The sequence below is a fragment of the Mytilus trossulus genome, chromosome 2 (assembly GCF_036588685.1).
Source record: "Mytilus trossulus isolate FHL-02 chromosome 2, PNRI_Mtr1.1.1.hap1, whole genome shotgun sequence".
In the NCBI taxonomy this organism is placed as follows: Eukaryota; Metazoa; Mollusca; class Bivalvia; order Mytilida; family Mytilidae; genus Mytilus; species Mytilus trossulus.
In genome coordinates this window covers 70,034,366-70,106,454 of record NC_086374.1, presented here as the reverse complement: position 1 = coordinate 70,106,454, position 72,089 = coordinate 70,034,366, and the positions used below count along the sequence as shown (strand labels likewise).

General features: G+C 31.2%; 3 protein-coding genes and 1 long non-coding RNA gene across 6 annotated transcripts in view; 2 read left to right on the top strand and 2 right to left on the bottom strand.

The window, feature by feature from the left end:
- Nucleotides 1–6,139: 6,139 nt before the first annotated feature.
- Nucleotides 6,140–24,094, top strand: LOC134707902 (aspartate--tRNA ligase, cytoplasmic-like). The gene is made up of 15 exons (XM_063568059.1): nucleotides 6,140–6,261; nucleotides 7,783–7,885; nucleotides 8,748–8,913; nucleotides 9,635–9,737; nucleotides 10,360–10,462; nucleotides 10,923–10,997; nucleotides 13,637–13,805; nucleotides 14,418–14,552; nucleotides 14,888–15,035; nucleotides 19,461–19,529; nucleotides 20,248–20,368; nucleotides 21,065–21,145; nucleotides 22,016–22,127; nucleotides 22,835–22,906; nucleotides 23,926–24,094. The coding sequence occupies exons 1-15, from the start codon at nucleotides 6,236–6,238 to the stop codon at nucleotides 24,015–24,017; spliced, it is 1,575 nt and encodes a 524-aa protein (XP_063424129.1). The 5' UTR covers nucleotides 6,140–6,235; the 3' UTR covers nucleotides 24,018–24,094.
- Nucleotides 24,095–29,313: 5,219 nt separating this feature from the next.
- Nucleotides 29,314–58,254, bottom strand: LOC134707906 (neurexin-4-like). 2 transcript variants are annotated; one of them, XM_063568065.1, is made up of 25 exons: nucleotides 58,094–58,254; nucleotides 56,817–56,969; nucleotides 53,330–53,520; nucleotides 52,460–52,601; nucleotides 51,436–51,642; nucleotides 50,816–50,994; nucleotides 49,605–49,781; nucleotides 48,854–49,024; nucleotides 48,020–48,119; nucleotides 47,353–47,505; nucleotides 46,520–46,546; nucleotides 42,350–42,485; nucleotides 41,732–41,838; nucleotides 41,069–41,194; nucleotides 40,118–40,327; nucleotides 39,221–39,517; nucleotides 38,439–38,609; nucleotides 37,171–37,392; nucleotides 36,389–36,631; nucleotides 35,641–35,823; nucleotides 34,105–34,250; nucleotides 33,476–33,566; nucleotides 32,922–33,044; nucleotides 31,797–31,946; nucleotides 29,314–31,139 (listed from the first exon to the last, which is right to left on the bottom strand). In XM_063568065.1, the coding sequence occupies exons 1-25, from the start codon at nucleotides 58,167–58,169 to the stop codon at nucleotides 30,949–30,951; spliced, it is 3,972 nt and encodes a 1,323-aa protein (XP_063424135.1). In that variant the 5' UTR covers nucleotides 58,170–58,254; the 3' UTR covers nucleotides 29,314–30,948. The 2 variants fall into 2 exon arrangements, with proteins under 2 accessions (XP_063424135.1, XP_063424136.1); XM_063568066.1 differs by lacking the exon at nucleotides 46,520–46,546.
- Nucleotides 58,255–60,185: 1,931 nt separating this feature from the next.
- Nucleotides 60,186–62,563, top strand: LOC134705363 (uncharacterized). Its single transcript, XR_010105542.1, has 3 exons — nucleotides 60,186–61,209; nucleotides 61,847–61,952; nucleotides 62,193–62,563. It is a non-coding gene; the product is annotated as an uncharacterized LOC134705363 (long non-coding RNA).
- A 7,769-nt stretch (nucleotides 62,564–70,332) lies between these two features.
- Nucleotides 70,333–72,089, bottom strand: part of LOC134705362 (uncharacterized) — an 18,805-nt gene continuing 17,048 nt past the window's right edge. For both annotated transcript variants that reach the window (XM_063564107.1, XM_063564108.1), the window contains one exon: nucleotides 70,333–70,801. In XM_063564107.1, the coding sequence (XP_063420177.1) occupies nucleotides 70,572–70,801 (230 nt within the window). In that variant the 3' untranslated portion in view covers nucleotides 70,333–70,571. The remainder of the gene's footprint in view (nucleotides 70,802–72,089) is intronic.

The following is a 72,089-nucleotide window of genomic DNA, read 5'->3' as shown; positions in this document are numbered from 1 at the left end:
TTTCTTGAGGTTCGTGAATTCTTATTATTCATAATCGATCTTAGAGTAAGGGCACATCTTCACAATCAAACAGCTGTTTTTCATGTCAAACACTGCCATTTAGCGGCATTTTGAAGAACAAACCAAAACCAGTTACACAAAACATTTTCAGTATTAATGCGATTTACATGCATTATTATTGTCGCCTTTAATTTATTTCGTATATATCTTGTTTATCCGTTTTATCCGGTACGCTTCCGTTAGGTGTCCGTTTTATGTGGTACTCGTCCGTTGGATGTACGTTCGACATCCGATTTGTCCGGTATGTATGGCAAGCCGTTTTGCTATTTATTCTTACTTCAACATATCTCATAAACTTTATAAGATATCTTATATAGTTTATAAGATATCTTATATAGTTCATAAGATATCTCATATAGTTTATAAGATATCTTGTATAGTTTATTAGATATCTCATATAATTTATCAGATATCTTATATAATTGTCTTTATGGTTTTACACTAGTAATTTTGGGGCCCTTTATAGCTTGTTGTTCGGTGTGAGCCAAGGCTCCGTGTTGAAGGCCGTACTTTAACCTATAATGGTTTACTTTTTAAATTGTTATTTGGATGGAGAGTTGTCTCATTGGCACTCACACCACATCTTCCTATATCTATATAAGATATCTTATATAAAAATTGTTTATAAGATATCTCATATACGTTGTAAGATATCTTATAAATTTTAAAAGATATCTTATAAAGTATATAAGATATCTTATAAAAGATATAAGATATCTCATAAAAATGAAATTATATAAGATATCTTATATATTATAGGAGATATCTTATATATCATAGGAGATCTCTTATTTAGTTTATAAGATATCTCCTAAAGTTTATAAGATATCTCCTATAATATATAAGATATCTCCTATAATATATAAGATATCTTATATAGTTTATAAGATATCTTATATAGTTTATCAGATATCTTATATAATTGTCTTTATAAGATATCTCATAAACTATATAAGATATCTTATAAACTATATGAGATATCTTATAAAAAAAACTATATAAGATATCTTATAAATTATATAAGATATCTTATATATTAAAGGAGATATCTTATATATTATATAAGATATCTTATATATTATAGGAGATATCTTGAAATTCGAATAAATAGTAAAACGGCTTGCCATAGGTATGTCTCCGTTTCTCGTCCGTTGCATGTCCGTTATGCATTCGTTAGGCGTCCAGTTGGTCAGTACATCAACGGACTCCTAACGGATAACAATTTTGTCAACGGATAACTTTTTAATCATGATAAAGGCGTTCGTTCGTCTTCAGGGGCGGATTCAGGATTTCCAGTTAGGGGGAGCGCAATTTTTGATTTTCGCCGAGCGGAGCGAGGCGACAAATTTTTGAAGGTTTTTTTAGGTCAAAGAGCCATGGCCAATTTGCCGGCGATTTGTTTCATTCGATTAGATAGGTAAATCATGCTTTAAATAGCCCGATAGATGTCAATTATAGTTAAGAATTGAATACTTCTTTTTGTAAATTTATTGGGTGGTAAAAGCGTTGACCGAAGTACATTTTGTATGAAGCGCGGAAGCGCTTCATTCTAAAAATGTACGCACGGTCAACGCTTTTACAACCCTATAAAGTTTCAAAAAGAAGTATTCAATACTTATAATTACATTTTTTTAGCTAAAATCACGAAAACACGATTTTTATCCAGTTTTATTTAATTCACCTTTGCACTTTTTTGTGGGACCTCGTGTCATCAGGCATGATAAATGTTATTGTCTGATGCAATTGTTTACGGAATAACATGTTAGCCAATCAGAATAACGTAATATAATGAAACTTACATCTAATGTAATTATTACATGATAATACGTCACGTCATCTATTTTCATACCTTGAACAGATATTCCTACATAAACAAGGCCAAGACTATTGATTTTTTAATATTGATTTTATTTTATTATTAACATCCTTTATGCAAGGTGCCATACCACGTAACATGCCAAGGAGCCAAATAACACAATACAAATTCAAATATTGATTGTCTCATTCTAAATATATGTATATCTGTACTTTTCCTGGTCTTTTAAGGTTTTATCGTCTATAAGATAAGATACTACATGTTTATATTTTAACCCGAAAACATCTTTAATACCGTCAGTAAGTCATAGATCACCCTGTGTTACTGACACATGTTATATTGCCTTTTCTGTCATTTTAACAAATCGGACCTTCGTTGTGATACAGATGCAACAGCTTCTTGATGTTTTACCTACAATCACGATTTGTAGTGTAATTGATTGTTCTGTTGTGTTGTTTTATTTTCTGATGACTGAAGTACCGGTATAGGGACGGTGGTAAACATTTCAGAACTAGTATCTAAACAGTTTGTGAATTGGCGACAAAGTTGTTGTTGACTGCATTTGTTACATATGATACCATGTTCAAAAAAGGTTTCAAAAAATAGTTTGTGTTGTTTTGAAACTTGTATACAATGGCCTTATTTTAAGTTATGTGTATATAACCCCCGCAACATGTATATAGGTTTCATTGCTATAGAATTAATTCTCGTGTTATTGATTATCAGTTTGACGGCATTTGGTCCTTGGATATATGTAATAAATGTAACCACATTAATAGAAAGTAAGTCAAGAGTATGGATAGTCTAGGAATGCACACAATAAGCAATACATTTGTTTTCCTTTGATACATGTAAAATGATAAACTAGTACACTATATAGTCAAAATGAACCAGAGTGACTCTATGAATTAAGCAAACATCCGAAAAAATATGATAGAAACATTAAAATTTAATATAACAATACAAAAAATACAAATATTCTGAGCGAGATTCGAACCCTTTCTTTAAAACCATCATTTATTAGTAGTTCTGTGCTCTACTAATGGAGCTACGGCGATGCTTATACATATCACTCTTATTAAGAATCTATATCGGTACAATTTATTGATGTTACAATTTTTCTTCAAAAAGTTGTTTTTTATGTAATAAGGACAGTCTAAACCAATTTCATTTTTGAGTGAACAAGTTGTATGAATAACAACAGTCATAAAAAGTATAACTTTTTTTTGGTTTGAAATGTCCTTCTTAGGGGATTCCATGTTTTTCTCACTTAAAAACACCTGAAAATCCGCATATTGGACTTTCATCCTTTTTTAGGGTCAAATTAACTTTTGATCACACATGTCATAATACATGTAATATATGTAAATCGAGATATTGATCAAAAAGCATTTTTATTTTTTGTTTTTATTGTAAATTTTATTCTTTCGGCACTTTTTGAAATTGGCCCTTCTGTGAAAAAAACCATCGATAAATTGGCCCTACCTCTTTTTGAAATATTCTTCTAAAGGGGTGAAATGTAGATATTTCGAACTATTGTGTGTTAAAATTTATAGCGAGGAATTAAAGTTTCAACTGAAACCGCCTTAATCCACACCTGACAACAATCTACAGATAGACGGGTGGACAGACGGACGCCAAGTTAGACGAGACAGATCACAATTACTCGCTTGACCAATATGTTTTTTCAAACGAAAAGTTCTACTTTTACCAGCGATTTTTAATTATCTGTTTTTCACTTTTTTGATTTTCGGGGTTTACTGTGTTCGCCACAAACAACTAAAATCAGAATGAGATGCATTTACGCAGTTATATTTATTTTCTTAGGATCCCAAGCATACGGTACAGAATTTGGCTAAATGTCATATCCAACTATAGCAGTCATCACGTGACTTTTGTGACGTCACACATCACCCGTATCAAGCCCAAGTAAATTGTATAGAAATGCATAGGGGCTTTCTGGAATCGATGAAATACATTACTTTAAGTTTATGATACTAAAAGTGTGGGTCTTTGTAGTAATTCCTCATATATTTAGAAATATAAATATTCCCTTTGGAATAGTTTAAATTTTGATCTTCTCCCTTCCAAATGCTTTTGTCTTGTTGCCTCTATAGTTCACACTGTTAAATCATACAACTACGATAAATATTGAATGTTCTGTCGTCTTTAACCTTAAATTGAAATTAAAACAAAACAGATGGAATAATTGTGGGTCTTTGTGCTTATTAGTATATTCATAAATATTTGAAATATTGTATATAGAATAGTTTAATTTTTTATTATGTCCCTTCCAAATTGATTTGAAAATAAGCTATTTTCAGAAAATCTGCTATTATTTTTCAAAATGGCGACCAGATTGACAGCGTGGGGCGACATGGTAAAAATATTTTTGTACGATTTTTACTATGAAAATTAAATAACTGTTGGATGCTCGCGTTTTCATTCATTGTCTTACCTTAAAGCAGCATGTTATCGAACATTGGTTCCTTTTTATCAAGCTTAAACATGCTGTTGTTATTTTTATAAAATTTTGAAAAATGGCGAACAAATAATTTTCAAACGTAGAGGATGTTCGACACTTATTTTGTTAATGCACATACTTCAATTTATTTTCTCTGTTTATATTGCAATTAAATATGACACGTTATTGTAACTATAAGAATAGCCATAGCAAGATAAGGGAGATATTTTAATTAAGTCATAACATCAACGTGATCAAACAAAACAAACATGGCACCTAATCACGATGTAATTTTTGACAATACCCATGTAGATGCATGTTTTGACAATACCTATGCCGGTTAGTGTTGTCCGATTATCAATGAAATTCTTTGCAATATTATTTCATATTCATAAAAGAAGACATCGAATGGATATAAACCGAGGTGAACTAAATATATTTTTCAATTTTCTTTAAATAATTCATCAGGTAACCAGTATAAAAATCCTAATTGAACCAGTCACATGCAGAGTTATCGAACGTGATTATGACTGTAATAGTTGCATATGTTAGGTTGCAAGTGTGAAATAAATATAGACACATAGATACAAATGTTTAAACTAACCTTTCGCTTGAAACAGTATTTCTATCTTTCATTACGGATATTATAAAAGAATCTCACATGCCGACTGTTTTCTTGACCGTGTGAAAAGCTCATTAGAGCTTATGTTTGTATTGTTTGTCAATATGCCGAATCCAAATAAAGTTTTACTTACTTTACTTACCGTGTCATGATGAAATTGTGAACGTGAGTAAGGGATGTTTTGGAACTTCGATTATCAAACAAATTGATTATAATAACCGCAAATACAATGTTACATTTGATTTTACTTTATCTGCTAAAAAACTATTATATTTGTCATCAAATGAAGCTCCGCGTTTGACACCTTCCTTTGAAATTATTTATAGAACTTTAATAAAGCGTAGGTCAGTTGATTAGTAATCATGTTGATTCTGTTAAACTGACTGTTTTATCTGGGAACAGTATATCTAACATATATATGTTCCTGATTTTATACACTTTGAATGTTAAAAAAGATTGAATGGTCTCTTCTGATACTTAAACTATGTTGAAGTCAACCCATGCTTTGCAAATTTTAGGGGGGGCGCACGCCCGCCACGCCCCCGCATAAATCCGCCCCTGGTCTTATCCGGTAATTAAAGGTGTTACCGAGGCTTTAGTAATCAGGTGTTAGTCCATTTACAATTTTATACATCATGTACATTAGAATTGATTGTTGGTATTTTATTTTTTTAGAAAACTGAGATATATATATATATAGCCATCTTTTAAAAATATGATTTAATACACGAAATTAGATGGAATATAAATATCGCCTTCCAGTGTAATTCTTGCTACTCTTTTTTGAAGTTTTATGATTCTATCTGAAATTTTTTGTAATAAATTTCCCAAAACTGAACTTGGCTACAATAGTCTATATATGGTAGAATAGATGCATTATAAAATAGTTGCCTTGCGAGTGTGTGCAAATATACTTTAATTTCAGGCTTAATTTTATATAAAAGTGATATTTTAGATGAGACAATCTTACATATTCGATCAACATGATCTTCCCAGCTTAAATTTTCATCAATGTAAATAATTATTACCATTCATTTCATCATCTATTTACATGTAGATAGATGATGAAATGCATGGTAATATGTTTTTTTTATTATATGTGTCGAAAACATCCACATCGTTAAGAGCATGGTAAACCTCAAAGGAATCCCGAATGACAAATATATTATCGAATTATTTCCCCTTGTGAAACTCGGCTGTTTTCCCTAATGTAATCCACGTGTAGCAGATCTGAACACTAATTCTAATTTTGCTTGTATTACTAGATGGTAAAATGGAAAACAAAGAAAATTCATGCGGGTAGGCAAACTAATGAATATTTTTGAGAAAACATAGTACCGTGTATCCCCTAACAAGGTGTAAAAATAAAAACCCACTGATTGAAATAGTATCTGGTCTGTTCGCCCCAAGTGCAAGTTCGTCCTAGGTCAGTTCGCCTCTCTGTTTCTGTATGGATACCAACAATTGTTCTTAATACAAACTTAAGACTCAGGATACTTGCTGTCCTTGCACAAACAGACATGCAAATGACACCTTTTAACCGATTTTGCTCAAAGTTATGACTAAAAATGTCTTGGATAAAACTAGTCCAAACAAGGATTTGTATACCCGTTAACTATACAAATGCTTGGTCCAAATAATTATGACATAGCTACATTGGAGGCCATATGTCATTTCTGAAATCAAATTTTTCACCTCGTCAATTTTGCACACTTTATGACATTATTTACCAGATATAAGTGCACCTGTGTCACTGTTCTATCACAGGAATCCGAAGTTCTATCAATAAAATTCAAACCTTATTATTTACAGAATTTTATTGATAGAACTTCCCATTCCTGTGGTTCTATTGACATGATTAAAAGTTTCCAGCAATTTCAGAATCATCTTTCTGTAGGATAGTATAGAAATGATTTATATTCCATAAGTACATAATCTTGATTCTGGTAATTCTGAGGGAGGGTGACCATCTTATTTGTTTTTAATTTCCCAAATTTTCTGTGCAGTCAGTATAAAATCTAACTTTTTCACCTGTAACTGATCAACATGTGTTTGAATTGAAGATGCCTACATTTTGGTCATGTGGTGATGGAAGTCACATGAAAGATTCAACTTAAAACAGGCGCCCGGAACTGCTGTATTTCTTTAGCATTCAGTTCTGAATTGAACAATGGTCTTAAAGGGAAACATGTTGCCATTTACATGTATATGAATGTTGCCCCATGACAGCTATTTTTTTTTTACATCTACTGTTTAGTTTCTATCCTTCTACTTCTACCATAATTTGACCGCCTACAACAAATTCAGTTAAAGTCAGAGGAGGTAACTTACAACAAGACATAGATTAATCATGATCTGTTAATATAGATAAACAAATGATAATTAAAAAATAGAGGAAAATAAAAAATGCTATTTACAATTTAAGTTTGATGTTATACATGTATTTGAGTCGATATTAATTCTTTGAACTCGTGGAAATTGAAGATTTGAAAGAGTCCACTTATGTGCAATTTATACTTTTATCAAGTAGTTTGTTCTAATCAGTTATAGTTCTTTAAAGGATTTAATATTTTCTATATTTTATTAGACACAACTGTGTTTTACCATGTTTACAGGATGGAATTTGGAAATTTAAATGTCGATGGCTTCTTTGGTGTTTTTTTTGTGGAATTAATTGAGTATTCATACATTGTCATAATTCATTTATGAATAAACTCATTTATCATGTGTATGAAAATATACTTAACTAAAGTGTATTTTCTATCTTTAACCGAAAAATCATGTTTTGTTTTATTATATAATGAGTTATTTATTTTTTAGTGGTGAAAACCAACCATCTAAGAAAGGACTGAAGAAACAACAGAAAGCAGCAGAAAAAGAAGCAAAGAAAGAAGCAAGGAAGCAGGCTCAAGGTGAACAGCAGGTAAATATCACAACTTTTGTCTTGAGTAATCATTAGCATTTGTCCAGCAAATTATTTATAATAAAGAAGAGATATTTCTTCTGCTAATTATTTACCATGTTTACCAGTCAAACTAAAGTACATGTGTCCATCAATAATATGAATAAAAGGAAATGTTGGATGAAGATCTATGAGACAGAAATTTAAAAATGCAACTAGTTATAGGCCATGCACAAATGGGTCTTCACCACAGGGAGATAAATTTCTCACCTGGCCCCAAAGGCCAAAACACCAGTGAAAATATGACAATGTTTTGTTAACATACAGTCTTTAATAATAGACTGGTGTCAACAAATATAATACATGTAATATTACTTGTAAACATGCACTAGTCTATGTCTAAAACCATGAACATTAATTAAACAGAGACTCTGAATAAACATTTACATCAGCACAAAATTCATATTCATTATTAACAAAAAGCATTTAAAGATATTAACCAAAATTGATAACATGTATATTATTATTAAAGTGTTTCATTCACTTGCCTTATTTGACACCCAGGATATCAAGGTATCCACTTTATGGACTCTACCGAAGGGATTCAAACCGGCATTGGCTCACCAGACAAATGTCAATTGAAAGATATATTTAAACATATAAAAACAACTAACTTGGGACAAGCACATGACTGTTTTTGGTGATAATCTAGTTTAAGTCAATGAACACGGTTGTGCCTAAGCATTTTTGTCTTTCTTATGTCTTTTCATGTCAATAAAGTATAAATGTGATTTCATGTCCAAAAAATTTTTAAACTAGTAAATTTAAGAAATGGTATGGTACATCTTGATGACAAGATTTTTAAAAATATATTACTCTTCAGGTTTCACAAGAAGAAGATGTATCAAAAGGTTTCTATGGTAACATGCCTATGATCCAATCTACAGAAAGACCTGACCGAACCATATTAGATCTGAAAGATTTAACACCAAGCTTGAAAGATAAGAAAGTGTGGGTTAGGGCTAGGCTGCAGACAAGTAGAGCAAAAGGTAAAATTCAAAGATCATATCTGATTAAAAAGAACTATGAAAACAAAAGACAAAGGATCAAGGTTAAATATAGAACATTCATAGAGCTTTCTTTTTATCTTATAAAACAAATATAGAAGTTTCTGTTAATTTTGTTGTTTAAAAAAAATTAAAAACAGAGGAGATTCATAGTTGTTTACCTCTATATCATTAGTTTTTTGTTGGAGAGTTGTTTCATTGGAAACCATACCACATCCTCTTATTTTTATAGTAAATAACAATCTGACCTTATTATTACTTGTTAGTTGTACATGTCTTAGGAAACAATGACAAAACATTCTGAATTTCAAAAGATCTGTTTACTGTAAAACCAACTTATTTTTTGCGGATACTATATTTGGCGTTAAGTCCTATAAAGCCAATTTCAGTGCGATTAAATTTCGCAATTTAAAAATTTATTTGATGTAGTTCAAAAAGGAAAGATTCAATTTTTACTAGTTCACGATTTATGTTCGCGTTATTTTTCTACTCGCACGAAAATAAGTTGGTTTACAGTATTGTCCATCCCCACCAAAGAGTCAGTTATTGCCTTTATATGATTATTGTATTAGTTTTATTTTGAAAACAATAATTTTTTAACTGTTTTTGTTTTGTTTTGTTTTGTTTTGTTTTGTCTTGTGATCTTGTTTGAATTTGATATGTAAAACATGTAATTTTATTTTGGTTTGGTTATAATTTCTAGGGAAGCAATGTTTCTTTGTTCTAAGACAACAGAAATGGACTATACAGGCTCTAGTATGTGTTGGACCTAATGTCAGTAAACAGATGGTGAAGTTTTCTGCTGGGTTAGTATAGCACTCATATTGTTCTTTTTGTTGATTCCAACAGAAAGGACCAAGTGATAAAGTATATACATGTATGTATATGCTAAAGTAGGTGAAATTTTTATAGATCATAACAGGGTCAATGAGGGTATTTAGAATTCATTTCAAGTGTCAATGCTGTACGCCAAGAAATGATGACCTAATATCAATCGTGTACATTGTATGTTAGCCAGGAGGACATTTACATGTAAATGGTCAAATTAAAAAAACTGATGGTCAAATCAATAAACCCCCCTTTAAAAAAGATGAAATGGGTTTTACTTTTTTACAGTAAATATCCTGTAGTATTTTAACTTAAATTCACACATTTGATATGTTCTTGCACACACTTTTCAAACAATATGACAATAACAGTGGTTTATGAATTCTGAACCTTTATTATTATTTTCCACAATGCAGGAAAGATAGACAATGATAGATAATTCATCCTTTATATTTCTGTAACATAATAGATATTCACACATTCAGTTCTAGGCCTGGATGAAGCATTGTAAATTTCTAATGTAATATATTGTCATGTTATTTTCTATGAACTTTTGACATGATTAGCTTGTTTGCTTTATAGCTTTTTTCTAATTTGTAGCATAAACAAAGAATCAATTATTGATGTGGAAGGTTTTGTGCGTACTGTTGATCAGAAAATAGAATCATGCTCTCAGCATGATGTTGAACTGCATTGTGAACAGGTAACTGTAAAAATACAAGCTTAACTTTTGCTCTTAATTTTCAATCTGTTTATTCAGTGTATACAGAAAGGGTTTGCTCACAAAGTTTTCAGATGCACATGTGTATGTCTGAGGAGTTTAAAGATATTTTCTAATGCTTTTTTCCTTCTAAACTGCAAAGATTTATACTTGCAATGATTAACTGCTATACATGGTACATTAACTAAAAAGATAATTTGAGTATATCTCTATGAGACAAATACAAATACAAAAAAATGTCAGATATTCTTAAAATACTTTCATTTTAACATACAAAACATTTAGGAGTACTTCTGGTTTTTTTTATGGAAATTTGTCTAAAATTCTTATGATACTTTCATCTTATCATACAAAATCATTTAGAATTACTTGTGTTTTTTTTTGTCAGAAATAAGTCTGCCAATATTTATTAACAGAGGATTACTTCCTATTTTTGTTACAGGTGTGGGTGGTCAGTTCAGCAGCTCCACGACTTCCGTTATTAATAGAAGATGCTTCTAGACCAGAGACAGATGATGTTAGTATACAGTAGCATACCATATAAAAAAGAAGATGTGGTATGATTGCCAATGAGACAACTGTCCACAAGAGACCAAAATGACACAGATATTAACAACTATAGGTCACCGTAACACTGTACAGGCCTTAAATCACAATTAATTTACCCTTTTAGATCTTTATAACTTTTGTCATATACAAAAATGAACAAAGTTATTTGGTCCAATTATTTGTGTGTGTAATGGAAAATCAGACGTAAGACGTACTGTGACCTATAGTTGTTAACTTATATTTTGTCTTTGATAGAGAGTTGTCTTATTGGCAATGATACCTTTATCTTCTTTTTTTTTATATTTTAAAACAATACAATTCTGTAAAAAACATCCAACATTTAGAAAAAAATGAACTTTTATAGCTCATCAACTAGCCCATACACATTCTAACAATATGAACCAGTAAAAAAAAAAACATTTTTGAAAACGAGAAATATTATATTAGCTTTATTGCACTTGACAAAATCCCTCTTTCATGCATCATTACCGTATGTCGATTAAAAACAGTTAACTTAAAAAAAATGATTTCTCTTCTTTCATTTCCAACCCATACATTTTGCCATTAAAACGTAGAAATGAATGAAAAAGGTAAAAGAAAAAGATTATATAAGAATATGCTTTTTGTTGAGCCTTCGACTTTAGTCGAAAAAGATGGACAAAGCGATCCTACATTCCGTCGGCGGCGGCGTCCACAAATAATCACTCTGTGGTTAAAGTTTTTGAAATTTTAATAACTTTCTTAAACCATACTGGATTTCTACCAAATTTGGACAGAAGCTTGTTTATGATCATCAGATAGTATCCTGAATTAAATTTTGTCAAAATAAAATTCCATTTTTTCCATATTTTACTTATAAATGGACTCAGTTTTTCTGCGGGAAAACATTTCATTCACTCTGTGGTTAAAGTTTTTTAAATTTTAATAACTTTCTTAAACAATCCTTGGTTTGTACCAAACTTGGAAAGAAGCTTGTTTATCATCATTAGATAGTATCCAGAAGTAAATTTTGTAAAATGATAAATCCATTTTTCCGTATTTTACTTTAAATGGACTTAGATTAACTGCCAGGAAACAACACATTCACTCTGTTGTTAATTTTTTTATTTTTTTTTACTCTCTTATACTATTTTTAATTTGTACCAAACTTGGACAGAAGCTTTTTTATGATCAAAACCTAGTATATAGAAGGACATTTTGTGAATATTTTGTACCTGTGTATCTGTATTTTACTTATAAATGGACTTAGTTTTTCTTCCAGTTAACATTACATCCATATAGTTAATGTTTTTAAAACATTTATTAGATTCATAATCTATCCTGGATTTTTCCAAACATGGACAGAAGCTTCTTACAATCAAAAGATAGTATCAAGCAGAATATTTTTATTGATTTTTCCCTCATTTTTGTTGAGCCTGCAATTTTACAGCAAAAGTAGGCAGGACACTGGGTTCCCCGGAACCCTTACAAATTCTATTACAATAAATTACAGGGAACTATATTTGTAGACAAAGGTCATTAATTGAGATCTTTGGTCTACATTTAACTGTGTAAAATCTAGAGAGCAGTTAAACAAAATTCTTTAAACGTATTATGTTTTATCATATACTTAATAACATATAATTTTTACTGTGTGATAATAGCATTAAATTAACGTAAATTCCATATTTTTCGAATTGGTGCTTAGGGGGCTGATATGAAAAGTTAATCACATGCTTTGATTGTTATCAAATGCCTTTCCGTAACGTTATCGCATGGCATTCTGGTGATACTCAGCAAATTCCAGAAAATACAACTAAATGCAACGTTTTCAGTGAAAAACATCAATTTACAAAGAAGTGTACAAAACAATATTTGGATACTTGAGAGTATATTGTGTAAAATAATTTAAAAAAAAAACAAAAAAAGAAACAAACAAATGATTAAATAAATGCATTTTAAAAAAAGTTTCAAAGATAATTTAGAAAGTTGCTTAAAAAAAGTTGACTTTTCCAAACAGTGTTCATTATGTATATTGTTGAATTATTTATTTTGTCGATTCTTTCATATTAGATTATTTTTCTTCTCTGTTGAGGCATATCATAGAAAGATTTCATATCGAATGAACTAAATTAGGAGTCCGAAGTCCGTGAATTGCACTCTTTGAACTTCTCTTTGGTAGCCACGTAAAAGGATCAATTATGATTCTAGCGGTTATTATTCTCCATTGTTGAAGCATATGATAAAAAGATCATAACATGTCATTCTTCATGTCGCATGTATTATCAGCCCTCGATCAATATCAGCCCTTGAGCCATGCGGCTCTTGGGCGGATATTGAACCTAGGACTGATAATACATGCGATATGAAAAATGCCATGTAATAACCTGATAATATCACATGCATTATATATTGATAACATACCTAGACCCCCCCCCCTACAAATAAATCTTAATTCAACTTTAAAATATCATTAACCACTTGTTGTTGTTTTTTTAATCAGAAAACAAAAATTAAACCTGCCCATTTTGTTAAAAAAATTGGAAAAAAAGCTGATGTGAAAAAAAAATCAATTAAATAATAATGTAAACTCTGGTATCCATCATATCAATCATTTTAATTTTGTAGGCCTTAGCAACAGTAAATCAAGACACTCGCCTTGACAACAGAATATTAGATCTACGTACAACAACAAATCAAGCTATATATAGAATAGAAGCAGGAGTTTGTAAATACTTCAGGGATTACTTAATGGAAAAGGATTTTATTGAAATACATGTTCCTAAAATTATATCAGGTAATTAAAGTCATATGAAACAAGTGACTGTTAAAAAGTATGGTTAATCCAAATCTTCGACTAATGTATGCATATATCACAATCTTAGTCTTCTGTGAACGATTTTATCATTTTACACATCCATTTCGTATAATGGCCTAAAAAATATTTCATTCAGTCAGTGTGAATGAAAACTAGCCATTTAGTTATAAAAAAACATATGCATAAGTTTTTTTTAATTTGGAGTTTTATATGACTGTAATAAGGGTATTTGTAATATATTAAAGTTCACAAGCTGTCAAAATTGTGTTCACTGATTTCAGTTAAATTCTCATATTTGATTTTGACATACTAAAACACATATCCAAATTATAATAAGTTTGAAGTAAACAGTTAACAATGCATATACTACCCATAAATAATATATATTAGAACTTTTTGTTTTTTTTAGTCTAGACGCCATCTAATTAACTATCGAGATGAACTCTGAAAACTACAGACGGTCACATAACACGATATGAACATGATATTTAATGTAGTTAGATAATAACCTCATAATTGTATGTTTGTGTTGACATTAGGTGCACCCTTATAAGTATATTTCTGTACATAGAAGTATTTTGTGTTTTGTAGCTGCATCAGAGGGAGGAGCCAATGTATTTACAGTGTCGTACTTTAAAGATAAAGCCTACTTAGCCCAGTCTCCACAGCTGTATAAACAGATGGCCATAACAGCTGACTTTGACAGAGTATATACCATAGGACAAGGTAATGGTCAGATGGTATTTGTATCTAGATATGTTTTGGCATTTGTATATAAAGGGAAAACACATGCTGAGTAATATTAAAAAAAATTCTGGGAAAAGCTCATTACAGCTTATGTTGACTGTTTGTCAATATGCCGAATCAAAATGAAGTTTTACTTGACAAATTTCATGCTGTGGGTTTTATAAAATTCAAAGTGTTGTAGAAAACAGGAAGTGACTGGATGCACAATCTGAACATCACTTTACAGTCACCAATCAAAAATATTTCTTTTAAATAATACATCAGGTAGATTTATACCTTAATCATGATAATAGAAAATTAATTTGTAATTTCAGTATTTAGGGCAGAGGATTCAAACACACATCGCCATTTAACAGAATTCGTTGGACTTGATTTAGAGATGGCATTCAAATTCCATTACCATGAAGTTATAGAAGTTATTGGAGATATGTTTGTGCATATATTTAAAAATCTTAGAGACAAGTAAGTTATAGTAAAGTCTATATGAGACAATATCTGAAAAAGTCTACTTTTCATGTCCCCCACTTCACCAGCTATTATTTTTTTATTCAACCGTCTTTTTTTGAAAATTTTAAGTTTCAGTATAAACTAAATTATATAATGCACCAACCCCTGCCAATTAAACACTCATTCTTGTATTTCTTCCAACAAAATATTGTAATTAAAATGTTCAACCCCCTAATATCATGTTGTCCCCTGTGTGTTGACTGAAAACTAAATCATTCAAATAATATCCAAATTAATTCAGCAGGCGTCCGATTCTCACATATATGATATATTATATAATAAACTTGCCCCTAATTTGTCTTTTTATATTATAACTAGAGCATGTAATAAAATTTTGCAAATTTTAAGAGAAAAAAAAATTGTCCCCAGGGGTGATTTCCCTCCTGTTACCACTTGGTTTTTATCGTCGTATATTGCTATCACGTTGGCGTCGTCGTCGTCGTCCGAATACTTTTAGTTTTCGCACTCTAACTTTAGTAAAAGTGAATAGAAATCTATGAAATTTTAACACAAGGTTTATGACCATAAAAGGAAGGCTGGTATTGATTTTGTGAGTTTTGGTCCCAATATTTTAGGAATTAGGGGCCAAAAAGGGCCCAAATAAGCATTTTCTTGGTTTTCGCACTATAACTTTAGTTTAAGTTAATAGAAATCTATGAAATTTTGACACAAGGTTTATGACCATAAAAGAAAGGTTGGGATTGATTTTGGGAGTTTTGGTTTCAACAGTTAAGGAATTAGGGGCCAAAAAAGGGCCCAAATAAGCATTATTCTTGGTTTTCGCTCAATAACTTTAGTTAAAGTAAATAGAAATCAATAAAATTTAAACACAATGTTTATGACCACAAAAGGAAGGTTGGTATTGATTTTGGGAGTTTCGGTCCCAACAGTTTAGGAATTAGGGGCCAAAAAGGGACCCAAATAAGCATTTTTCTTGGTTTTCACACCATAGCGTTAGTATAAGTAAATAGAAATCTATGAAATTTAAACACAAGGTTTATGACTATAAAAGAAAGGTTGGTATTGATTTTTGGGAGTTTTGGTCCCAACAGTTAAGGAAAAAGGGGCCCAAAGGGTCCAAAATTAAACTTTGTTTGATTTCATCAAAATTGAATAATTGGGGTTCTTTAATATGCCGAATCTAACTGTGTATGTAGATTCTTAATTTTTGGTCCCGTTTTCAAATTGGTCTACATTAAGGTCCAAAGGGTCCAAAATTAAACTTAGTTTGATTTTAACAAAAATTGAAACCTTGGGGTTCTTTGATATGCTGAATCTAAAAATGTACTTAGATTTTTGATTATTGGCCCAGTTTTCAAGTTGGCCCAAATCGAGGTCCAAAATTAAACATTGTTTGATTTCATCAAAAATTGAATAATTGGGGTTCTTTGATATGCCAAATCTAACTGTGTATGTAGATTCTTAATTTTTGGTCCAGTTTTAAAATTGGTCTAAATTAAAGTGCAAAGGGTCCAAAATTAAACTAAGTTTGATTTTAACAAAAATCAAATTCTTGGGCCTCTTTGATATGCTGAATCTAAACATGTACTTAGATTTTTGATTATGGGCCCAGTTTTCAAGTTGGTCCAAATCAGGATCTAAAATTATTATATTAAGTATTGTGCAATAGCAAGTCTTTTCAATTGCACAGTATTATGCAATGGCAAGAAATATCTAATTTCACAATATTGTGAAATAGCAATTTTTTTTTTAATTAAGAGTTATCTTTCTTTGTCCAGTATAGTAAGCAAGAAATATCTGCAAGAATTTTTGTTAATTGGAGTTATCTTTCTTTGTCCAGAATCAACTTAAATCTTTGTTATATACAATATACAATGTATATTCACTTTTTACTACCAACTGATAAATTTAAATAATCTTTACCATTCAGTGATAACAAGCAGTTATTTTACATCTTAATATTTTATGATGTATTTAAATGAGTAGTAATTGTTGCAAACTCCATTAGAATATTTTAATTGAAATTAGTTTTGGAATAAGGGAAAGGGGGATGTGATTAAAAAATTGGGTTCAATTTTTCTCATTTGAAATTTCATAAATAAAAAGAAAATTTCTTCAAACATTTTTTTGAGAGGATTAATATTCAACAGCATAGTGAATTGCTCTAAGAGAAAACAAAAATTTTAAGTTCATTTGAATGCATTCATTCTGTGTCAGAAACCTATGCTGTGTCAACTATTTAATCACAATCCAAATTTAGAGCGGAATCCAGCTTGAATGTTGTGTCCATACTTGCCCCAACTGTTCAGGGTTCAACCTCTGCGGTCGTATAAAGCTTCGCCCTGCGGAGCATCTGGTTTTACCTGTGGAAACGTTTACAAGACCAAGAGTTATTTTCCCATTATGTATTTTGAAGAGCATCATTTCCTGAATGCATTAGTACAAAGAAATAGATAGAAAGGCGGCCAGGTTTGAAAATTCAAGCCCATCCAAGGTACGAATTTATAGAAAAATACTTTATGGTGTTCTATCCTGTTATAGCCTTTTTTCTTACTATTTAATGTGATAAAAAGGACAAAAACTATCGCGTAATTCCTTTCTGTTACGTTCTGTCATGTTACCTGATAAAAAGTAACAGCATAACCATCATCAGTAACAGGAAGGATGCTAAAGACGATGTCACTAAAGAATCGAAAAGTTTATCTACTATATGTCAACCATTTCATTTAATTTAAGTCATCACCACCTTATCAAATAAATTTCAAAATAATATACAGTATATTGAATAAAAAATAGGGTTTTCCACTTTGATAACAGCAGAGAACATTGTGCAATTCTAGTATAGTAGATAGTAACAGCAAGGAATTCATTTTAGAATTTTTCATTACCTAGGCAAATTTTTCATCTTGCAAATACAGTTTCAAAGGATAAATGACATTGTTTGCTGTTATCTTCCGATTGTGACCAGTCTAAAATGATGTATTTTTCTTAAACTTTAAAATAAAGTAGAAAAATCCTTTCTGTTACCAACTCTGTCCTGTTACCGTTGTCCTGTTACTCAAGATTCTTTCATGTTACCGAAATATTTGACTATATTTAAGTATATTTCTAAACCTTTTGTATTACAAATGCTAAAATCAATAATTGGCATTTGATAGACTATTGCAGGATATACTAGTAAACCACAAATAGTGTCTTAAACTTATTTCTTATTCCCATTAGAAACTTTTTAAAATTGGTTCACTTTGGTAACAGGAAAGAACTGGATTTTTTTTGTACCATTTTTAAAATAGCCATTGCTTCCTTATTTAACAATTGTTTGAATTACAGACAACAGTTCCTAGATCCACAATGTGTGTTCTTCGATTTGTGCTATTAAAATACCGGGTCTAAAGATTTTTTTTTTGTTTTTTCTTATTGCCAAAAAATCGACTTTTTTTAGATATTGTCTCATATATACATGATATAGATTCAAAGTCACATTTGAATTTAGTTACTGTAAATTCAGAAATCATTTTGAAGTATTAATGCAAATGATTTGACTGGGGAAGTATGTCAGTAAAAAAAACCTTGCATTTTGAAATAAAATACATTGTACATATATCTAGATATGAAACTTCCTGAAATCGCAATAATTAATCTCAAATTTCTGTTAGTCATGTGTTAAAACTGCAGTATTGAGTCTCACAATTATTTCTGAATTTACAGTACCTTTATTGTTTTATCATTGACCTCTTGAGATTTTAGATCAGATTGTAGATTGTCTTGGATGGTGATAGGTATCTAATTGTATAACATCAGCTATAACTAGAATCCAATCAATTTTTAAATAATTCTAACAAAAAAAGTGACATAACTTCAAGTTAATTTTAAACTTTTAATTATTTTATTAGATTTAAAATAAAGATTTCAGGCCCTTGGTTTTAGAACCATTGTTGGTATGTTACTGGTATATCCACAATGATTCTAGCACCAAGAGCCGTAGTCATATTAACCATGTATATTTATTTTCAAAAATATTCAGAACTCAGACGTCCAGAATTACAAAGATTAGTTATGTAATTACTAGTTTGTCATTATTGAATAGAATTACCACACTTTATTTGTCTTGTTTACTACAATGCTTAACTTTCTTTAAAATATTGAAATTTTGAAATAAATTTTTTGGTAAAATATTGAAATTTTGATATAATTTTTTTGGTAAAATATTGAAATTTTGATATAATTTTTTTGGTAAAATATTGAAATTTTGATATAATTCTTTCTGTAAATTAAAGAAATTTTGGGGGAAAAAATGTGAAAAGTATCAGTACCATATTTACTAAGAGTAGTGGAACTTTGAAATTTCAAAGACATGATCTCAGTGAAATAAAAAAAAATCATTCTTGTTGTCTTATTGTTGACTTTCTCTCTTTACAGTTTACAAGAAGAAATAGAAACTGTTGGTAGGCAGTACAAATCAGAACCCTTTAAATTTTTAGAACCAAGGTATGAATTATTTATTAATTTGATCAGTAAGATTTTTTTTGAAATCTTGACTTATTTTTTTGACATAGAATCTATGGATATATGAAGCTTGTAAAACTTCATTGGTTGTTAAAAATTCTTATAAGCTTTGATATAAGTGCAAATTATAAGATTTTTTTTTTTTTTAATTTGGGGTCCATAATGCTCTTCAACTTTGTACTTGTTTGGCTTTATAACTATTTTGAACTGAGCGTCACTGATAGGTCTTATGTAGACGAAATGTGCGTCTGGCATATTAGTTTAAAATCCTGGTATCTTTGATTTATAACTATTTTCATCATTTTGATATAAGCCAAAGATAAATTACAATTGCTCCCTGATGATATCAAATGATGAAGAGTATGTTAAAGGGGCATAAGTTGTCAAATTTATGGATACTGTTTTGACTCAATTTATCATATTTGATCAATACAAAACTGGAACACATTTTAAACTATTTGCCATTCAATTAAACCTTGAGATGTCCTCTAAATACTGCTGATGTTCAAATAAGTTGAATGATTGACCTGCAAGCCAATAATACATCAGTGATGTTGTTTCGCTTAGTTTTACCAAATTTAACTAAACTAACTACAAATAGTGAATTATTATTTTGATATAAAGTGTTTGAAACTCAAAATATCACATTTTGAGTTTATCATACTTTTCAATGACCCTAAAATTATTTGTTATTTTTCAGTTTAGTACTAACTTACAAGGAAGGTGTAAGGCTGTTACGAGACAATGGTGTAGACATGGGTGATGAAGATGATCTCAGCACACCAGCAGAGAAATTATTGGGTAGATTAATAAAGCAAAAAGTAGGTTCTATGTATAGTTTACCATGCACTTGACATCGCTTGTGTTGAATACAAATTTTTGGAGGATTAGGGAAACATGCATTGTTGTGGGTGTTTGATTTCAGGGATTTACCAATGGTGTATGAGGGTTTGGATGGGGTTAAATGATTAAAGAATAATGCCCTTAACAAATGAAGATTAGAGAATAAAGGGCAAAAAAAATGAAGTTTAGAGGAAAGAGTGGTTAATTTTTTGAAGATTAGAGGAAAAAGGGGTTAATTTTTTGAAGATTAGAGAAAAAATTCTCTGGTTGATCTTAACCCAGGAAATTCAAAAAATTTGGTATCCCAATGAATCTACAGTAGCTTATTAAATTTTTGTATATCAAGCTTCTTAATTATCAAAATAAGTGTTTGTTAAACTGCTTTATAAATATCCAATGAATGCAGCTCTTCCTGAAAATTACGTGGTTCATATTTCTTTAAACTTTTATATTTTTGTCAACAGGTTGAAAATATTTTGTAAACATTTTATTGAAATTTAACGAATCAAATCTAATTTTGTCAAAATGTTTGTTTACTACCTTTATACATGTTATAAGTATTTATTCTCTTGAGAGCCTTTTAGTTGAAACTAAGTACTGGTAGCATAGTTGATTATTAATTTTACTCAGAATCAGCTATCTTGATAATTGGTGAATAACTTTTTTCTTTTCAGTATGATACAGACTTCTTTATCCTGGACAAGTTTCCCTTAGCAGTCAGACCATTCTACACAATGCCTGACCCAACTGACAAGGTAATATATAGTATAGTTATCAGGGCCTTTTGTACCAATGGAAATCATTACCTCATGGATCTGAAATTCTACCTTTTATCTACCATGTTGGAGAGGAGGGGGCAAGATCATAACACTTGGCTAGTCAAGAAATGTCTAACAATGTGATAAAGTTATATTCTTTTTCAGGTTTAATATATTCAGAAAAATCAGGTTGTCACTATGGAGTTATTTTACTTCTACGGTGACCATAAAGGAGACATGTATCAAATTTTATTTATCTTACTGTAAATTTAGAAATTATTGCGAGGTTTTTATTATTGCAAATAATTCGACAGAGTTGTAAACGCAATAATTAAAACTCGCATTTTGTAATATTTTAACTGAATTAAGCATGACTTTTCTCAAAATCGTAAAAATTAAAACCGCATTGAAGGTGGTACCTAACACTACTGGGAGATAACTCTGGAAAATCAGCTAAATGTTTTAATTACATTGTGTTAAGGGAATATTAAGCTTCCCAATGATCAAAATAAGTGTTTGTCAAACCGCTATATAACCAGTGTAATTTTTCTGATAAAACATATTTTTGTCAAAGGGTCAAAGTAAATACTTTGTCAAAATTTTAAGAAAATTAAACAAGCCAAATTAATTTTAGTTTAAGTGTTGGGTACCACCTTAAGTTTAAAATGACAAAATCGCAATAATGAATGCACGCAATAATTTCTGAATTTACAGTATCCAAAATTGTAAGTCCAGTAACCAATCTATTGAAATTACTTCATTTTATAAGAAATCTTTATAAAAAATATCAGTATAAAAATATATCTAAACATTCATTCATAAGTAAGTAATTAATTAATTTCAACTTACATTTATATTTTATTACAGAAATGGAGCAATTCTTATGATATGTTTATGAGAGGAGAGGAAATTTTGTCTGGGGCACAGAGGGTCCATTGTCCAGACCTTCTTTCAGAAAGGGCTAAAGAGAAAGGAGTTGGTATGTATGAAGTATTAGTGTCTATCAGAATAGGATCTTATAGTACAGTATATTTTGTCATCAGCATTAATAATGTAATATTATCTGAAAGCAAGTAAAATTCTATTTAGTGATTAGTTTGCTATTATATTCATGTCTTATGTTATATTGCCTTGTGTATATTAACTTTTCTGCAGAATTCACTTATGGATGGCAATAATAAAATTGAGAATGGAAATAGGCAATAAGCCTATATATATTAAACAAGGATTGTTCCATATTTGGCAGTTGTTAAATACTGCAATAAAAAATTAAATGATTCACCTACTGATAACAACATGAATTGACAATCGTCAAGAAACATCTGGTTATTGATTTAGGGGTGTACAGTGACTGATTAGACAGTGCCAGTTGTTTATGTGCAATAACTTCCAATATTTTTCAAATATTTAGCAATTGATGATTTTCACTTTTGCTGTTCCGGAGTTAAGGTCCTTGTTAGATTTGAAAATGAATTTTGCCATGCAATTATTTGAGAACTGTAAAAAGTTTGATATGTGGTTACTGATGACAAAATGGAGGTCTATTGCACTTTTGTCAATTTTTGCTGTAGTTAACAATTACACTTAATATATAATTGAGTTAAATCCCAATTGGCTGTCATTTTTACAGCTTCATGCATATCTGGGTTTCAGGTTAACTTCTTCATTTGTAAATTCTTATTATAGATCTAGAACATATCAAGTCCTACATAGACTCCTTTAGATATGGAGCACCACCACATGCTGGCGGAGGAATCGGTAAGAAAAAACATATTAACAATTTTTTCTTATGAATTTACATTGAACATAGAAAAATAAAACTTTTAGTAAAATTATCCATATCTTTTAACATGTACAATACTGTGGATTCATTTTTTTCTTGTGATACTAATTTACATGAAATTAAACTAAATTCAACACAAGACATTTTTCCATTAAAGTACAAATTTTCCTTTATTCACCAAAATCGATATCCAGGAAGAGTATAATAACACAAGACAAAAAAATATTTTAGGCTGCAGGAATTTAGAATTAATGTTACCTTCAATCTTAGTACCTTGATTTCCGCTGCTGTATGTACATGTAGTACATCATGTATATTGGAAGCTTTTGTACTAAATTGCATTCAATATCTTAGCAGCTAGTATGGCCACTATGACCTAAATATCTATCTATTTTGAACAATACTCATGCTTACATATCAATATGACATTAAAAATAATTATTAACCAATTGCTGTCTAGATCTATTTTAGCAACTAGGCTAGCTATACATCCATCTAAATCTACATTGCTCCGCATATAAGAGACCATGTTATCAAACCCACACCTGTTATATCTAAAACATTTACATTAAAATAAATTATGTGGAGTAAATGTCATTAAAAGAGCACACATTCACCAATCATACACATTTCAAATTAGACGTTCATCAAGTGTGTATCATCCGTGTGTGTCCTACATATTTTGAATTACTACCATTTAAGAATAAAGTACTTTGAAAAGCCTGGACATATTAAGAATATGAAGATAAATAAATATTATACTCCAAGATAATGCAGTAAATCAATTGACTTTTCAGCAGGTTTTGCTAATGTTGATACATATATTTCTTAATTTATATATATATATATATATAGTGTCAGAGTGATATTCTCCATGTACAGCCATTTTCCTCTTTTTATTTCCATGACCTTATTCATCCAGAAATATCTTGCCCAATTACTCATGATACTTTTGTTATTATTTTATTAATATCTATATTTCTATGCATTACAGGTATGGAGAGAGTAACCATGTTATTTCTAGGACTTGATAACATTAGAAAAACATCTATGTTCCCAAGAGATCCTAAACGTCTAACACCATAAATCAAGGACTACCAAATATCAGACATTTTATCTAAATAAACATAGATATGGGAAAGAACTTGTCAAAATGCTGCAATATATCATCTTTATTTATAATATATTTTAAAGTGCTAGTTTCAGTGGTTGTTTTTTTTATGCCCCTGCCGTCATCAGAGTGTCATTAAATGTTGCCCTTGTCAGTCAGTACAATCACAAAAATGCTGAACTCCGAGGAAAATACCTATTCAAATGGCAAACTCAAAAGCTCAATGACATCAAAGGAATGGATAACAATGGTTACATCCCTGACTTGATACTGACATTTTCTTATGTAGAAAACTGTGGATTGAACCTGGTTTTATAGTTAGCTAAACCTGTTTTTCCTAAATATGGTTTAGTTCTATTATGTTTGTTTGTCTCAACCAAATGGAATGAGACCTATACACAATGCTTCTTACCACAAAACTTGGATCAAATTTAAATTTGCAGGGGCATCATCTGTGTTGCATGGACACTTCCTTCCATTCATTTCTTAAATTATCATCTCTTGCTCATTTTCTTCACTATGACATATATGTCACATAAGGTAAGGTTAAGGTATGTTTTAGCAACTTTAGTAGTTACTTTAGCAATACTATATTTTGGGTATGGAATGATATTGACATGCACATGTCCAACTGGCAGGTGTTATCTGACCTCATCCTAATTTTCATGGCTCAGTGATTAAAAATAAATTTTTGTGTTTTGTTCTTTTTTTTTTATATTGTATGCAATAGCTCAAATACCTTTTAAGATGTACATGTCAGTCTGATGTGTTTTATTTGACCGTGACCTTATAATACAGTTAATTGCTCAATGATATTTGTTTGTTTTTATACCCCGCTTTCAAAAAAGGGGGGGGGTATACTGTTTTACCTCTGTCTGTCAGTCTGTCCGTCAGTCCGTCCGTCCCATGAAACTTTCGTCACATTTTTCTCAGGAACTACACATCCACCCTTTCTGTAATTTAGGATCAACATTTATATATGTCAGCCATACAGTGTGATGCGTTTTCAGATTCATCAATCATCGACTTCCTGTTTACCGAACACCTCTATCTGTCCGTCAGTCAGTCAGTCCGTCCCATGAATATTTTTCATCGCATTTTTCTCAGGAACTACAATTCAAGTATTTCTGAAATTTGGTTTCAGGGTTTATCTAAGTCAGCTATACCGTGTGATGCGTTTTCAGATTGATCACTTGACAACTTCCTGTTTACCGAACACTTGTATGATTTTACACATGATAGCCAAGTTGAAAATTTTCGTCACATTTTTCTTAGGAACTACAATACAAGGATTTCTGAAATTTGGTTTCAGGATTTATATAAGTCAGCTATACCGTGTGATGCATTTTCAGATTCATCACTCGACAACTTCCTGTTTACTGAACACTTGCATATTTTTACACTATTAATATTATCCACTTGCGGCGGTGGTATCATCAGTGAGCAGTAGCTCGCAGTTTCACTTGTTTCTGTCTGTTTTTCTAAGACTTTAATCATCTCTTTTATCATGAATTTTGGTATTAAGCTATTTGTTAAAGATAAAGATATCAAGATCCAGAAAAGTGCAGAGTTATTGTTAGTATTAGCTTTATTCAAAGTCAGTTCAGCAGGATAATCTCTTTTAGTGTACATACTATTGTGCTATCATTATTGAGAGCCAATATATATTATCCAAATATCTAAAATTATTTTTAAATTTTTGAATCAGATGTTGTTGATTGGTCTTTACTGATTTTAGTCATAGATTGTAACTCATAACAATACAGAATGAGGTCCACAATAAATGGTGCACAGTAAGTCCCCATGGGAATCCTGATAACTACTTTCTATTCTGAAATTCACTTATGGAATAAAATTAAATATTGAAATCAAAGGCTAAAACTATACCAGTGTTACACATTCATTATTAGCTCACCTGGCCCAAAGGGTGCAATCAACAGTTTTTTTCTATGACGTCATGTTTTGAGGGACCATGCATATGTGACTCCTACTAGTGGACTGATTAATAAAAATACTTGTATAAAACTAGATATCACTGGAATCAGAATGTTCTCTAGTTTGTAATGAAATAAAAATAATGTGTACTTTTAATATATTATCAAAATTTCATCCAATGAACATGGGGGAAAAAAGGTATAATTTTAACATAAAAAACTTGAAATCAGGTCATGTGCACAGCCATGAAGACATGATCCATGCACATTTTTCATAATCAAAACTATGAATTTTGTAGGTTTTTACCTGGCCTTTCAAAAAAATCTTGTTTCAGGGTACGGTTTCCTGCTCCGAAAAGAGCTACAGTGGCTGCAAATAAGTTTTCAATTTTCACTGCTAAAAAAACAGACTGTTTACAGTGTTGTCTCCCCTCGAAACATGTATATTTAATATAATTTTTAAAATTATTTCAATCATTCAACCTGTTTTAATTGAAAGCTAATTAACTAATTTTTACAATCAAATACAAAAAACATGATACTTTTTCACCAAGTAAGTAAATAAACAGGGGTTTCCCTCCATGGTTATTTTTAGTTGGGGAATAACCCCTAGTTTTTAGTACGAAACTGTTTATAGCACCCAAAGGGCCAAGTGAGCTTTTCTCATCACTTGGCATCCATCGTTGTTTGTCGTCGTTAACTTTTACAAAAATCTTCTCTGAAACTACTGGGCCAAATTAACCAAACTTGTTGGCCACAATCATCAATGGGGTATCTAGTTTAAAAATTGTGTCCGGTGACCCGCCAAACCAACCAAGATGGCCGCCATGGCTAAAAACAGAACATAGGGGTAAAATGTATATTTTGGCTTATAACTCTGAAACCCAAGCATTTAGAGCAAATCTGACTGGGTTGTTGGGTTGCTGCCCCTAAATTGGTAATTTTTAAGAACATTTTGTCAGTTTTTGGTTATTATCTGGAATACTATTATAGATAGATAAACTGTAAACAGCAATAATGTTCAGCAAAGTGAGATCTACAAATAAGTCAACATGACCAAAATGGTGAGTTTAACCGTCAGTTGACCCCTTAAGGAGTTATTGCCCTTTAAAGTCCATTTTAAACAATTTTCATTTATTTGGTAAGTTTTGGTAAGTTTATACAAAATGTTTTCCTCTGTAAGTAAAGGGCCAAGTTCATTACAGATAGAGCAAATTGTAAGTAGCAAGAATGTTCAGTAAAGTATGATCGACAAACACATCACATCACCAAAACATAATTTTGTCATGAATCCATCTGTTTCCTTTGTTTAAAATGCATAGACCAAGGTGAGCGACACAGGCTCTTAAGAGCCCCTAAGCCCTAGTTATTTGATGCTGTCAAGACGAACAACCAGATGCTCCGCAGGGCGTAGCTTTATACGACCGCAGAGGTTGAACCCTGAACGGTTGGGGCAAGTATGGACACAACATTCAAGCTGGATTCCGCTCTAAATTTGGATTGTGATTAAATAGTTGACACAGCATAGGTTTCTGACACAGAATGAATGTATTCAAATGAACTTAAAATTTTTGTTTTCTCTTAGAGCAATTCACTATGCTGTGGAATATTAATCCTCTCAAAAAAATGTTTGAAGAAATTTTCTTTTTATTTATTAAATTTCAAATGAGAAAAATTGAACCCAATTTTTTAATCACATCCCCCTTTCCCTTATTCCAAAACTAATTTCAATTAAAATATTCTAATGGAGTTTGCAACAATTACTACTCATTTAAATACATCATAAAATATTAAGATGTAAAAAAACTGCTTGCTATCACTGAATGGTAAAGATTATTTAAATTTATCAGTTGGTAGTAAAAAGTGAATATACATTGTATATTGTATATAACAAAGATTTAAGTTAATTCTGGACAAAGAAAGATAACTCCAATGAAAAAAAATTCTTGCAGATATTTCTTGCTTACTATACTGGACAAAGAAAGATAACTCTTTATTAAAAAAAAATTGGCTATTTCACAATATTGTGAAATTAGATATTTCTTGCCATTGCACAATACTGTGCAATTGAAAAGACTTGCTATTGCACAATACTTAATATAATAATTTTAGATCCTGATTTGGACCAACTTGAAAACTGGGCCCATAATCAAAAATCTAAGTACATGTTTAGATTCAGCATATCAAAGAGGCCCTAGAATTTAATTTTTGTTGGAATCAAACTTAGTTTAATTTTGGACCCTTTGCACTTTAATTTAGACCAATTTTAAAACTGGACCAAAAATTAAGAATCTACATACACAGTTAGATTTGGCATATCAAAGAACCCCAATTATTCAATTTATGATGAAATCAAACAATGTTTAATTTTGGACCTCGATTTGGGCCAACTTGAAAACTGGGCCAATAAACAAAAATCTAAGTACATTTTTAGATTCAGCATATCAAAGAACCCCAAGGTTTCAATTTTTGTTAAAATCAAACTAAGTTTAATTTTGGACCCTTTGGACCTTAATGTAGACCAATTTGAAAACGGGACCAAAAATTAAGAATCTACATACACAGTTAGATTCGGCATATTAAAGAACCCCAATTATTCAATTTTGATGAAATCAAACAAAGTTTAATTTTGGACCCTTTGGGCCCCTTTTTCCCTAACTGTTGGGACCAAAACTCCCAAAATCAATACCAACCTTCCTTTTATAGTCATAAACCTTGTGTTTAAATTTCATAGATTTCTATTTACTTATACTAACGTTATGGTGCAAAAACCAAGAAAAATGCTTATTTGGGTCCCTTTTTGGCCCCTTTTTCCTAAACTGTTGGGACCTAAACTCCCAAAATCAGTACCAACCTTCCTTTTGTGGTCATAAACATTGTGTTTAAATTTCATTGATTTCTATTTACTTAAACTAAAGTTATTGTGCGAAAACCAAGAATAATGCTTATTTGGCCCCTAATTCCTAAACTGTTGAAACCAAAACTCCCAAAATCAATCCCAACCTTTCTTTTGTGCTCATAAACCTTGAGTCAAAATTTCATAGATTTCTATTAACTTAAACTAAAGTTATAGTGCGAAAACCAAAAAAATGCTTATTTGGGCCCTTTTTGGCCCCTAATTCCTAAAATGTTGGGACCAAAACTCCCAAAATCAATACCAGCCTTCCTTTTATGGTCATAAACCTTGTGTTAAAATTTCATAGATTTCTATTCACTTTTACTAAAGTTAGAGTGCGAAAACTAAAAGTATTCGGACGACGACGACGACGACGCCAACGTGATAGCAATATACGACGAAAATTTTTTCAAAATTTGCGGTCGTATAAAAACCAACACATTTATAGAATCAATAAAGTTTATTGTAAAATATATCATTGTTATAAAATGGAATGGCAAAAATCATCCAAATAGATTCTCCACATAATGAATTCCTTAAAATGATATGTACAAAGTAAAATATATGATATGTGTAACTAATGTATATATTTTATCTAAAAATAAAACCATGGGTTTTCAGGTACACTATTTATGGAAATAATGGTACCCAAAGAAATATTCACTAAAACACTTAAAGCCTTTTAAAGGAATCTACTTTGCTGTTCCATTAATAGCTGTGATGTAGTGTAAAATGCTAATGGATTCCCCCCCCCCTTTTCCCATTTCCTTTTTTGAGCGTGTGATATATAGTGTCAGTAAGCAAGAACAAAAACATTTTATTTATGCCACTTCATTTAGGCTAACCCAAAACCAAAGCTACCAAGTGACACTTTTGAGAAAAAAGAAAGAAAAGAAATTAATGTATCCTTGGAGTACAATTTTTTCCATTTTACCCAACATACTTTTTTGAATAATTACAATATTTGCAAACTTAATTTAAGGATAACCAAAATTTTGTTATTTCCTTGTACTTTGTGTGAAATGTCATGGTTTTTAGGGGTAATGAAACTTGTTCTCCCTATTTAAAATGATATGCTTTATTAATAAGTAGACTGTGTCACTAGCACCCGCTAAACACATCAAATGGCACACCACTTGCATTTAGTCATTTGAAATCAACAAAATTTTATAAATTAACAATCAAAATATTCAATTATCAAACACTGCTTAATGTCAGTTATAATTATAAACATTTTGAGGTATATAATTTTTTAGGTATCAAATTATAAAAACTTGGCATTCCTTCGATTAATTAAAAAAGAACTAATCTGACCTATGATACATACAACCTTTGTTATAAAAATAATATCTACATATTTTATACATTAATATAAACAATTTCTGGAATGTATTATAAATAAAACTGAAACTTGTGCTTTTTGAAATGCAGAAAAGTTCACTTAAGCCAAATAAAAATATGTATAATTTTGTTGTAACCTTAAAAAATATTTCGATGTGACTGATTTTATTTCACTTTTACTTTCTTTGGAGAAAAAATTAAACATATCTGAAAAAAAATGATTGATAAATGTATCAGTTTTGGAAATCAAATATCTTGTTCATGAGTAATAATATTCAAGCTTTACAAAAAAAACATATGTAAAATTTACAATATCAGATCTGAAATGGACCAAAATGAAACATGCTTCAGATGAAGAATCCTTTTTGATTTAATTTACAATAGTATACAAAATTATTTACATCAGCATGATTATGATATTTACAAAGCACTTTTGATATACATGTAATTAAATGAAAAATGATGTCAAATGATTAAAAAATATTCTAGATATACTTTCTTAATTTGTATCAACTTAAATTAGAATATAAATTTAACTAGTCAAGAAGAAAAAAAAATCAGTTTAAATATAATTTTACTACTTTAAAACATAATTAATATTTATATAGCAAATGAATTTAAATTATAATAACCTTAAATGCTAGTATCAAAATTCAAAATATATTGCTAACCAAATCAAAAATGAAAAAAAATGGATTTTATATCACATTTTAAGAAAATGACATCGATGTTGTTCTACATGAACCATTCTTGTCTTTTACCAATGTCTGGTACCCCAGTAGAGTTAATGACGAGAGCTGCATCAGGATTATCCACAAAATCTTGTCCAGTGGCTTCTTTGGTTGAATAATCTCCCTTTTCACGGAAATACATCACAGCTATTATAATGCACACAATGATGATTAAAAATACAACTGCTAATACACCTAAAAATAAACAAAAAGATATATTTGAATTTAAGATTATAACTGGTACATTTCAGTAAACTTAAGATTCAGGGTTATATTTCACATAAATAAATCATATGGTACAGACTACATGTCGTAATCTTCCAAGGTTGATCTCTACTTTGAGATACACAAAATATAGTGCATTGCTCATATCATTTTATACATCCTATCCATTAAAATTTCCAAAAATCCATCAATGATATATGTGTTCAGATATTCAAGTTACTAATGATATCATACTTGTCATGAATAGTACACATAGCTTGTGAAAGGTGATTAAGTATAATATCTGTTCTAAAAATATCAATAATATCATTGTAAAAGTAATCTTTAAAATTAGAGTTATCTTCCTTTGTCCATAATTGTAGTTGAATCAATGACAACCAATGATACAATACAATGGTAAATTTTACTTCCCACTGATAAATTAAAGCAATCTTTACCCTTACATGCACTTTGAATTTATGTATGATTCATATTGTTAATTCTATTGATATTTACTTTAACAAGTAAATGAAATTTTAATATACAGACTAGTATAATTTCAATGTACTTTTATAAGGATTTCAAGACGATTTGTGAAAATGTTATCAAGCTTTAAACCAAAAGAACAACATGTTATAGGTAACATACCTCCAGTAATAGCTTTATCTCTAGCTGAGGTATCTTCTACATATGGGTATGTGATATTGACTAACGTTCCTCCACTTCCTGGACGAATCTCAATAGGATCGGGAATTACTGTCACTTCCTCAAAACCACACATATCTTCTCGAATTGTATCTGAAAAGAGCAACATGAATATATATTTCTTGTGTTAAATCTAAAACTTTTTAAAGAAAATTGAACCTTTCCTCACTATTACCTATGAAATTTTGAGAATCTTCAATTTTTGCAGTTTTGCCTTCCAGATGTTCTAATTTGAGCAACACTTGTGTGTGTAAGGTAGACTTAATGAGTGCCTGGCATACAAAGGAGTAGGTTCACTAACTATGGAAATCGGCCTCATATTTTCATAAAAAATAAACAGCCTTTAAAAACAAAAATTGAGTGGTATTTTATTAGGACCCATCCCACCCTTTCGTAAAATCATAATCTTGAATAACTGTCTTGTGTAGAAATCACCCCAATTCAAATCAACATATGGTCGAAAACGGCAAATATTATCAATTTTTGCCTGTATTCCTTTAAATTGCGATATGAGCGCAGCCATCAACAACTCTGAATTTTCAACTACACAGTCTCAATAATATTTAATTTTATCCAGCTGAATACAAAGGGTGTCCAGGGCTGCGCTCTATATTTTAAACTAATTAATCTGGCAAGCGATTTCCTAGAAAACAGACATGTTAGTAAGGGTCCAGGTGGTAAATTTGTTTCCCCCTAAATATCACAAAATATAATTTGCACAACTATACAAAATTTTGTTAACCTCCTACATGTACCTACACATTTGGAGTTTTTCATTTACAAAATTATTAATAGAGAGACAGCAAGATGGACAGACTGACCTAAAACTACCCTCAATGTGGGTCTTATAAAAAAGAAGATGTGGTATGATTGCCAGTGAGACAACTATCCACAAAAGACCAAAATGACACAAACATTAACTTAGTAGACCTGGTGTCTGTGGTGAGTTTTTTCATTCTTTAAATTGATCTAGCTTTAGCTGAAACAAACAACTCAATAATTGTAGTAATATAACTTTTCTTTTGAACTGACATATTGAAATGCAATATATAATATCTGAGTACTTACTGTTAGGATACAACCACATGTAGGAAGGTCTGGGATCCTGGAAAGCTCTCTTCAAAGGGAAAATATTATCTATTGACATTCTGTAAATACAACCTTCAAATCCTCTCTCTGCATTTGATGTATCTGTAATAAGCAACAATATTTCAATTTCAGAAAACAAGAATGCAAATTTAAAAATATATATAGATTCCATTATTGTTACAAGTGTGTTACAATATTTCTCCCCTCAAGACCGTTAAATCTTATTATTTAAGGCACAAGGCTTGTCGAGTTTTTTTATAGTAGTGGAATTGGTTTCTCTAAAGTAATGATAGTTCACCTTAGTTTTCAAAGATTTGCAGAAAGCTTCTTTATATGAGATGTCATCTGGCATGGTCACATTTCTCATGACGTCACAATAGAAAATCCAGAAGAAGCAACTCAAATTTTAAGTCATAATCATATTTGGACCTTTCATTTGCTGAGAAAAGACATTTCTCAAGTGAGAAGAAATATGTTTCTCACAGGGACCAAGAGATGTTAAAAGAGCACAAAAATTAGAAAACAAAACTTACCATTATTGCCAATGAATAAATATTTAGGATCATCCAGAATCTGATCTCCAATATCTCCCAGCTTATCAAAAGCAATTTGATAATCATCAACCTGTAATCAAAACACTCATTTATAAATCTATTTCATTTTGGTAGAGTAAAATTAGGTTATGTTCATTGTTTTTATTTAGTAACACACCAGTATTTGGCAGTCCATCACGTCTATATGATAATATTCAAACTTTTTTTTTTATCGATTAGATTAAATGATTTATTTGCTACAGGTCTTAAATTAACATTTGAATTTAATAATACATGTATAACTAATAAACTTTCATGAACATATAACATTGCTTAATTTTAAATTTCATTGGATTTTAAAATATTCAAATAATTCAAGACTAAACAAACAACAGTAATGGATCTAGAAATTTTCATAAGAGGGGGCCCACTGGCTGCCTATGAGGGGGGGTTCTCCTGTCACCCTTCAGTGATTCCCTATATAATCAACCAAATGTTTTTCTTAAATAGGTGGGTCAGACCCCATGCCCCCCCTAAATCCACCTCTGGACAAAGATAATGCCACACCTACATGAATGAATATTGTGCCACAAAATTTGAACTTAATTAAATTGTTAAAAAGTACTAACCTGTAAGTTGAGGAATTCACTGTTTTCACCTGTTCTCCATAAATGAGCTACATGCTGTTGGTTATTGGTATAATCTATACCATCATTCTTTGTGTTCATTTCAAATCTTTGAGCTTCACCAACATTAACCACAAATTTCACACCACCTTTGCAAATAAAAAACATTCCATTAATTCTAAGTTTCTTTTAACACTATATTCTTTTATGTTCACTGTCAGAGGAAAATTGTTTTTTTGTGAATATTTAATTAATATGGTTTTGGCAAATCTTTTTTTTTTTTTTAAATAATATCTTTATTGCACTTTTCTTTGCTGTTGTTACAAATAACTCGACCTACAGCAGTTGGCCGAGTATCCCTGTGAATTAGTCACTGGATAACCAGGGAATTTATTCAGTGAATTCATATTTATAGATAGTTTGTTAGTTTTACAGTTCATGGTTATTACATACATTTTCCAAACTATATTGTTTCATGATTACGGAAAGTGTACAGTTTTGTCCGGTTTGTTTCTAAAGATTAAAACTTTATGATCATTGACCTTTAACCTTATTGATGAAAACCATTGGAGCTGGTTCATCGATTGTCCGGATTAATTGATATGTTTTATTGATACTCACAACAACTTAAACTTAAGTTAAAAATTATATGTGGTAAGTTTCGTCATTGTAAATGGAAATTCATTTGATTAAGTGATAAAGTGTGTACAAATGTGTTTTGAGACAAAATTCTGTACATTTTCACGAAGCATGCTGTTTTGGTTTATTACCACGTGTTCAGATATATTGTCAACTTTTGCTACACAAATTCTATACATCTAAATATATTATATCTAGCTATTCATGATCATATGTATCTCTTTACATCATTTAAAAATTTGCTGTTTTTAGCATTAATATATTTGTTAATTTCGTATGTGTTTAAAAATTCATTTCTGAAAACTGCATAAGCGTCTATGCCTTTTTGTTTATAATTTGATATATGAGTACTTTTATGAATTGAATATATTAAAACAGTTAGGAAGAGATTTATATCATTATACATAGGATCATGTATTTTATAGCCCAGTACTAAAGTTTTAAACTTAAAAAATATGTGACCAAATTTTGATATTGCTTGCAAGTACATATATTTTCTTCCAAAATTCATGAAAGAATTGACATTTGAGAAAAAAGTGTTCGTAATCTTCAGTCAAGTTACACAAGTCACACATACTTGTTTCTTGTATTTGCCATTGTAGTAGATAGAAAATTAGAACTTTATTCCACGAATTATAATTGATCCACAGTATTCTATGCTCTCCATTCCAATTTTTTTTTAAAATGTACATTAGTTTTGGTCAAAATTTCTTCAATCCTATTTTTAACAACCACAAGAACAACCTCTATTCAATAACAAAACATTTCACGAAATTATATAAGAGCAAAAAATATACATCTAGCATATTTCCAATGACTTTCTCTGTGAGTGAGACTTAATCTGCATTAAAATTTTGTTATGATATATAATTCGATATAAACAATATATATAAAGCTTACCAGCATTGTTGAGTTCTAAGGATATGTATTCTCCATTGGGTGACTGGATCTGCATCAGAATTCCCTGTTTTGTCTTAGTAGTGAAACCCACTTTCACATCTTTGAAGTCAGTTGTTGAAAGACCTTGACTTTTATCAAACTCATATCTAATCATAAAATGTTTCTGTAAATTCACACCAACCTCTGCAAAATGGTAAAATGATAAATTACAGTATTTTATTATCTATAAACACAAAATGCATTCTACAATGAAGTGTAATAGAATAGAGTTTGTTGTCTCCTGACACCAACATGAATTAGCAAGTCAAGTTTGTGATTAGGCCATAAAAAAGACATATATCTGTGTTATATATTCATTTCCCTTATAAATGATAGGCTCTATCTTGAGTGAGTTCAAACAGGTCTTTTACAACATCTGTTTCTCATCTGATTTGACAGAAGTTTTGAGGTGCAAAATAGACATCTTATTTCAAGGTCATTTATTTCTGGATTTATCTTCACACATCCATCTTCTTCATAGAACGCCCTTATACAATTATCACCATTTAATCTGACCAAAAATTAATGTGAAACCTATTTTAACTGAATCTCTTTGGTAGTAAAAGATTTTGCTCAGTTTTGGCAGACGATTGGTTTAATCAGGTGGTTGACAATGCATTAAATTTGTTATGACAGAACTTGCTAAACTTTTTGATTTAGACCGGTGAATGATTCATTTTAAACAGGTTTCACTGTATAGAGTACATACCTCTCCCACACATCCATCCTCTCCATGGTGTGTAGGAACAGTCACATGTGTAGCCAGAGTATCCCTCTATACATGTACCACCATTAAAGCAAGGATTACTGCTACATTTACCAATACATCCCTCAGTTACACCATAAGATACCTGTCCACGTGAGATCAAGCCCCTTAGGTCCACTAAAACACCATTTACTCTCAAGCCTCTTAAGCATCCAACATATCCGGCTTTGAATTCAACAGTGGCACCTGAAATAAAATATTCATAAGCATAATTCAACACAAAAATAAAAGTAGTTACTAGTGTTTAACTTTAATGTCTTATAATTTCTTAAAACAATATTTAATGAAACCACCAATCTCTTGAATATATCATAAATGCTTAGCATTTCAATAAATTTTATTATCAAACAAAGTACAAGCATTTGAAAGCTATCGTCAATACACTTATCAATAAAATTGTATTGTTTAATAAAATTATTTAGACATATGGCTTGGAAGACTAAATATGCCACCTGAAAATTAAGTATTTTTACAACTTTTATAAATATAATAAGAATTTTTTTTTACGTTGCTGTACTTCACACACTTTTAGCCCTGCTATTATAAACATACTTTAACTATTTACTTTTAACAATGCCTGGATAAAAAAATAAAGCTTTTCTATTTAAGGATCTACAAAATTGAGAAAAATCATGGATTTTATTTGAAATAATTTCATAAATGAACATGATGAAAGGATTGGTGAAAAAGAAAATTATCCAAGGGAAAACCCTGTTAACTTTTACCTATGACAAGTCCTTCCTTTAGATCAAGAGTTCTAGACATTTCGTCAGACGATTCTGTTATATATTTTTCTGGAAAATTGTCCACACGTAACCATGCCTGTTTCCTGTTCTTTTCCACATGAACTGTATGCCACTGGTCATCGTTGAGGGCATTTGTTGTCTTGAAATCAACAACCTTTGCACCATTTCCTGTGTCATAACTGAACTGTATTGTGTCACCATCTGAAATTATAAAGAAATAATGATCGTCCAGCATATTTTCATGTTTTTCTTTCTATTTCAAATTATACAATAAAGTTAGCATCTTGTAAGTAAGTCTGGCCTTCCATAACAAAATGAGTCAATAGGGTCTGACTTTTGAATTAACTGCATTAAGGATGTACTTAGGTGAGGTTTTGGAATTGGTGTCAAATGTTCGGACTACTTGGTGTTTTTCCATTCGATACAATGGAAAATATTTTGCCCAATAACCCCTATTTATCTTTTAACATAAGACTTAATAGCTCATAAAAGGTCATTTGACAAAATTTAAGCAGATTCTTGATTTTCTTTCTTTATATTTGAGACCCAAATAATACCAATGCAAATATAAGGTGAAAGTCCGAGTCAGCCTTTTCCTGCCAAATCTCAAAAAGGAGCTCTATGACCTATAAATATTTAACTTATTTTGATCCTTTACTAATACTCTTCCAGCTTATAGTATCAATTTTGAATACTTGATTAATTTAATTTTACCTTAGATCACCTAAGTACATCCTTTAAAAGTAGAAAGAATCACTTAAATTTATAATAAAAGTTACAGTAAAATTAATGTGAATAAGGTAATAGAAATACATTGTATGGGAAATCAAAATATTTCAAAAACAATCAAACCTAATAGAGAATTTAGATTTATCATATGGACCCTCCCACCCTTGCCAGAATTAGAACACATAATCAGTTTACCCATTTTAATTCTAATCAGTCCAAAAAAGCTATTTTAACTGCATTCAAATACTTTACACCATATTAATCACCACATTAAACTAAAACAAATTTTTAGTAGCCTAATTATCATGTAAAGAAGCTTGGCATTTTTTTTAACTAAAAATCTGAAAAAAGAAATCTAAGCAAAAAACAATGCAATCCTAGATCAATATAATCTGTACGATATTAATCAACATATGCATGTAGTGCATGTAGAAATTTTGTGTGACTCTATATCCTTTTATTCCATCAATAAAATACTATTACATACTTCCTTAAAAAATGATTGAATATGCACTTACTGAACAAGGCAACCTTGATGTAATCTGGATCCCCAATGTTATGTAGGATAGTTCCATCAGTGGCTGTAGTCTTAAACTGGAACCAGATATCCCCTGCAGGATCGGCTTCCCATGTGTCGATCTTAATGGTTGCATCAGCCTTACGGAATGTTACAATACTGTCCAACACAGCTGCAAATATACAAATATATACGTTTTATATATATATGATTTAATCTAACTTCAGAAGTTATTGTGTTTTACATGTGTTTGCCATTGTGTCTTTTGATCAACAAATAAAGATAAATAAATGTGAATTTCATGAAAAGTACATGTTATCATATATTGTGAGCGTTTTATTATGCAATTAAGAACTTTTATATATCAGTTTGCAGTTATCACAAAATTACAATAATAAATCTTGCAATTTTGTCCATTTTTCGAATATCCCAATAATAAATGCACACAACAATTTCTGAAATTCAGTGTATGCGATGCAATGAACATTTCTTGACTACATCATATTTTAGTCAATATAGTCCTGTATATAAACTCTTGTTATCAACATTCAAATATAGACTCTAGTTATCAGTTATCTATAAGTGCTGCTTGGTTAGTTTTTGTTAATTAAGAAAAAATATTATATGTTATTTCCTTTATCATTCCTTTATAGCAATGCAGATTGATTTTTTATAATATAATTTTGATTTTGTTTGGTTTACACAAAGTTTATCAATATCCATGCAAGGCAAGTAAATAAGGCATATCATCAAAGTTTTCACTCAAACATTAAATCAACTTACAATCTCCCTCACAAACTAATTCTCCGACTTTATATTTGCCAATCTTATCATCACCAATAGTACCAGTATCGCCAAAATATAACTCCATAATGGGGAGATAATCCTTGTGTACAATATTTCCACCATCAAACTCATTATTTGTCCCAGCATCACAGTTGCATGTTGATTTTCCACCAGTGCAGCCTTTCTCCTGCAGACCACAGAAACATTTGTTTGACCCTGGGGCAGCACCTCCCCAATAATACATGGGCTGGTTGGTCCTTCCTACCCACCATGCAAAATAATCAGCATTTGTCGCTGAAAATTAAATATAAATCAAATTGATATTAAGAGCAATATATCATATATGTATATACCTGAAAATTTGTAAAAGCAATGAAAGTGCCACCAGTAAATGTGATGAAAATTTAGTTCTTCTTCCTTCACTGAGCTACATGAATGATAAATGCATATACTTTTTACAAGAATCAATCCAAATGTTGGCTAACTAGGACATCCCTCCCCCTTTTCTCTTTTTCAAAATCCTGGAACTGTTTCTTAGTAAAACATATATATAGTTAACTCTCATGGTCTCGAACTCGGTAGACTAAAAGTTTCAGATGAGTCGAAGTTTTCTCGTAGTCCTGAAATTTGTTTCATGTAAATATATGTATTTCAACTCCTGATTTGTCAAAATATGATTAGACGTAATTTCTAAATCTAAATGTATTGCCAAATTAATGCCACATGATTTTTACTTAAATCATAGTATATACTTTTACTATATATAAAACATGCGCTAGTTCCTCTTGTACTTAAAATCCCCAATGAAGGGTTTGAAAAGTTGGAAGGTAAATAGTTGTTTTTCCATTAACATATTCCACAAATTTAAATAATTGTAAATATATATTTTCTCACTTGCTTCCCCAAGAAGTCTAGAATTGTTACATCTATATTCTAAGTTCTGGTAACATGATGCTGATCGTTCAATAATATTTGTCAGAGATTCAATATCACCAGAATACTGTATGACCTTCTTATAAAAGTTTGGCGATTGGAAGCCATCGACTGTAATTTGCTCCATGGCATCATGGTAGACCACTGTTTTCACTATTTTTCCTCTTTCCTCTGTAAAAGATAGCAAACGTTAATTTCATTTCGAAATTTGTGATTACAATATATAAGACCTCAATTATAGAGTAAGTTATATTGCAATAGACATTTGTCCATTATTATGAGAAGATCTTGCACATTGTGAATTAATCTATTTTTTTTCGCAGGTACCAATGTTTGTCGATTGAGAAAAAAATGCATTTTCATCAATATTTGAATTCTTGGTTTTGCCAAAGTAGTTTATAGAAAATTATTAATTCATTCGACATGCCTGCAAATAATGTCATATTGAGAATAAACTAGATCAGAAAAGTTTGAACTATTCAATCCAATCTAACTGATAAAAGTTAAAGAAGCTAGGAGCTGTCTTAAAACTTGCATTAAGGTGAGAGTTATGCTCCATGTTGAGGCCTCAATGTGACTTTAAGATGAAGAACTGCAATAAACTAACTGTTCCTTTGGTTTTAGTATGTGTTTTTTTGTTGTGCATGCACTGATTTTGTGTCATGGATGGCTATCCAATATCCTTTTTGTTCTATTATATTTCATGCTAAATATTACAATACTTTATCATGCATGCCAACTTCATATCAAGTGAATAGTTCTTCATCTTAAAATCTAAAGAGCATAATTTATTATAGTTGTCACTACTTGTACTTGCATTTCAAAATGCATGGTGATAGCTTTTGAAAACACTACACAATTTTAAGACTTGATTTTTTACATTTAAAAAAACTCCTTCTATACTCTTCTTACTTTTTCCATCACATCCTACAGGGAAAGGAGGCATTGGACCGGAACCATCTGGATCAATCTGTGTATTAACTAATCCTTCGTCATTACTGTACATCTTAAACATTTCACAGGATAAATAATATGCAGCTGAAAAGAAAGAAAACAAATAGAAATGGTTTTGTCAAAACAAATAGACACAGAGCCTGTGTCGCTCACCTTGGTTTATGTGCATATAAAACAAAAGACACAGATGGATTAATGACAAAATTGTGTTTTGGTGATGGTGATATTTTGAAGATTTTACTTTACTGAACATTCTTGCTACTTACAATTGTTTTCGTCTACAATGAACTTTTGGTTACAGAGGGAAATATTTTGATAAAAATTTACAAAATTTATGAAAATTGGTAAAAATTGACTGTAAAGGGCAATTACTCTTTAAGGTGTTAACTGACCATTAGTAGTTTCAAAGGAAAAGATTTTTGTGAAAGTTAACAACGATGGACGCCGGACGCCAAGTGATGAGAAAAGCTCACTTGGCCTTTTCGGCAGGCTTGTTTTGGCCCCTTTTGGGCCCCTAATTCCCTAACAGTTGGGACAATCATCCCAAAAATCAATCCCAACCTTCCTTTGTGGTATTGAACCTTCTGAATACATTTCATATTAAAGTTAGTTGATACTTACAGACATGACACACTTCTCCTTTGTATCCTGTATTACTGCAGTCACATACAAAACTATCCCATGTCTGTGTACATACACCATAATGTTCACATGGGTTGGGGGTACATCTGCAAAATATATTTATACACATACAAAACTATCCCATGTCTGTGTACATACACCATAATGTTCACATGGGTTTGGGGTACATCTACAAAATATATATATACACATACAAAACTATCCCATGTCTGTGTACATACACCATAATGTTCACATGGGTTGGGGGTACATCTACAAAATATATATATACACATACAAAACTATCCCACATATGTGTATATGCACCATAATTTTACATGGATTGGGGGTACATCTACAAAATACATTTATACATGAACCCCAAATTTTTTTCCATGATACTGTTAACCAAATTATTTGTCGCAGATACCTCATTTCATGTAAATTCCATTCTAGCCTAATTCACAGCGATCAAATTTTGAGATTTAAAAAATTTACTTGAGTTAAACAATGAAATTTTGCTTAGATTAATTTGTCGACACTATCAGTGGCCATTGGAAGCAAGAGACACATAACCAGTATATGATTTTATAATCAAGCTGTTGTTAGTATTCATACCTGTCAACCAATCCACAACTTCCTGTCAAAACAGATGGTCTGTCAACTTCTGAGATAGCAGCAAAATCAACAGGTTGTGATGATATGGTAACACTCCTCATGCAGCCTCTAAATCCATTACCAAAAATGTAACCTCCTACAAAATTACCAAGGTAAATCAAATTAGTAACCTCCTACAAAACTAATCAGGTAGATCAAATAAGTAACCTTCTACAAAATTTTCCAGGTAAATTAAATACTGTAAATTCAGAAATTAATGTGAGGTTTTTACTATTGCAAAAATGCGACTGAGTTGTAAACGCAATAACTTAAACTCGTATTTTGAAATATTTTATATGAATTTAACAGGATTTTTCTCAAAATCGTAAAAATTAAAATCGCATTTATTAGTCTAAAATGACAAAATTGCAATAATAAATGCACGCAATAATTTCTGAATTTACAGTAAGTTACCTCCTACAAAATTACCTAGGTAAATCAAATTAGTAACTCCTTCAATTTTATACAGGTCTAGGTAAATCAAATTAGTAACTCCTACAATTTTATACAGGTAACTCAAATAAGTAACCTCCCACAAAATTAACCAGGTAAATCAAATAAGTAACCTTCTACAAAATTACCAAGGTAAATCAAATAAGTAACCTCCCACAAAATTACCCAGGTAAATCAAATAAGTAACCTTCTACAAAATTACCAAGGTAAATCAAATAAGCAACATCCTACAAAATTAAGTAGAGGTAAATAAAATTAGTAACCTCCTTCAATATTATCCAGGTAAATCAAATAAGAAACCTCCTTCAATATTATCCAGGTAAATCAAATTAGTAACTTCCTACAAAATTACCAAGGTAAATAAAATTAGTAACTTCCTACAAATTTACCCAGATAAATCAAATAAGTAACCTCCAACCAAATTACCTAGGTAAATCAAATTAGTTACCTCCTACAAAATTACTCTGGTAAACCAATTTAGTAACCTCCTACAAAATTATCCTCCTACAATTTTATCCAGGTAAATTAAATAAGTAACCTCCTACAAAATTACTCAGGTAAATCAAATTAGTAACCTCCTACAAAATTACCCAGGTAAATCAAATTAGTAACATCCTACAAAATTACTTAGGTAAATCAAATAAGTAACCTCCTACAGAATTACCAAGGTAAATAAAATAAGCATGGGCATTCAAGATATAACCTCCTACAAAAATTATCCAGGAGAAACAAATTATCATGGACAATAGATGTAGCATCCTACATAATTACCCAGATAATTCAAATTACCTAGATAATTCAAATTACCCAGATAATTCAAATTACCCAGAGACATAAGATGTTACCTTCTATAAAATTACCCATGTAAATCATATAAGTAACCTTCTACAAAATTAAGAAGGTATATCATATTATCATTGGTTATATCATAAGGGCACCCAAACTAAAAGTCAACATTTAATACATCTTATCATTTTCTGTCTACATGATTATATACTTCATTCACATTTATTTCTTTAAAAACTCATCCTTTAGTCATGTTGATGCTTATTTCAATTTCTTTACTTGTTAGTGTGAATAAGCTTATAAATTTGATATTTGTAAAAATACATTTCCCAGTTTAAAATCTAATAACGACATGCACTTACAGTTTTATACATCAGCATTCAACATACATGTATCAAAAATGCATACAAAATTATTTACAAACAGTAAAATGCTCTTTCATTTTAACACACATGCACAGATAATTAACGAACTATAATATATAGGCAGTGGCTCTTTTCACAAATAATATTACACCTAAAAATAATCATAAGCTATACTGAAATGTTCCTGACATATAAGTTTTTTATTGTAAGATTTTTTGCTGATTTTCAGGTTGTCCATTAACAAAATTAAAAATTAACAACCTGAATCATGCAAAAATCACACAGTAACCAGCCTAAAAATTACTAAAGGATAAAAAGGATTGACAAAAATAAGAGAAGAAAAAAAGTTTCTTTGAAACTATCAGAATAAAAACTAGAGGCTCTAAAGAGCCTATGTCGCTCACCTTGGTCTATGTTAATATTAAACATTGTGCACAGATGGATTCATGACAAAATTGTGTTTTGGTGATTGTGATGAGTTTGTAGATCTTACTTTACTAAACATTTTTGCTGCTTACAATTATCTCTATCTATAACAGTAGTTTCTGTGGAAAATGTTGGTGAAAATCCACAAATTTTGTGAAAATTATAAAAAATTGACTATGAAGGGCAATTACTCCTTAGGGTGTCAATTGACTCTTTTGGTCATGTTGACTTGTTTTTAGTTCTTACTTTGCTGTACATTATTGCTGTTTACAGTTTATCTTATCTATAATAATATTCAAGATAATAACAAAAAAAAACAGCAAAATTTCCTCAAAATTACCAATTCAGGGGCAGCAACCTAACAACCGATGATCCAATTCATCTGAAAATTCCAGGGCAGATAGATCTTGACCTGATCAACAATTTTACTTCCTGTCAGATTTACTCTTAATGCTTTGGTTTTTGAGTTATAAGCCAAAAACTGCATTTTACCCCTATGTTCTATTTTTAGACGTGGCGGCCATCTTGGTTGGTTGGCGGGGTCATTGGACACAATTTTCAAAAAAGATACCCCAATGAAGATTGTGGCCAAGTTTCAATTAATTTGGCCGAGTAGTTTCAGAGGAGAAGATTTTTCTAAAAGATTACTAAGATTTACGAAAAATGGTTAAAAATTGACTATAATGGGCAATAACTCCAAAAGTGGTCAACTGACCATATTGGTCATGTTGACTTATTTGTAGATCTTACTTTGCTGAACATTATTGCTGTTCACAGTTTATCTCTATCTAAAATAATATTCAAGATAATAACCAAAAACAACAAAATTTCCTTAAAATTACCAATTCAGGGGCAGCAACCTAACAACGGAATGTCAGATTCATCTTAAAATTTCAGGGCAGATAGATCTTAACCTGATAAACAATTTTACCCCCACGTCAGATTTGCTCTAAATGCTTTGGTTTTTTGAGTTATAAGACAAAAACTGCATTTTACCCCTATGTTCTATTTTAAGCCATGGCGGCCATCTTGGTTGGTTGGCGGGTCACCGGACACAATTTTAAAACTAGATACCCCAATGATGATTATGGCCAAGTTTGGTTAAATTTGGCCCAGTAGTTTCAGAGGAGAAGATTTTTGTAAAAGTTAATGCCGGACCAGGACGACGACGGACGACAGACGCCAAGTGATGAGAAAAGCTCACTTGGCCCTTTGGGCCAGGTGAGCTAAAAATGAAAAAAACCTTTGTGTCTTCCTCCAAAACTATTAAACTATCCCTAAAGTGATTCCTCCTTTCACATTTTCTTTTTTAAAAAGGCAACAAAAAATTATGTTGAACTTGTGACCCCAAGGAATTCATCTTTCCCCAGATAATTTTTTCCCATTGGGTATAAGAAAAATTATTCCACTGCATGTTGACTTAGATGGTGAAATCAACATTTGATTGGTTGAAACTGTCACATGTGATGTCGAACAAAACTTCATATTCCCCTCTGAGTATCATATTACCCTCTGAACATCATATTCCCCCTGTAGATCGGGACCTCGTAGTATGACGTTACAAGCGGTTTATGTGCATACTGTTTTGAAAGTTGTTTAATTAAAATAGCGTTAGATAAGTCATTACCGTGTTTAAATTTATTCAAGCGTTAAAATAAAAAGACTATTTATTTACTTTTGATCCGTACTTTTATGGCGTGTTTAACTATTTAAACAAGCAGATCAGAAAACAAACGTATACAAATTAATATAGTATATTCAGTAAGTAAATGAAGCACAGGCAATCAATATTCTTGGGTGAACAAATCTTCATATCTCCCTCAGGAACGGGAAATACATGTATAGTATTTGTAAAATGTTATGTTTTTTCATAGGACAGTTAATTAAATCAGGGGGAAGAAAAACAACCATGAATGCATGAAGTAAATGCTTAATATTTTCAAAACAAGGCAAATTAGAGTTCATTATCAACAATATTATATCATGGTGAAATTTGACAACAAATAAACATATTTCAAAGGTGAAACAATGCACACGATGCAGAGGAGAACAAAAGGGATGTAAAGAAACCACGCTTTTTTTATCCCTCTAAATACTCTACCTTTAATACTTATAGAGCCAACTCCACCTAAATGACCAACTTATACATTATGGTTTATGTTAGTTACACAAGATACTGTATAGCAGGTTATTTTCATGGGTGAAAATTTCCCTATTTTCATTGAAAAAGGTATACAAAATATTTTGGTAGCTTCAAAACTTTTATCAATAAATTTGCATGTACACTTTTAAATTGGAGGAATTTATTTTGGCAATTTTTTTCTATCCATGAAAATAAGCAAGAATTTACACCCTACGAAAATTACCGGCTCTACGGTACATATACACAATAATCTGATTATTTTTATGATATTTAAAATAATGTTTTCTGTGAATTTTCATAGGCAATCCCTGTGCCACTACTTACAGATCATAAATTTTATTTCTTTTCCCCAACCTTATTATACAATCCTTTAGTGTATGCAGTTCAAAGACATAAATAAAAGATCTTTATAGATTTATCATAAAATGCATATCTTAAAGTTTTTAAAAATTGTCTGAAAAAGACAATGTTTATTGTATAAAGTAATTCAAAGTTGAACCTTTTTCATAATTTTTTATGGTCCAGAATTTTTTGAATAGAAGGAATAAACTCAGCCTTCTTCAAATTATAAACATCATACTTTTAACTTATTGGGTATTAAATTCAAAGCTGTCTTTTTTCTATATTTGGTGACACATTCATGCTTACAAATGGACACTTTCATTAAATTCCGAGGAGAACAATGCATTCAACAGGATAGTTATATCTTGGACAAAAACAAAGTTATTACTTGTATTGTTCAAATATTCTATTTCTACTTCAAAAGATGATCCTTGTTTAGCTGTACTTACCTAAATAGTATGTAGACCCAGCCTGAATAGCCATAGTTCTAATAGAGACTTTAGAATTTCTGTCTATTGTTACATTTAGTTTCTCATTATTAAGTAGAAGTGAGAACTTGTGCCACAATCCATCAGCAAATCCACTGGTTAGATCTCCAGCAGCTGTAATGGAAGTATATGCAATTTTACTTAATCAATGTCATGTTTACAATATTTCAATTTGGTACCAAACACCTTGACTATGTTTAATTTTACTTGTTTGTTTTTCATAAAATTTTGAAAAATTATTTTCTTTGACCTTTTGACAAAAAATTATAAAAATTTCAAAAAACTTGAACTTGAACCATAAACTTTATTAGAGAATTTCATATGATATATGACAGTTCTACAAGCACTCATTTTGATCATTGAGAAACTTTAAAATATTTACTTAACCATGTTAACAATAGAACATGATTAAAACGTTCAGCTGATTTTACAAAGTTATCTCCCTGTAGTAATGAAATTCCCACATGTTTTTTATCACCTAATGTAGCTCCCTGTGCTATACCTTTTTGCTTAGATGCTGCATAAAGCAACCATCAATCAACCTCATGAAGATTTCCTGTCAATCAATGTTCTTTTATTTGAACAGACTAACCTCTGAACGTTAAAATATATGTGAAGCTTTACTTACTGTTTCTTACAACATCTTCTATTGTGTCTGCAGAAGATTCTTGGTCCGAGGTCTGTAACTTGTATTGAACAAAACCAGTTTTTCCTTTCAAGAATTCAACCTGAAAATATAAATCATTCATTCTTTATCATATTATTGAAATTATCTTCAGTAAAAAAAAATCTGTGGAAACATTTTCAGTCTGGGTCAGACAATACATAGAACTTAAATTTTAAGTTCATCTACCACTTTTTAAATTCCAGGAGAAGTCAGTCAATTCATTAAAAAAAGGCAAATTCTACCTGTATTTCATCATTTTCCACTGATCTATCAAAGTTTATATATTTGCACATCCTGAAAGAGGTACGAAAGATACCAGAGGGACATTTAAACTCATAGATCAAAAATAAAATGACAACACCATGGCTAAAAAAGAAAATGACAAACAAACAATAGTACACAAGACACAAAATAAAGTCATAGTAGAGGAAGAACATAAACCAATTCTAAAATAATTCAATAAGAAATTCAATATTTGGAAGACCAATGGTCCAGTTAAAATTCACTTTACTTACATATAACATGGAAATATTTTTTAGCTGCTATGGGCAAAAAATACTGTTTAATTGGATTCATTTATTTTCGAGGGTACCAATTTTTGAGGATAAAGTAAAACTTGTATGTTCATGGATATATAATTTCATGGTTTTACTGAGGTTTACATACAAGCCTATATCAAATTTGTCTTTGTGAACATTGAATTTTGTGGATTACCTGTACCCATGAAATCCACAAATTTTGGTATCCACTGACAAATAATGATTCCACATTAACCATTTTTAACATTGATATTACCTGTATAAATCCACCACCTTTGTCTTTCTCTAGCTGATGGAAAAATAGTATTCCATCAGGATCATGTGTACGGAAATCAAAGTTAATTCTAACAGCCAATCCTATTTCCGTACTTGTGTATTTCACATAGGATCCAATGGAAGGGAATGTAGCTGGTGATGGTGCATCAATCTAAAAACAAAATTATTAAAATGTCAGTCAGCAATTTGTTAGCATCTAGAATAGTATATTTTTTAGTTGATAAGGATTCATCAGGTTTTATAAAATTGAAAGCATTTTTACTGACAAGAAAATTTCTTACAATGAATAAATCACTTGTTTTTAAAAATAAGTTTGTCAGCAAATTTCACTGAAATTTTAAAATACCAAAATTTCCCTTTAGAACTCTAGGTTTTTTATCTTCTAAAAAAACAAGCATAACCATGATAACAGGTTACCACATGTTTTATAGTGTGATGTTTGAGAGATCTCATCATGATATGAAACTTTTCTATAAAAATGTCATTAGAAGGCAAACACAACTTCCTTATAAATTCTTTTAGCATACTTGTCAAGATTGACTAGATTATTCTGTTGGGATCATTTCATAAGGGTTTATGATATTAAAGGTATACATTTAATTATAGTGAAATAAAATAATAATTGAACTAGTTTTGTAAATTAATTCTCAATCATGAAATCAGCATTTGTTTATATATCTCAGACAGATTATGATTACTTTTTGACAAAACAGGAAATAAACAAACATTACCTTACAAGAAAACATGGTTGCTATCTGACTGTTACCAACTGTGTAACCTGGTATCCTGTTCTTAGCATCACTGATCATCTTACTTCCTTCAAATACAACATTTTCCAGGCAACCAGTAAAATTATGACGTACTGTAATACCTTCAACATTAAATGTAGGAACTCCTCCTAGGAAAATCTAAAACAAAAACATGATAAATATGACAATTATACCCTATTCTACAAATGATAAAAAAAACAAGAACATGTCCACAGTACACGGATGCCCCACTCGCACTATCATTTTCTATGTTTACTGGACCGTGAAATTGGAATAAATTCCCTAATTTGGCATTTAAATTAGAATGATCTTATCAAAGGGAACATGTATACTAAGTTTCAAGTTGATTGGACTTCAACTTCATCAAAAACTACCTTGACCAAATACTTTAACCTGAAGTGTAACAGACAGACGAACGAAAAGACGGACGAACAAACAGACGCACAGACCAGAAAACCTAATGCCCCTCTAGTACTATCGTAGGTGGGGAATAAAAATCATTCAATGATATATATATCATGTATATTATTACTTTTATAGACATATGAAAAATTTAGGGAAGCACATTTGTAACTTGTTCTAAAATCAAATGTACTCAATTGAATGGGATTGGTGTTTTTAATGTTGAATTACACATCCATGATAATTTTTTTCTATGAAATTTGGCATGATTTCTAGATGTAGTTCTTAAATGGCTGGCACATTGACACTTACACCACATCAACAAAATTCTTATATATTGACTTAGTTTTAATTATGGTATGAGACTCATTAATTTTATAGCACACATTTTGAACTCAAATTTCTGAGAAATAAAGTTTACTATTGAATTTGGAATATTTGAGGCTATGATACTTTTACGATATTTTATAGCACACATTTTGAACTCAAATTTCTGAGAAATAAAGTTTACTTTTGAATTTGGAATATTTGAGGCTATGATTTTTTTACAATGTTTACCTACGGCGAGATATCTGCCTGTGAATTAAAATACAGGGCTTTTAATTGGAACTTGTTGATTTAATCCTATATTTCTGATAGCTTTCTCCACATATTTTCAAGCTTGAAAATGTGTCCTATTCCAGCTGCATGTCCTATCAACTTGTATACAGGAAGTGCCCCTAGATAATAAAATAAGCACTATGCAAACTTTTTTCATTCTTTTTGCTTACCGTTCTGTCTAAATTTAATCTGTAGAAAAGACCATTGGTCTTAAAATAAGTTTCCAGCCTATCAACAACCAGTCGAACATCAGTACGATTTCTCCATATAATCACATCATGCCATTGGCTGTCGTCAAGGAGATTACCACCAGTCTGATTAGTGGCGCCAGGGTTATTTGCGGTAGATCCTTTAATAGAAAATACCAAAAATACAACATGTATCTCCCCAATTGTTTTTTTTCTTCCAAATTATATGATTTACATTTTTCACATTAATATACATTCATTTAAGATGTCAAAACATATTCCAGTAAACCACTTATAGATTTCTTTCAAAAAGAACACACATTTAATATTTGTCGCTTGTTGCTGTATATCATAATTGTTTTTTTCTTATCTTTTGTTTATTGATTTGTACATAAATCAAATCTTAAGTTTTCTTGTTTGAATCGTTTTTCATTTTTCAAATCCAGGCCCAAGTCTTTTAAAGCTTGCTATACAATATGAGTTTTGCTCATTGTTGAAAGCAATACAGTGACTTGTAGTAGCAAATTTCTATGGCATAGGTCTCTGGAGGAGAGTTGTCTCATCAGCATTTTTTGATACCTATATGTAGTTATTATACAAACCTAAATCAATATGGAGCACAAGTCTTCCCTGTACAAGCTCTAATGACAGGTAATCTCGCTGATTCCCAGAGGCATAAAACAGGACACCGTTCTGCTCTTTAGTTTTAAATCTTAATTTGATATTATTAGAAGGCATGGGACCAGTGTTACCAACTGATAAATCATAGCTAATACTGGACTTTCCATCAAAGGTTGCTACTTCAGAGGCTAAAATAAATTTAAGTAATCATGTATTGATGTCAATATACACTGCAAGATTTAAACTCATAAACTGTTCAGAATTGAAGAGAAAAAATTTTGAATTCTATATAATCAGTAATTAATTCTTAGGTCTTCTATCATTGTAGAACTCATCAACAAACTTCATATTATTGCATAAAAAAAATTGTGTGTGGGTTTGTTTAATTTTTGCACAGTCTATACCACAGACTTTTTTTACTTGAGACTAATTTACCTTTGAAAATGATTAATAAAATTGCTGGAGATTTATGTTTAAATAAGTGAAGATTTTCAACCTGAACCCTGTGTGTCACATAGATTAATTTTGTGAAAACCATACATTTAACTTGCTAGCATTAATGATAACAGCTGTTAAAAAGCTTCTGTCAAAGTTTTGTAAAATTCCTTGAAGGTTTGACAAATATATTGATGCCTAATTACCAATAGAATGAACTCAAATGTTCATGTCTATGTCATGCTTTTGTTGCAGTTTAAAGAAGTCATTCCAGTTACTTACAGCCAATTGCATTGAGTATGTAGACAAAGGTTATATCTTTGGTTAGCTTGCTTGTTAGCTGAACCGTGAAGTCATTGTTAGGTAAGGTATACTACCCTCCTTTCAACGTAGTCTAGTCCTACATATTATTTATTGGTCAGACTAGTTTAGTCTTGAAGGAGGGTAGTTTACCTAACCTAATAAATACTTCATGGTTCAGCTAGTAAGCTAGATAACACCAAAATATCATCTTCACCTACACTCTAAATGCATTATCAGCTGTAAACCATTTGCTATATGTACACTTACTGTATTTACAACCAAACAGTTCTAATCTCATTGAAATTACACCAACCCATCTCTGTGGATGGATCATTATATATCTAGCAACCACTGGATATTTCAGGTAGTTCTTAGAAATCATGTCAGAGTTTGTATTCCCACCAAACATCTGGAAAATAATAACATTACATTTGATAGGTAAGTAAATGACAACTTTATGTATCAATGGATTGATCATAATAAAGTTTCACATAATAATGTACATAAAAGTTCTAAAATGACAATCGACTCAATGAAGTTTTTGCAGAATCTAAGACATTTATCATTAGCCTAACATTTTGTGTGTTACAATTGTACAAAAGTACAAAAGAAGCATTATAGTTTCACGCTACAGCCATGAAATTGCAAATTATATCAGTTTGTTGGTTTGTTTTCTTATTATTTATATTCATGACCTCTTTGTTGGAAGCACAAACTGCTCTAAATTTTGAATTCTTTTTTTTTTTTTTGGGGGGGAGGGGATAAAATGGAATATTTTAATGCCTCTGGATTGCTGTCATCCAATCAAAAGTATTCATTTTTATGAAACATACCATACATGTACATTTTGTACATGTAATTAAAATACAGCTTTATAGAATAACCTTGTGCTGTTGTAGAGAAGTAAATGTTGTTTATACTGTGGATTCAATTATTCTCGTGGGTACCATTTTTCATGCATTTCTGAAACCTTGCATTTCGTAGATATATATGATTTCGTTTTTCTGCCTAAGTCTGGTACAACTTTATAGAAATTTGTATTTGGTTAAACTTTTAAATTCCTGGTTCATTTGTACCTATAAATACCAACAAAAATTGGTAAACGAATATTAATGAATCCCCAGTAGTTATACTAACCTGTCGTATACCATATTCATTTGTATACTCTCGCCATGTTGTTTTGTCACTGGAGAATGCAATATAAAATTCCGTCACAAATTCCCCTGACCCTTGTCGACCTTGAGTCCATATATCAGTTAAGATGTATTCTCCTCCAAGATCTATTCCTAGGTATTGATTTGTATCTAAAATACTTGCAGTCCATGCACCTGTGAAAAAACAAAGTTGCTTTTAAATAATTCAAAACATCTTTCTAAAAAACAACTATGACAACAACAAAAACTAGAGGCTCCAAAGAGCCTGTGTCGCTCACCTTGGTCTATGTGAATATTAAACAAAGGAAGCAGATGGATTCATGACAAAATTGTGTTTTGGTGATGGTGATGTGTTTGTAAATCTTACTTTACTAGTCTTGCTGCTTACATTTATCTCTATCTATAATGAACTTGGCCCAGTAGTTTCAGTGGAAAATGTTAATAAAAATTTACAAATTTTATGAAAATTGTTAAAAATTGACTATAAAGGACAATAACTCCTTAGGGGGTCAATTGACAATTTCCGTCGTGTTGACTTATTTGTAAATCTTACTTTGCTGAACATAATTGCTGTTTACAGTTTATCTCTATCTATAATAAAATTTAAGATAATAACCAAAAACAGCAAAATTTCCTTAAAATTACCGATTCAGGGGCAGCAACCCAACAATGGGTTGACCGATTCATCTGAAAATTATAGGGCAGATAGATCTTGATCTGATTAATAATTTAACCCCGTGTTGGATTTGCTCTAAATGCTTTGGTTTTTGAGTTATAAGCCAAAAACTGCATTTTACCCCTATGTTCTATTTTTAGCTGTGGCGGCCATCTTGATTTGATAGTCGGGTCACCGGACACATTTTTAAAACAAGATACCCCAAAGATGATGATTGCCAAGTCTGGATTAATTTGGCCCAGTAGTTTCAGAGGAGAAGATTTTTGTAAAAGATAACTAAGATTTACGAAAAATGGTTAAAAATTGACTATAAAGGGCAATAACTCCTAAACAGGTCAACTGACCATTTCGGTCATGTTGACTTATTTGTAAATCCTACTTTACTAAACATTATTGCTGTTTACAGTTTATCTCTATCTATAATAATATTCAAGATAATAACCAAAAACTGCAAAATTTCCACAAAATTACCAATTCAGGGGCAGCAACCCAACAACGGGTTGACCGATTCATCTGAAAATTTCAGGGCAGATAGATCTTGACCTGATAAACATTTTTACCCCATGTCAGATTTCCTCTAAATGCTTTCGTTTTTGAGTTATAAGCCAAAAACTGCAGTTTACCCCTATGTTCTATTTTTTGCCGTGGCGGCCATCTTGGTTGGATGACTGGGTCACGCCACACATTTTTTAAACTATATACCCCAATGATGATTGTGGCCAAGTTTGGTTCAATTTGGCCCAGTAGTTTCAGAGGAGAAGATTTTTGTAAAAGATAACTAAGATTTACGAAAAATGGTTAAAAATTGACTATAAAGGGCAATAACTCCTAAACGGGTCAACTGACCATTTCGGTCATGTTGACTTATTTGTAAATCCTACTTTACTAAACATTATTGCTGTTTACAGTTTATCTCTATCTATAATAATATTCAAGATAACAACCAAAAACTGCAAAATTTCCACAAAATTACCAATTCAGGGGCAGCAACCCAACAACGGGTTGACCGATTCATCTGAAAATTTCAGGGCAGATAGATCTTGACCTGATAAACATTTTTACCCCATGTCAGATTTCCTCTAAATGCTTTGGTTTTTGAGTTATAAGCCAAAAACTGCAGTTTACCCCTATGTTCTATTTTTAGCCGTGGTGGCCATCTTGGTTGGTTGACCGGGTCACGCCACACATTTTTTAAACTAGATACCCCAATGATGATTGTGGCCAAGTTTGGTTCAATTTGGCCCAGTAGTTTCAGAGGAGAAGATTTTTGTAAAAGATAACTAAGATTTACGAAAAATGGTTAAAAATTGACTATAAAGGGCAATAACTCCTAAACGGGTCAACTGACCATTTCGGTCATGTTGACTTATTTGTAAATCCTACTTTACTAAACATTATTGCTGTTTACAGTTTATCTCTATCTATAATAATATTCAAGATAACAACCAAAAACTGCATAATTTCCACAAAATTACCAATTCAGGGGCAGCAACCCAACAACGGGTTGACCGATTCATCTGAAAATTTCAGGGCAGATAGATCTTGACCTGATAAACATTTTTACCCCATGTCAGATTTCCTCTAAATGCTTTGGTTTTTGAGTTATTAGCCAAAAACTGCAGTTTACCCCTATGTTCTATTTTTAGCCGTGGCGGCCATCTTGGTTGGTTGACCGGGTCACGCCACACATTTTTTAAACTAGATACCCCAATGATGATTGTGGCCAAGTTTGGTTCAATTTGGCCCAGTAGTTTCAGAGGAGAAGATTTTTGTAAAAGTTAACGACGACGGACGACGACGGACGACGACGGACGACGACGACGACGACGGACGCCGGACGCCAAGTGATGAGAAAAGCTCACTTGGCCCTTCGGGCCAGGTGAGCTAATGAGTTTTTAACTTGGGTAATAATTTTTTGTTAAACATGTTTAAGGATTTTCATAGCAAGATCTTAAAATTTTTGCTGCTTTTAAAGTTAAACATGTTAGGAAGCCTGTAATTCAGTGGTTAGTTAATTGTTTTTATGCCTAAAAATCATATTACATATATTTTAACATGGTTAAAGTATATATACATTGTTTGGTACATAAAACAGGCTGGTAGTGTTCTCGTTTGATTTGTTTTACGTTTGGCCTTTCAGGGCCTTTCATACATGTACATGTATCTATGTATCTAACTATGTGGTGGCTCATTGTAGAAGCCATTTGAGGAACATACACTACAGTGACCTATATTTATTAATTATCATTAGATCTCTGATGAAGAGTCGTCTCATTGGTAATCATACCACATAGATCTTCTTATTTTAAAATAAACTACAAAATGTAGACAGTTAAGTCTCACATTTTTAATTTCTTTTTTAGAAAAATTAAGGATTAAGATACATGTATTGTATATATGTATTCATAATACTTGTAAACTTCAAAAAAAAAATTCAGGCCTTAACACTAGTAAAATTTTATAATTTTCACAAAATTCTAGAATCAACCCCAGCATCAAGCATGTCAACTCATTCTAAGAAAAACTCTAGATAATTTTTAAAATCCAAACACATAGTAATGTACATGATATATGTTAATTTTGTTAGTTGAAATGAAGGTCATGTTGAGAGTATCATGAGTTTACAGTGTAGGTTTTGCTCATTGTTGAAGGTTGTATTGAGACTTATATCATTATATTGCATAAACATGATAAATCAAATTCATAATGACTTTTTTGGATGTTCGTCTCATTGGCAATCATACATTTACAAGTGTACCACATCTCCTTATTTAATATAAATAAAATAAAATACCTGTAGAATCCTCTAATCTGGCTTTATATGGCTGTCTGACATCACTGCTGGAAGACGATGCCCAGAAATTACTGTTGGGTATTCTATTACCTCCCCTACTACTTACACCAAGGGCTGTACCTTGTAAACAATCACTGTCTTGATATCGTGTTCCTAGAAATTGAAAAATCTTAAACATGTAGAGTGTTCATAAAATTGTCTTTTCTTTATCATGTTTATTGGAACAAAAAGCTATCAAAAGTCACAAGATATTACACAGTACAACTAAAAGTAACATTTTAAGTAGTACAAATGTGGAATGGATAGTTTGGTACACATTTGCAAACCACATTTCAAATTTAAGTACTTAAGGATCGAATTGTTTTAAAAAAGGAAAACGAGTATATAGAATTCATGGTAGATTTATACTTTGACAGAAAATAAACAAATATATGAATATGACACTATTTTTTTTCATTTTTATTCGAAATTACAAGGTGGATGGAAACAAAATTGGCGACAATAATCATGATAATTGAATATTTAATTTTAATATAAACGTTTAAACATGTTTAAAGTCAGATCAATTTATCACTGATGATTATGCAGTATAAAACAATAAATGTTGAATTTGATTTTATTATATAACATGTATAAAATCTTTTCAAATGGAGCAATTAATTATTTTATTAACTAACTAACTAACTAATTTTATTCAGTATATTATGTCTGGACCAGATCAAGGGGGTCTAATCATGGATCCCGCTTCTCGTTGTCATAATAGCCCATGTATCTTTCTGTGTCCCACATGACTTCATTTCCTGTTTTCACGCTTAATGCTTAATTATTCAACTTTCACATGTCACGCTTAAAAAAATCTGCCAATAAAGCTTCATGTTTAGACCTCAATCAGACCCACTATCAACTTGGGACAGATTAACTTTTGGTGGAACAGATTTCGGCCAGAGCTACCAGTTGCCCTAGGATCAGGTTAGGTTTGTGCAAATCCATCATACCTGGCTAAATAATGTGTTAGATTATTACAGAATTGCAAATTATAACCTGTCCACAGTTTGTATAAAAGCTAAAAAGAATGAAATTTAATACTATTTTAGTAAGCAAACAACAGATTTATTAATAATATCAGTCATTGACTCTTAAACAAAGTCACTTCCGTAAACTTTTCTGTTATGAAAACAACCGCCATGTTATGGATCTCACACCTGTAATTTCTACCTGGAACAGGTAGTTCGTGTTATTATTTTTTGAAAGTAAACTTTGAAAAAAGTGTAACTTACTGTCTCTTTCACTGTATTGGGCATAAGAGACATGGAATACAATAAAAAGTATTAATTTGCTTCTCCACATCGCCATATTCCTACTTATGCATTTCAAAACAGTTGCTTCCCTTAGTCATCAGTCACGTGACCAATTTCTCAGGTAAAAAACAGGTATGATTATTTCCCTTTGAACATAACAGCGTAATGACTGTTTGAATTATTTTATAGCTCTTTTAAAAGTTTTAAACGTGTCACAGTTTAGACATTTTGTCATCAAAACTTAATTAAAATCATTTGTACTGAGAAGACAGGACAATTTTTATTTAAATCTCCCCCTTTTTCCCAGAATCCGTGATTTTTTCCCCAAATTGGCAATTAAATTTCAATAATTTTCGTGTTTTTCTGAATCATTCGAAATACGAACAAATATACAACAAAAACATGCAATTGCCATTTACTATAGATTATTCCCGAATTTCCTAGTTTGGTCTAGTTTACTATCCACTAGCAAAGCACTAGGCTAGCAAACTTGGCCAGTTTGTTTGTTTAATACAGAAAAAACACACAAAAATAATGAATGAATGAGGGCACTCAATAATTCATTCTTTTTTAAATTGCAGATTTAGGAAAAAGTCCACAAGTACCATCATAGGCGGATCCTGGGGGGCCCGCCCCCCCCCCCCTTTCGTGGGAAAATTTTGGTTGCTCATATAGGGAATCATTGAAGCATGACTGAAGTGGGCCCCTCTTAGGTTAGTCAGCGCCCCCCCCCCCCTTCCCCCACCCCCCCTTAGGAAAAGTTCTGGATCCGCCACTGACCATGATAAAAAAAAAGAACTGTTTGAAAGTTATTTTACATTTGAGTATCTTTAGAGTAAGACTGACGTATCAAGGTAACTCAGATCTCACATTGTTGGTTTGATGTTTAGACGAGTTGTATGATACATAATGTACACAGCCATGTGTTACCATCACTGCCCAGTTTATAACCATTAAGTTTATACTTATGATCTGCCTTAAGGGCAATAACTAGTCGACTGACAATGTTGGCTTATTTCAATGTAGAAATTGACAGGCCTGGGCTGGTCACGTAAAGTTTTTTTTAAACTTCCATCTCTCTATTATTGTTTATAAGATAAAATGCAAAATCGATCGCCATGCCAAGAAATTGCCTCCGTTGAAATTATGCAAATATCCCATAGAGCAAATTACATGGATGATTAATATTGACCATTTGGTATATATGGTCGTGCTCTTAGCGAGACGTACATAAAGGTCATAAATTAATTTGTTGTATCTACTAATGGGTGCCGTAGGAGGTCGACCGGAAATTTTAGCGAGGATTTTTTGGCATGCCAAAAGAAAACGAAAATAATAAGGGCAATATGAATCCTACACGGAATCGCCAGGGGATTTTAATAAATGCACTGTAAATCTACCTGACGCCTGACGCGTCCGGACGCGTTCAAAATTTGTACAACGATTGTTCAATATTTTAACGTCATATGTTCATGCTTAGAGACATGTTCAAAGTTTTAACGTTTGTGTTAAAAATATTAACATGTGTGTTTAGACACAGTGTACACCGGTGTTCAAATTCTGATCTGAAAAAGAGGATAGATGTAATTGTTTGTCCGGTTTTATATCCTTCTAACTGGCAAATTTACAAAGAAATTCATTTAAAAATATGAATGTACATGCAGGATGATGATCTTGTGAAATTTTTATGAATAATTTTGTAATTGTGAAATATTAAACTTCCAAGCTGGCATATATGTATTGTTTATGAACTTATTTTATTATTATTACTAGTTTTACTTATAAGTGACATAATTATGCATATCAATGAGGCCTGTTATGATAATATCGTAATAAAAATATGTCGATGTTTATCTTATTTTATGATCTGTTCAGTTTATTAACATTACATGTTCAATCACGCAGTGTTCAAATCGCTCGAAATTTTGAACACCTCGCGTTAAAAAATATATACCTGGTGATTTAGGCGGTAAAATGAAGAATGGATACATGTACGGAAGAGCACTGGAGAAGGGACTTCTATCTCACATGAACACGAAAGAAGTAAGTAACAAGTGAGGATAATTATAATGATGCAAAAATGAGTGATATTTAAAGATAAGATTTATAAATAAATTACAAGTAAAGCGTTGGTGAATAATTGAAGAATTGCACAGAAGTTAAAGAGAATATTTGTCAATTAATTGTAAAATTAAATGACAGAAAAATAAACGTAAATAAAATAAATTAAAGAAAGTTTTACTTGTTTATAGAACAATTTCCTAAAAATATAAATGTAAAGTGTTTAATCTTTTAAGCATATTTGATAACGTTGTCTCAAACATGTCCCCCAGCTAATTGATAAATGTGTCAGCTTCGAAGGCATAAAGATAATTGTATATACTTTTAAAATTAATAGACTTGAACAATTAAGATTAAGTAATTCTGCCTTTAACCGACAAAAATCCATTGTTTATTAAAAGAGATCAGAGAAAGCTATTGTAATGAGTAACAAAATATTACGTGTCAAATTAAGTCCAGTCTGCTATATAAAGTCGTGCAAAACTATTTGGTTCACTAGACTGTGAACCAGAATAAAATGTAGTTAGCAGACTGGATTGTCTTTTAAAGGTTAGTAAAAATGTTAAATTTGTTTAATAGTTTATCTTATAAATTTTAGCAGAACGAGTTTTAAGATGTTTTCCAGTAAAGAAATTTTAATCACATTCACAAGTAAAATCGTGGTACAGTTTAAATAAATAAGAGGTAAAGTTTGAGATAAAATTTAGGTAAATGATTTGTATAAAATATTCTTAACATATAAAAAAGGAATGAACTTATTCGTATAGATAACTTTTAAAAATACATTTCTTAATTTGATATTTGATTAAATATTAAAGTAAACAAATTAAGGGGAGATAACAGATGACACGACTATTCATTTATGGCGCGTATACTATTGTCGGGTTTTATATTATTGTTCGATTGATATCGCGAAATATTTGATGTATAACTATAATGGAAAAGTAATGTAATCTGTATTATAACTGTTGTATATAAGACTAGACTGTGAACCAGAATAAAATGTAGTTAGCAGACTGGATTGTCTTTTAAAGGTCCCGTTGTCATGCCGAGTCCAAGCTAGTTCCCAAACAATGTAACATCTATGTGAGCAGTTCCCGTAAAAAGAATCGATAAAACCATGAAAGAAAGAAAACAACACGAATTCACAAAGACGGGACCAAGTTCCCGCATAATATAATCTCCATTGTTAGTTCGATGGCTTCCAATTGTCATTTTCTCATGTCAGATATATATTTGTCAAATATTCATAACTGTTATAAACAAATTTTCAATATTCAACATAAAAGACAGTAAAGACGAATTAAAGAACAGTATTTAACGTAAATAACTGTAAGCTTTGTTCTGGTGATTTTCTAAACTGATGAATAATCAGTCTGTTATCGTCTGTCTGTTTAAATACAGAATAGATTAACACGTATATTAGCTGAACACTTAAGTGTTAAGAACTCTTACATCAAGCGTTCAAAAATGAAACACAAAGGCATAAAGAAATGAACACTACACATTCAACTGATGAAAACTAAGTGCTAAGAACTCTAACATCAAGCGTTCAAAAATGAAACACAAAGGCATTTAAAACTAAACACCACATATTCAATTGATGAACACCAGTGTAAACATATGGAACACCATTTTTGACTTAGAAAATGCATTTTTTTTTATTTGCAGGAATCGTTAGATTGGAATGTTTGAATTAGAAACCGGTAGCCAATAAGCCCGTGAAGGTCATTTCTGCATGCTATAAAGTGTTGGAAAAAAGAAAGATGTCATAAAGGTATGACAATATATGTATATTAATATATATATAGCTTATGTTAGTGTATCATTTCTATATCTGTATACCTTAGGTCAAGAAATCGACTTATGTAATTTATAATGTCAAAACTTGCAATTCGCTGCCACAGAATATCAATTTGTACTCTAGTATATATCGAAATTAAAGCACAACAACTATTGCATAATTTGATGCTTTATGTAAAACTCTCTTCTATTAATTTTAACTTTTATTTTGCAGGATATATAGGCTCATAGACATTACTTGTTGTGGAGGATTTTGATATTGGAAGTTGATGACAACACATAAAATGCCATCCAGTTAATAGCTTTAGGTGAAGATGCACTGACAAGTTGAGCGTACATTGTGTGTGATCGTACAAGAACTGTTGGAATTTGCAAATTTTTATAAACATTCATTGTGACAAAAATCTATATCATAAACTATCTACTTATCACATTGACATGCTTTTTTGGTTAGGATACACACATGATGTAGCAACTATATCTTGTCATGTAGAAGAAAATAATTATTTGTGATATATTTAAGTCGGTTTAAAAACATTATGCATGTGATTTCATTGACTGTTACTTGTGATATCATAAGGTATTCTTGTGCACTTTTCTTACATATAATATGCTCATTTGATTATATAAAGAATTACTTGTTAAATTATGTTTTATTGTTGTATTTTGCCTGATTCAATATAGTTTTTATAACAGTTTAATTAAGTTTAGTACTTATGGAAAATTATGTACGCTTAACAATAGAACATGTTCCACATTTGAACACCATCAATTTGAACACCTATGTCAACTGTTCTGATTGTTAACGTCTGGTGTTCTGAATCTTAACATTTTGGGTTTTGAACATGTTCGGTGTGTTCAAAAACTGTTACATGGCCGTTGAACGCGTCAACGCATTACGATTTTGAACATTCGGACACGTTAAATCGTTGAACACTAATGTTAAGGTCTTTAACATAACATTAAGTGTTCAAAAATGAAACACAAAGGCATTAAAAACTGAACACCACACATTCAATTGATGAACACTAGTGTAAACATTTGGAACACCATTACACGTTCAAAAAGAGTTACAAAAAATCGTTCAAGCAGTGTTCTATTTATTAACACTTAGATTTACAGTGTGTCTATTGGGTAGATAATGCTTGCTGATTATTTTTGTCTTTCCAAGGTTTTATCTTTCTTTTATAATTTCAATAGGGAAATTACGCAATAAATGACTCGAACTCGTCATCGAAGGGAAAACTCCATAAGAAAACATCTGAACGTATTGAAGCAAAGTAAAGCGAAGCTCAACATTCTGAACATTTTTTCACTGTCAGATTTTCTTCTATATCTATAGCACACTTTAAGAAAATCATAGACAAAACTTGCATTTCACCCCATATGTTCAATTTTCAGCCATGTTGGCCATGTACGTTGGCATGTTTCAAAACTAAATTCCTCGTGATGATTGTCACACGGGTTATATTTATTTTCTCATTTTTTCGGTTCATTAGTTTCAAAGACGAAGATTTGTGAAAAGTTAATGGACGACGGTGGACGGACGACATGGAATGACAGATGGATTGATTGTTGGAGGTTTAACGTTCAGGGGCAAATACTACATGCATGTTCAGGACGAGAAAAATGCAACAAGAACTGCAATAGGTAGGTCCAGTAAAGAGGTCATCTGATGTCCTCATCCTGACCGGTGTGTCTGTGTACTTGTACATTCCGCAGCCAAACGTGCACTCTACTTTGGCAATGGGGTTGGATGCCGATCGGAAGAAGGCTTAAGTGACCCTATGCATATTTCTATTCTTCCCTAGTGTGGTGATGTCAGTCGGACGGACGACGAAAAGAGATGAGAACAGTTCAAATTAGACGTTTGGGTCAGATATCAGCATGCCAGACAAGAACATGACCAAATAAAAAATATATATTTTTCCTATCTTAAAAACTATAAGTTCTGTAAAATTGAGAGCAAATGAATATGAAACCTCGGCGCCATTTTATGTGGTGTCCAGTGTGAATATTTAAGGACCAATGGAGTCTCCAGTTTTTATATTCTTTGAATATTCATTTTGGGAAGGTTTTATCACGCCATAGAATCACGTGTTTAGCCCCAGTCATCGATTAGTTGTGTTTATTTCTAAGTACTCTTTTGTAAATGTACCGAGATATATATGATATTTTATTCGTTGAAGACAAAGTAAAACTATCCGATTGGGTTTTGTTAATCAATTGTGAGGTTTAGTTTTCAGAGTGTCATTTAAACAAAAGATATATAGGTTTTATTTCAGGATGTCCGGTAACCAAAATATGTATATTTGTATTTTTCTTTTCTTTCGGAGAATTACGTTTCAATGTACTGTATACATCGGATATACCTACTATATTTATGAGTTGTACAATTAAGGAATTTCATAAAATCACATTGAACAAAGCGAAAGTACAACACCCCTCTTCTCGTTCTTACATTTTCTTTTTTTCCGAATTCATTAGCTATGAGATATTTTAATGTGGGGTGGATTAAATAGATACTGAGTGAATTCGCACACAAGATACCAATGTTATTTGTGTTTCCAGGATTTAATGAGGCAAACTGTCACAAATAGACAATTGCAGAAATGAATTTCTGCCAGTCACAACTTTCCTTCGGTTTTATAAAATATATGAATTTTCTAATTTTCTAAAATAACCATTTAGTACTTTACATTTATGCGTTTACAAATTTCAAAAACTTTGCGGAATATAAATTTGAATCAGGGAGAAACAAAACTTTTGCCACCAAAAAACAAGGTAGCTATAGATTTTCATGTTTTTCTAGAGGAACTGTGTGGTATTTTGGGGAAAACATATAAAGAAATCGGTCATAGCGGATCTCTGATTTCGTTATACTTCTCATATGTAGTATAACGAAACCAGAGATCTATTATATTTAATTAGATTGTGTAAACCGTATAATAAAACAACCTATTAATGTATCCGCATTTTTTCACGATTACATTGTATTATCGCTATTTTGTGCATTTTTCCTTTGATCTTTTTTTGTGATAATTTTCATATCATGCTACTCGCTTGAGATGGAAAAAATTATCGCTAGAAACTAAGGACGCCACGTGCGTTGTTAACGAAATTGACATTGAAATTGACAACGTCGTCATAGGTAAAATAGCGATAAACAGATTATCATTGGTCATCTCAACTCGATTGCTTTTCTCACTTTCGCTGTTCCAGCTCAAGCGAGAAAATCATTCTTGTTGAGATAATCAACGATAATCTATAACTATTTCTTCAATTTTGTTTTTAAAATTGTAACATGTTAAAAAGCACATTAGGACTTGGGAGTAGTATTAAATTCCGTTGTTGTCCTAAGAGTTTAGCATTTTTAATAGATTTCCAATCAAAGTAAGATTGAAACTGCATTGTCGTATGGTGTACCAAGATCACATAAAACATTCTATTTTATTAGAGCTCTTTTATCAAAAAGTTGTTCCAAGTTGGCTTCTGATTTAATTGATATTTCACAATAACTGGTGTGCCAAATGTCATGTATTTACAGCTTTGGTTATATCCAAATCAATGCTAGTGTTGCTAGAACTAGTTACCGTAGAAAGTCTTGTGTAGTCCTCGGTTTTATTCTCCAATATTGGACCTTCCTGAATTAACTAAGTCGTCATTTGGAATCAAATTAGTCCATATATATAAAACGGAATTTTCTTTTACACAAATATACTGGACAATCACCAGATGCAAATACTGGAAACTTAAAATCTTTGCCATTGTCTGTACCATGTTGATATTGTTATATTTATAAATAAACTGTTTACAAAATTTGGGATTTTTTTTAAATACTGTAAATTCAGAAATTATTGCGAGGTTTTTATTATTGCGAATAATGCGACTGAGTTGTAAACGCAATAATTAAAACTCGCATTTTGTAATATTCTAACTGAACTAAGCATGACTTTTCTCAAAATCGTACAAAATGTGGGATTTTTTTTTAAATACTAATACGAAGGCTTTTCTTCCTCGGGCATATATTGCCTTAGCTGTATTTGGCAATAATTTTAGGAATTTTGGATCTCAATGCTCTTCAACTTCGTACTTTATTTGGCTTCGAGCGTCACTGATGAGTCTTTTGTAGACGAAACGCGCGTCTGGTGTATATATAAAATTTGGTCCTGGTATCTATGATGAGTTTATATATCACAATCATTTTGCAAAAAAGATCAATAAATTGTTTTTTATCTATACTATTAAACGAGAAGACCTCATTTTGGGTGTCGCTTCTCTTCTTTCCACAATAAATTAATCTTCATGCCTCTGTGTCCTATATGTACAGTGCATAATCGCATTTTCCATCCATTCATATGATTATCCAAATTGAGTTATTTTTGGAGAAAAACGAGAAAAAAGGCGTCCGGATATGTTTCCGTCATTGGACGAAATTTTAAGTCCGATTAGACTTCCGGTTTACGTTTTCTGTATACTTTTAACATACATATACTACGAATAAAGTGTATTTGTTGTCTGATATCCGTCTTTGGACGAAATTTTAATTCATATTAGGCCTCCGGCTTGCGTTTATTGTATACTTTGAAACAAATACATATACTAGGAATAAAGTGTATTTTCTGTCTGATACCATTTTCAAGTTTACTATCATCGGCGGTCACAGAGTTTATTAAATAGAGAGTGTCTGTATAATATATCAATGACCGCCGTGGATCGATTATTAAACTGAAAATTGAATTTAAAAGAAAATACACTTTATTTATAGTAATAAATGAAGCAGGACCTTTTCGGGACGTCGGGAACGGGTGTTTTTAAGATCGAAATTTCAGGATTGGCCATTTCGGTATCCGGGATTTCTTTTTCCGAATTTCAGGATGTCGAGATATTTAATTTATATTATATTCGGAACCTCGGGATTTCATGTTCTTAAGACTGGGATATCGGGATCAGGACCCCTCCCGGTGCGATCCCCCCTTTAATGAATTTTCATGATATACAGATAAGCGCTAAAATAATGACCGCCGTGGATCGATTATTAAACTGAGAATTGAATTTAAAAGAAAATACACTTTATTTATAGTAATAAATGAAACAGGACCTTTTTGGGACGTCGGGAACGGGTGTTTTTAAGATCGAAATTTCAGGATTTACCATTTCGGGATATGGGATTTCTTTTTTTCGAATTTCAGGATGTCGAGATATTTAATTTATATTATATTCGGAACTTAAGACCGGGATATCGGGATCAGGACCCCTCCCGGTGCGATCCCCCCTTTTATGAATGTTCATAATATTGAGATAAGCGCTAAAATTATCCATGTGTCATTAAAATTAATAGAGAACTAACCAAAAAAAGAAAAGGATTTCTTTTGTGGAAAAAGGAGGAGCCGGGCTAGAAAAACAATTATCCTGTCCCAAATTACCTATGACTTTTGATACCTTTTCTGAAATTGTCCAGCATTAAGTTTTTTTTACAAAAAAAGAAGATGAGGTATGAATGCCAATGAGACAGCACTCCATAAGAGACCAAAATGACACCGAAATTAACATTTAAGGGGGCTCCTGGGTATAAATCTTTTTTTTTTCTAATATAGGATTTCTCTATATTTTTCTATACATGCACTTTATCATATACTTAAAAGAAAAATGAAATAAAAAGATGGGGTCACCGTTCATTTAAGCTCACAATCTGCCTCTGGAAGAAGCATACATTTTTGTTAATGTCCTTTTTTTCTGTTGACCTAATAGGAGAAATAGATGTAATATCGAAATTAAAAAATAACCAAATTACAGAAATCGCTTAATAATTTTACAATAACTTAGTTTATGTACAGCTCATTTAAAAAATAATAAAAAATATAGGTCACCGATGAGTAAAAAAAAGATATGTCAAATTTAATGCCAAAAAATGGCATTTTTGCACCAAAGGGAGATAATTTGGAGCTTTTTCAATGATATAAACATTTAAAAAGTCATCTGGGGCCAAACCGAATCATTTTTTTGGGTTGATTTTTGTACCATATCATAAAGTAATAACTAATAGTGTAACAAATAAAACTTGTAATGAAAAAATAAAGGTTTAATTTTTTGCTGAAAATTTTGTACCCAGGAGCCACCTTAAAGGTCGCCTTACGGCCTTCACCAATGTGCAAAGCCGATACTGCATAGTCTGATATAAAAGGACCCGAAATGACAATGTAAAACAACTCAAATGAGAATACTAACAACTTTATTTATTTACAAAAAATGAACGAAAAACAAATATGAAACACATAAACAAACGACAACCACTGAATTTACAGGCTCCTGACTTGAATGTTCATAATATACTACATGTATGTTCATAATGAAATTAATAGAAAACAAAAAAAAGGGAATTTTGGAAAAAAAGAAGGAGGGTTAAAAAAACATTTTCCTGTCCCCAAGTACCTGTTACTTCTGATATTTTTCCTGAAATTCACAAGTCAGTAAATCTTTTACAAAATTCTTCCTACAACACTTTCCATACTTTCAACCACGTTCTAAATGCCCGCGATTTCGCGGATGTGTTCTAGTCAATACTAAAATAAAGAGATGTAGTATCATTGCCAATGAGAAAACTATCCAACAAGTTTTCTTACATTTTAAGAGATTTAGTCAATGAAATTTATTATCAATATGCTACTTATGATTTCATTTCATGCAATTACCATTTTTAAATTCATTAATTATTATTTTATGTAACAAATGTATTTTAACTTTGAATACAATTCTTTTTATTTACCCTCATTTTCATTTTAGGCATAAAAAGGCCTGGACACAATTTTGAGGATATAATGCTTAACCTAATTATTTTGTGTAAGACATACTGCCTAGGCGTTATCTTATTGATTAATGCCTAATTTCACTTATTGCCCCTAACACATTCAAAACATATTATCGATATATTAAGGCTATTTTACTTCAGGAATAGATTACCTTAGCTGTATTTGGCAAAACGTTTAGGAATTTTGGTCCTCATTGCTCTTCAACTTCGTACTTTATTTAGCCTTTTAAACATTTTTTGATTCGTTTTTCACTGGTAAGTCTTTTTTGTAGACAAAACGCGCGGCTGACGTTAATACAAAATTTAATCCTGGTATCTATGATGAGTTTATTTTACATTTCAAAATTTACCGATTCGAACATTTTGACTGAATATGTTTTTTTATGGTGATTGATGCGTGCAAGGCACTAGACGCTCATCCTGTCTGCTTGTAGACATACCTTATCTCGCGCCTTTAATTTGTACATTCTTAATGATTTTATATAAGATTTAAACATCGGTAAACAACTGACTCTTACAAGATATACATCAGATCACTCACTACATATGTTCAACAGTATATGATGCCAATTTCGGTTATGGTACAGTTTAGTTTTGTCATAATTATTCAAAATAATATCTACATAATTTATCTAATAACTTTAAACAGATCTTTAAGTATGAACAAAAGTAAATATCCTTTTGAAATGTATGTCGATAATTTGGTCAAAACTCAAAAGTATCAATTGTAGCAATTTTAACATTTTATTATAAAAAAGTAAAAAAAAAAACGAACTCCAAGGTATAATTCAAAACGGAAAGTTTCGTATCAATTGGAAAAATTAAAAGACCAAACACATCAAAAGAATAGAAAACAACTATCATATTCCTGACTTGGTACAGTTATTTCCTGGTGTAGAAAATGATGGATTAAACCTAATTTTATAGATAGCAAAACCTCTTAATTATATGACAGCCGCGTTGGAGTGAACCGACTATATTATCCTTCTCGGTTAAACTCCTTATATTTAATCGGTTGTTAATAGTACTTTTTTATTCATATCACAACAAAGAGATAAGGAGAGGGATAATGATGCCAATAAGACCACTATGCACCCAAGTTCAAATGAAGTGGATGTAAGCAATTAAGTTATATGTTTAATACTGACCCCCTACGGATTGACAGAGGATTAGTCAAATCCTTAGGGGTGAGACCGTCTGACACCATCGCACTTAAGAGTTCCACCACACTTTAGAGTCCTACATATATATATATATATATATATATATATATATATAACGCGAGGAAGAATTAAATAAATTTGAACAAATAAACACTCATATTCCATAATGACCAGCCTAATCATAATGATTCATAATGGCATTATTGAAGGGAAGACTTCAGCTTATTTCAGCAGATGAACATGAAAACGGCCAGCGAACTTTCATTGATAAGTGGACGCACTTGTAATATTCAGGCCGAAAACTGCAATTTCTTCACGCGTTGTTCCCCTAAGTAAAAAATAACATAACTGTCAGTATATTTAATAAAATTAAATATCAGGTAAATACGCATATAAATAACTTCCCCACTTCTCAATCTCTCGATATACAACTTATATTTTCCCATTGGTTCGCATGCAATTGTTCTGGCAATTAACAATTCTTTTGTCATTTTCCACAAGTATGTTTATTATGTCTAAACAATTTCTATTTATCTCTTTTCGATTATTTTGGAAGTCTGAACCCAGCTTGTTGCTTTCCATTTAGACAATCAACTACTAGTTTTCAAATAAGCTTTGACAATCATATTTCCTGTGACGTTGTGTTGTCGTATGAAGATACACTATAAGGCGGTGGTGCACCCAAACATGGATTTGAATTCCCATTGTTTTGCATTATGTTTTCTGATGGATCACTTCTGGTCGATGATACTTCTGTATCATATCCCGATTCAGCAGGGTTGCTGTTAGTTTCGTTTGAATTCGTCAAGTGACTGTCTCTGACCGCAATGCTATAAGGAGGTGGTGTCACTACTACAAAAAAAAATATGGCATTTATTATAATTTATAGTTATACACAGGGTCCGAAAGGACGATAACTGTGTACACGGACCCAGTACCTTGACAGAAGCTGACAATCTTCAATATAAGTCTCAACAATTCATTAAAGATAAGCAGAATAACAGAAGGTGCACAAAAGAACATACACAAATCTGTTTAGGAAAAAAACCCACTTTATGTTTTTAATATCAGTATGTTAAAGAAAAAAGAAACAAGTAGCACAAACCTATCGATTACTAGTATATAAAAAAAAATACACACATATAATGAAAGTAAATTATAAGCTTAAAGTACTTAACCACCGGAGATGAAATCTTGGAGTATTTAATTGTTAACAGTTTCAGTAAACACAATTGATCAGAGCTAATCTGTTTCATCGAGAATGCACACATAAATAAATTGATATGTAAACCTTTCAATATCTCTTTGTTAATTTAAAAGACTTGCAACGTTAAAACTACATTCAAACGTCTTCACTACCATTACACAAATAAGGGATCTTCGTAAATTATACAAACAACAAATTGTTAGACATATAATAAACAATAACAAATGGCAGTGTTAACTGTAATATGGATTCATGCGACATGCATATACATGCATTAACCCCGCCGCATTTTTGCGCCTGTCCCAAGTCAGGAGCCTCTGGCCTTTGTTAGTCTTGTATTATTTTAATTTTAGTTTTTTGTGTACTATTTGGAAATTAGTATGGCGTTCATTATCACTGAACTAGTATATATTTGTTTAGGGGCTAGCTGAAGGACGCCTCCGGATGCGGGAATTTCTCGCTACATTGAAGACCTGTTGGTGAACTTCTGCTGTTGTTTTTTTTTATTTGGTCGGGTTGTTGTCTCTTTGACACATTCCCCATTTCCATTCTCAATTTTATGTATTTTCATTTTTTTTATTGACGTTAATTTAGTCACAACCAAGTCATGGTTCTTCTTTATGGCTTTCACTGAATGCAACGCACCAAGGAACTTGTCATGGATACCAGACTGAAAATTTCTATTCGCCAAATGCGTGCTCGTCGTCAAAAGACTCATCAGTGACGTCCGATCGAACATAACAAAATAAAAAAGGTCAAATAAAATACGAAGTTGAAGATCATTGAGGATCCAAAATTCAGACAGGTTTTGTCCAATACAGCTTATCTATCTCTGGGGTAGAAAATCCTGGGTACCATGTTTTTAAAAAATTGCAAAGTTATGTAAACTGGGTTAATTCATAGTCATGACCATATCAATGATCATTCATGTAA

Coding starts and splice junctions, on each gene's coding strand:
- LOC134707906 (XM_063568065.1), bottom strand. CDS start 58,169: ATGGCGATGTGGAGAAGCAAATTAATACTTTTTATTGTATTCCATGTC. Junction 40,328..41,068: donor TGTAGGATGTGATGGAAAAA/GTAAGAAGAGTA, acceptor TATCTTTTACAG/AGGAAAGAGGAAAAATAGTG. Junction 33,045..33,475: donor TTTATTCATTGGCAATAATG/GTAAGTTTTGTT, acceptor TGCTTATTACAG/ATACATCAAATGCAGAGAGA.
- LOC134707902 (XM_063568059.1), top strand. CDS start 6,236: ATGGAAAACAAAGAAAATTCATGCGG. Junction 6,262..7,782: donor AACAAAGAAAATTCATGCGG/GTAGGCAAACTA, acceptor TTTATTTTTTAG/TGGTGAAAACCAACCATCTA. Junction 8,914..9,634: donor GCAGACAAGTAGAGCAAAAG/GTAAAATTCAAA, acceptor TATAATTTCTAG/GGAAGCAATGTTTCTTTGTT.